Source organism: Zea mays, chromosome 3 (assembly GCF_902167145.1).
Source record: "Zea mays cultivar B73 chromosome 3, Zm-B73-REFERENCE-NAM-5.0, whole genome shotgun sequence".
Lineage (NCBI taxonomy): Eukaryota > Viridiplantae > Streptophyta > Magnoliopsida > Poales > Poaceae > Zea > Zea mays.
In genome coordinates, this window is record NC_050098.1 from 44,220,671 (window position 1) to 44,292,759 (window position 72,089).

The following is a 72,089-nucleotide window of genomic DNA, read 5'->3' on the forward strand; positions in this document are numbered from 1 at the left end:
ATGCCACAGCCAGCCCATGCTAGTCTTAGCAATTAAGCATGCATCTAGACCGGCCTCCTCTTTTGCAAAATCAACTAAATAAAGTTTGTCGTCTAATACACCCTTAAAAGCTAGTGAACCATCACTTCTTCTAAAGACAGACACATCTACATTTGTAAATAGACAATTATATCCCATATTGCATAATTGACTAACAGATAACAAATTATATCCAAGAGACTCAACTAAAAACACATTAGAGATAGAGTGCTGATTAGATATTGCAATTTTACCTAACCCTTTTACCTTGCCTTGATTCCCATCACCGAATATTATTGAATCTTGGGAATCCTTATTCTTGACGTAGGAGGTGAACATCTTCTTCTCCCCCGTCATATGGTTTGTGCATCCGCTGTCAATAATCCAGCTTGAACCCCCGGATGCATAAACCTGCAAGGCAAATTTAGGCTTGGGTCTTAGGTACCCAACTCATGTTGGGTCCTACAAGGTTAGCACAAATATCCTTAGGGACCCAAATGCAAGTTTTGTCTCCCTTGCATCTTGCCCCTAATTTTCTAGCAACTATCTTCCTATCCTTTCTACAAATAGCAAAGGAAGCATTTAAAGCATGATATATTGTAGAAGGTTCATTAACTTTCCTAGGAACAACATTTCTCCTATCAACATTTCTATCATGCACATAAGAAGAACTAGAAGCAAACATGGCATGAGAGTCAAAGACATCATATGCATTACAACTCCTATACGCATTTCTAGAGTGTCTCCTATCATGATACATAAAGGCATGGTTCTTTTGCACACTACTAGCCATAGGGGCCTTCCCTTTCTCCTTGGCGGATATGGGAGCCTTATGGCTTGTCAAGTTCTTGGCTTCCCTCTTGAAGCCAAGTCCATCCTTAATTGAGGGGTGTCTACCAATCGTGTAGGCATCCCTTGCAAATTTTAGCTTATCAAAATTACTCTTGCTAGTCTTAAGTTGAGCATTAAGAATAGCCAATTCATCATTAAGTTTGGAAATTGAAACTAGGTGTTCCCTACAAGCGTCAATGTCAAAATCTTTACACCTATTACAAGTTGCAACAATTTCTACACAAGATGTTGACTTACTAGCTATTTCTAACTTAGCATTCAAATTATCATTAATGCTCCTTAAGTTAGAAATTGTCTCATGGCAAGAAGATAATTCACAAGAAAGCATTTCATTTCTTTTAACTTCTAGAGCATGAGATTTTTGTGCTTCTACAAGTTTATCATGTTCTTCATACAACAAATCCTCTTGCTTTTCTAAAAGCATATTCTTATCATTCAAGGCATCAATCAATTCATTAATTTTGTCTACCTTGGTTCTATCTAGGCCCTTAAACAAACATGAATAATCTATTTCATCCTCATCACTAGATTCGTCCTCACTTGAAGAAGCATAAGTAGAGTTTCGAGTACATACCTTCTTCTCCCTTGCCATAAGGCATGTGTGACGCTCGTTGGGGAAGAGGGCCGATTTGTTGAAGGCGGTGGCGGCGAGTCCCTCATTGTCGGAGTCGGAAGAGGAGCAATCCGAATCCCACTCCTTGCCTAGATGCGCCTCGCCTTTTGCCTTCTTATAGTTCTTCTTCTTCTCCCTCTTGTTCCCTTGTTCCTGATCACTATCATTGTTGGGACAGTTAGCAATAAAATGACCAAGCTTACCGCATTTGAAGCATGAGCGCTTTCCCTTGGTCTTGGTCTTGCTTGGCTGTCCCTTGCGATCCTTTAGCGCCGTCTTGAATCTTTTGATGATGAGGGCCATCTCTTCATCATTAAGTCCGGCTGCCTCAATTTGCGCCACCTTGCTAGGTAGCGCCTCCTTGCTCCTTGTTGCCTTGAGAGCAATGGGTTGAGGCTCATGGATTGGACCATTCAACGCGTCGTCCACGTACCTCGCCTCCTTGATCATCATTCGCCCGCTTACAAATTTTCCAAGGACTTCTTCGGGCGACATTTTGGTGTACCTGGGATTCTCACGAATATTATTCACCAAATGAGGATCAAGAATGGTAAAGGACCTTAGCATTAGGCGGACGACGTCGTGGTCCGTCCATCGCGTGCTTCCGTAGCTCCTTATCTTGTTGATAAGGGTCTTGAGCCGGTTGTATGTTTGGGTTGGCTCCTCGCCCCTTATCATTGCGAATCTTCCAAGCTCTCCCTCTACCAACTCCATCTTGGTGAGCAAGGTGACGTCGTTCCCCTCATGAGAGATCTTGAGGGTGTCCCAGATCTGCTTGGCATTGTCCAAGCCGCTCACCTTGTGATACTCGTCTCTGCACAAAGAGGCTAGCAACACAGTAGTAGCTTGTGCATTTTTATGAATCTGTTCATTAATAAACAAAGAGCTATCCGAGCTATCAAATTTCATTCCACTTTCCACAATCTCCCAAATGCTTGGATGGAGAGAAAACAGGTGAGTACGCATTTTGTGGCTCCAAAATCCGTAGTCCTCTCCATCAAAGTGAGGGGGCTTGCCAAGTGGAATGGGGAGCAAATGAGCATTTGAGCTATGCGGAATGCACGAATAATCGAAAGAAAAGTTTGAGTTAACCGTCTTTCGTCTGTCGTAGTCGTCGTTGTCCTTTTGGGAAGAAGAGGACTCGTCGCTGTCGTCGTAGTAGACGATCTCCTTGATGCGTCTTGTCTTCTTCTTCTTCCCATCTTTTCGCTTGTGGCCCGAGCCTGAGTCGGTAGGCTTGTCATCTTTGGGCTCGTTGACGAAGGACTCCTTCTCCTTATCGTTGATCACCATCCCCTTGCCCTTAGGATCCATCTCTTCGGGCGGTTAGTCCCTTTCTTGAAGAGAACGGCTCTAATACCAATTGAGAGCACCTAGAGGGGGGGTGAATAGGTGATCCTGTGAAACTTGAAAACTTAAGCCACAAAACTTGGTTAATCGTTAGCACAATAATTGCCAAGTGGCTAGAGAGGAGTCAAAACACAATAACCACAATAAATCAATCACAGAGATGGCACGGTGGTTATCCCGTGGTTCGGCCAAGACCAACGCTTGCCTACTCCACGTTGTGGCGTCCCAACGGACGAGGGTTGCAATCAACCCCTCTCAAGCGGTCCAAAGACCCACTTGAATACCACGGTGTTTTGCTTGCTTTTTCTCAATCCCTTTTGCGAGGAATCTCCACAACTTGGAGTCTCTCGCCCTTACACTTGAAGTTCACAAAGAAACACGGAGTAAGGGAGGGAAGCAACACACACAAATCCACAGCAAAATGTGCACACACACGGCCAAGAATCGAGCTCAAAAGACTATCTCAAAGTTCTTACTAGAACGGAGCTCGAATCACTGAGAATGACAAACGAATGCGCAAAGACTGAGTGTGGATGATCAAGAATGCTCTAAGGTTGCTTGGTGTTCTCCTCCATGCGCCTAGGGGTCCCTTTTATAGCCCCAAGGTAGCTAGAAGCCGTTGAGAACATTCCAGGAAGGCAGTTCTTGCCTTCTGTCGCCTGGCGCACCGGACAGTCCGGTGCACACTGGACACTGTCCGGTGCCCGATTTCTTTCCTTAAACGACGCAGCCGACCGTTGGCAGCCAGAGAGCCGTTGGCGCACCGGACATGTCCGGTGCACACCGGACAGTCCGGTGCCCTCTTCTAGCCGTTGGCTCGGCCACGTGTCCCGCGCAGATCGCGCGGCCGACCGTTGGCCCGACCAACCGTTGGCTCACCGGACAGTCCGGTGCACACCGGACAGTCCGGTGAATTATAGCCGTACGTCACCGGTGAATTCCCGAGAGCGACCACTTCGCTCGAACCAGCCTGGCGCACCGGACACTGTCCGGTGCACCACCGGACAGTCCGGTGCTCCCAGACTGAGCAGATTCTTGGCTGCTTGAGCCAAGACATTTTCAATTGGATTTTTCCTGTTTCCAGCACTTAGACACAACACATTAGTCTTTAAAACAATGTACTAAGTCTGAGAAACATACCTTTATCCTTGATTTGTACTTTGTCCACCATTTTACACTTAGGCACTTGTGTTGGACACTAAATCACCAAAATACTTAGAAATGGCCCAAGGGCACATTTCCCTTTCATTATCTCAACCTTAATCTAAGTTATAAATTGGCCATAGATCATATTTTAGTAGATTATAATGATAAGTGGCTTAACGAGACCAACCAACATGAGTTAATTAAATATCTAAATATAAAAGAACAAGATATGATATAATAAATGTTGTTATTGCATAGTACATATTTATATGGAACTAATGCAACTGAAACGAGTCAAATCGGAATTAAAATGGAGGAGTTATGAATTTCTGAAGGTTTTATGTACTTGGTATAAGATTAATTAAGAAAGCAATTTTAATATTATTTTCATGCCAAAACAGAGACACTAGGTGATAAACCATAATATTATAAAATTATAAAAATTGGAATGGATTGATTTGGACTTCATATGGATTTTATATGAATTAAACAACTTCTAGCATTTTTTCACATTTAAAATCATTTCTAATTATTTTTACTGGATTTTATAAGTCTCTGGACTGGGCACAAGAAAACAGAGAAGTGCGGGGTTATCGGTGTAAAGTTTCCCAAGACTCAGGACGCTGTTTCACTGGACGGCGGGTTGAAACACTGTAAACATAAGGGCTCAATTACAAAAAGGCACCACAAAGCGGTATCATGGATCTGGGGCCATCCGATCAACACCGGACGCTCCAGATTAAATCGCCAGGGGTTTAAATCGGTACGCAATCATGTTCCTCCGATCCGAGATCGACGCTCGAGATCCGACCATGTCAGTGTTGCATCCGAGCCCTCGGATGGGCGACACACGGACCGGATTTTATAAGACCACGCTACGATCCTAATCGTTGATCCAGGGATCCACGGTCCAGGCCGATCCAAGCCGAAAGGGTACGCATGGCCTGATCCGAGCCATCCGCGGCTGAATCAACGGCGACTGTGTTTTCCAGTCCCCCCCTACACTGGGCACGGCGGCGCCGCCCTGCCTACGGCGATTTCTCGCCGGAGAAGCGCCGCCAGCGTGCACGATGACCCATTCGACCCCTAAAAGTGCGCAAAACGGAATTCATACACTCGTGAACACGATGGGAGGAAGCGTACCGGTAATCGCACGAGAAGGGACACTGCCCACGACGCGCGGCGGCTTCCCAAATTCCGGTAAGAAATCGCGGTGACGCCAAGGGTCTTCCCCGTCAACGACGCTACGACGAGCACCCATACGCGCAGGCGATTCTCCCAAGCCCTCTTCCTTGGCCCGAAAGTCGACGTGCTCGCATATCCATTGGTGGGGTATCTCTCTCTCCCAATCGCGAGCTCACTGATGGCGCTGGTTCGACATGGAGAGAGGGCGAGGATGCGCGTCGGTACTTATACACAGCGGGGAGGGTCCGAGTGGTCGCAACAACCCCGAGATTCTTCCGAGCCCTGTGATTCCGGCGTCGGATTCCGCGCGTTTTGTTCTCAGCAGTGAATCCGACCCGAGGAGGGAGGCGACTGACGAAGTGGGTCCATTCGTCAGTTGGCGACGAGAGTACGAGTGTGCGCGGGGAGGCGCTGGCCAGTGGCCCCCACGCGCGAGTGAAACAAGGCGCGGCGCCAAGCTCCCAGGAATCGCGCGTCGCGGGGAGCGGCTGGAGGGGTGACTGCTGCTTCTGTGAGACCGAGCGGGACCTGCGGTGAGTTGGGGAAGAATCTGACCGCGAGGGCCCACTGGCCGGTGACCACCAAGGCAATACGCGCAACAAGGAGAACAGACAGGGAGGCTGCTAGGTGGGGCCAGGCCATCGGTAACCAGGCGCGAGCGTATGTGTGGGTTGGGCTGCGCGGTGTAAAGCGAGATGGGCCAGAAACGAGGCAGTCAGCCCATGTAGCTCTTTTATTCTTTTTCCTTTTATCTTTTCTTCCCATTTTATTTTCTTCCTTTCTAGGTTTAATTTGAATTTGAATTTTGAAGTCAAACTTGTGCTACATTAATCTTTATTACTTTTGTGAAGTTAAAAGTACCATTTTTAGAAATATAATTATATTATTTATATTTTTATATCATTTTTCTTCTTCTCATTTTCAAAACCCTAATTCCCATTTAGGGTTTAATTCAACTTCTAATAATTATTATCTTATTGTTTTTATTTAATGCACAAACATATAACTCCAACATGATGCATATTTTTTTATCATTGTTCTAAATTTTATGTATGCTCTTCTTATGATGCAAATATGGCTCATGACATGAGGAGACCTATCTATATTCTTTGTATACAAAATTGAGTATTACATTGTGTGACAGACCTCATTTGAGTTGTTTCAAGTTCTTGTGCTCTTTATTGTGTTTCAATCTCACTCCCATCCCCATTCTCACACTTTGGAAAGCTAGCAAGAGACGCCAAATTGTGTGGCGATCCTTAAGGGAGACATATTCTCTTTGAGATTGAGAAGAAGCACTCAACTAGTCTAACTGACCGTTTGAGAGAGGAAAGGGTTGAAAGAGACCTGTCCTCAGTGGACTCCTCAAAGGGAAGTAGGTTCTTCGGAACCGAACATCAGGAAACAAATCATCGACGTTCTTTGTGTCCATTTGTGGTTTGGTTCTTTCTCTCGCCCTATCTTCTAGTTCTCTTGCTTGAGCTTGGTCCTATATCATTTGAGTTTCTCCCAAAGTAATTATGCGATCATTTGAGCAACTCTAGCAAGAAGAACAACTCTCCCTCACTTCGATCATTTTAATTCTCGTTCTAACGAATAATTGGGGTTCTAGTTTTTGTAATTAGTGATAAATTTTAGGTTTTGATTGTTCACCCTCCTCTAGGAAACTTTCACCTACCCCTATGAGCACCTTTGAAGAATTGAGTTGGATCGATAAATCTCAAGATTGATTAAATCGCCACGAACATCTTGTTATCGATGGGAATGTCACCTACCACTAAAATAATGATACTATTAAATCCTAATATAAATCCAAAAAATGTGAACACACGTATCAAGTCAACCAAGTCAACGGCTTGAACCAAGATGACCAAGTTCCACCACATGGAATCTAACCAACTAATCTTGGTTACAATGTGATTCAAACCATATTTTCTTGTTTGGATGCACTTGGCTTTGGTTTTGACAGATTATGTTCATAAGTTCATTCAGATACATAATGGAGTTGTAAAGACAATCGAACCTTGGAGCTTATATTTTTATAAAAAGTGCAATCACTACCACATGAATGGTCTTTAGTATCATTTGAAAAACGGCTATAGTACCAAATTCCTAACTGGTAATATACAATGGAGACCAAATACCTCGTTCTTTAGCCCTGGTTGTATGACCTGTACTAAAAAATCCTTTAGTATCGGTTGGTGGCTGCAACAAGTACTAAAGCATTCAAAAACATTAAAACGATAAATCATAAGCCTATGGTTAGACACACGTCGTAAGTCACAAGTCACGTGATTTTCGCGAGAAATATGTGCATGTGCAATGTTAGGATTCGAACACAAGACCTAGGGCTTCACGTGTGCCCTCCTAATCACTTTATAGAGCTATTAGAGAATAGGAATAAGATGTTTTCCTTTTACTTTAACTCTGGAAGTGCCTTTTTTACTAGTTGGTGGCAAAAATCGGTACTAATGATCGCCTTTTGTCACTATCTGATACTAATGAGTACTCTATAATACCATTTTTGCACCAACCAATACTAAAGGCTCTTTCAGTTTTAGTACCGGTTGGTGTCATCAACTAATACTAAAATAGACTTTTTAGTATCAGCTGAAGTCACCAACTAGTATTCATCTATGCTCAAGAGATTAGAATAAGTTGGTGGATCAAACAGTATTTAAAAGGACATTAGTATTGGTTGGTGGGTCCAACGCGTACTAAAATATAAGAGATATTAGGTCAGTTAGAGCCACCAACCGATACTAATACTCTTCTAGAGCCCCATTAGTTAAAACAACACTGATGCTTGCGTCAATACCGGTTCAAACTTAATTGGGACATTAATGTAGCGGTCGAGATAACGCTGACCCCTAGTGAGTACATCCACCTCTACACGCTAGCGAGCATCAACACTGGCACATCGGGCATCAGCGTGTGTGGGCTCGTCAACTTGGCTAAAAGTCATCGCAATTGCAAAGTGGCAATGCACGTTTTGCCTCCCACCATCTCTGTGGCCAGCGACGATATGCCACATCTCTACATGCACTGCCATACATCAAAGTTGCCCACCTCTAATTCTCCGTCTCCTTCACTTGTCATCAATGAGCATCCCTGCGAGACCAACAAGCATGGTACATATGCGTAATGTATACATATGTATTTGAAAGAAGAATACTAAACTTATGAGGGAAAGGGAATGAGCTAGACACATATGTGTGTTTATGATTACCTCTTGAGCATATCTCCAACAATGAGATCATGCTCACGCCATCACAGGACACAAACACCCGCGAGGCCCATGTGACGCACTGATGCGGCCCACCGCCCATGCTGCAAAGCTAGCAAGTCTAGACATCCAGTACGATAATATGTATGCCTACACCATGATGTTTCCATCCCAACTTTTTTAATTCAATCTAGTCGATTGGAGTTAAAAGAAGAGAACAAGGAACAGGGAAGACAGAACACACTGTCTGATGACCTATCGCGATAATGGTGTGATGCTGGTCTGCCCTGGATGTCGGATTGTACACTACCTTTTTTTTTAAAAAAAAAGGACGGTTGTAGATGCTACCACTTGTAATGGATTTTGTACATGGTGACGCCGACACCTAATCTAGGGATGGCAATGGGTCGGGTTCGAATCGGGTAGAGTAAATACCCGCCCGCGACCATACCCGCGGGGATTATCCATATCCGCCCATGACTATACCGACGGGTAAAATTTTGTACCCGTGCCCGTACCCATCGGGTATCGGGCGGATATCGGGTATCCGTCGGGTATAGCAGCTTGGTGCATTCTCCCTAAAAGAAGTCTAGTGCAGTTCTGAGTGTCGCACATCGTCGTGATCACCGGAGGCACATAATATTGTTGCACAGTGCAGTCGTGTAGATGTAGCCCTGGACATGTGTTGCTAATGTTTTTTTGTTAATAAACTTCCAACTCGTCAAAATCGGAGAGTAGCTAGCATAGTCATCTGGTGTATTAACACTCTCTTAGCTCAAGTACTTGTACTAGATAGCACTAGTACTACATATTGGCACTTTATCAAACGTATTTGCACTAGTACTAGAACTAGGTCAGAAGCATCAGCAAATAGGGATGGATGGCAGTAGGATGAGTTGTTGAGGGTGGACGGCTAGCTAGCGTACTGGTAGGTTGAAAATCTAAAATCAATATTTTCGGATATCCGTCGGGTACCCGCGGGTAAGAAATCAAATCCGTACCCGACCCGTAATAAAATCGGGTCGGGTACGGGTAAGACCCACGGGTCAAATTTTGTGCCCGAACCCGTACCCGACGGGTCGGATATCCGACGGATATCCGAACCCGCGGATAAAATTGCCATCCCTAACCTAATCTGTCTCTAGCAGAGGTCACACTGCCATGGCATGTGGTCTAGCGAGTGAGCAAACAGTGTATTAGACTGTCTCCAACCAGAGTCTATAAAGGTTCCTCTTCTCTAAGTCTAGAGGAGATTTCATGGCCTACCCTCCCCAAACAATGTCCTTTAAATATAGAGCATGTTCCTTCATCCTCTCTCTCTATTCTCTCTCCTCTCCTCTATCTATTTTAATAATTTAAATAATAGATTAACTAAAACTAACATATGCAAAATATGTGAGGGTATAGCATAGGGCTGGAAAATTAGCTCGAGGCTCACGAGCCGGCTCGAGCTCGGAGCGGCTCGAGAGCCTCGAACGAGCCGAGCCGAGCCTCTTCTTCGAGCTCGTTTTTGCAGCGAGCCGAGCCGAGCCGGCTCGTTCCAGCTCGCGAGCCGGTTCGCGAGCCTTGCAAAAAATGGTCAATTTATGGAATAATAATGAATATTATATAATTTTATGGATAATAGCTCATTTTTTAGTCTTTGATGATGAATATATTACAAGTTATAATTTAATTTACTCATAATGTAGAATGATGATTCTATATTTCAAATTTATATAATGTTAATTCATCAAATAATGCAATGAAAAGTACCAAAATATGGCTCGCGAGCCGAGCCGAGCTGGCTCGCGAGCCAAGGTCGAGCCGAGCCGAGCCTCCTTCGCCAGCTCGTGGAATGGACGAGCCGAGCCGAGCCGAGCTCGTTCAGGCACCGAGCCGAGCTGAGCTCGGCTCGGCTCGTTTCCAGCCCTAACTATAACAAATAAAATAAAATTTGTCTATGATATATCTTTTTTAATTTTTTTCTCTATATCTCGTTCGTCTTCTGGCAGCTTCTGGCCACCAAAAGCTGCTGCGGACTGCCAAACGCTTAGATTTTCAGCCAGCTTCTATAAAATTCGTTGGCGCAAAAACCATTCAAAATCAACATAAACACATAATCGGTTGAGTCGTTGTAATAGTAGGAATCCGTCACTTTCTTTATCCTGAGCCCTATGAACAACTTTATCTTCCTCCACACGTAATCGTAATGATACTCAGATTCTCCTCACAGCCAGATTCTTCTCACAGCCAGATTTTCAGAAAAGCTGGTCAGAAAAAAGCTGAACCAAACAGACCCAATGAATGTAGAGGATGCCGTTGGAGACCGTCTTGTTTTCCTTTCTATTTTAACGAGTTGTTTTCCTTTCTATTTTAACGAGTGGACGAAGGAATCGGCCTTTAAAATTTTTGGGCAAGTAGATGGGATTTCTGGAATTATTTGGAATCGTTATTTTAAATTCTTGTTGGACCCAAACAGATCGCCCAAAGAATAAGATTCTGATTCGACCTGATTCTAGGTACCCAAAGAGCAAAGATTATGATTCTGATTCGACCTAATTCTAGATATCCAAAAAGCACAATAGTTTTGGTAAAGGTATGCAGGCGATTCACCTTGTGTTCCAAGTGGGAATTCCTTCAGTTCCAAATGACCGTTCTGAACATAGTTTCATGTAAAAACCCTGGGTAAAGTATATGCTGATTCAAGGTGTACTGTTTCTTACTATATATTCCATCAGATGAGTCTGGAAAATTGCAACATCAAATTTCAGCTAAAAAAAATGTTCTATGCGAGCTAATATAGCCTGGTAGGCGACCTAAACTCTACATTCTCATTTCTCGCGCTTGGCCCGTTTCTGTCCATATACCTCATTGACTTCCATGCCTATCATGTTATGGATGTAACTGTCAGAGCTATGCCTCCTGGTGACATCTTCTTTATGTTCACGCTGGAATATTCTAAAGTTTTTAAAGTTCGTCATGCCCGGGCTGCTTCAAAGACATGGCGTCCAGTTTGTTTTGCAGCTCCTGTCAAGTTGAAAAAAATTGTATAAGCCTCGAATCTCTTCAGGAAAAGGAAAGATTATGACATCTGTGAAAGAAAGATAAAGAACCTTCAGCTTCTCCTCTACGCAAACTGCAGGGGTCGACAATACAGCCACATACCTGCAGTAGCATATAGGTAAATAAGAAGATGGAGTACTGCGGAATTTTTTTTAAGAAAGAAGGGAATTGAATCCGTAGCAATCCACGTACTCGCATCTGCTAGGCTCATCTACATCATTAAGCTCATTGCTCAGCCCACATCTAAGCCTAACCTGCACGAGTGTAAACAACAGAAAGAGTTAGAATTTAGAACCTGCAACCAGAAAGGGCATGCAGATAGACATACTACCTTTAGGCTTCGGTCAGGACCATTCCAGCATTTGTCTCCACTTGAAAAGTGCATCACTCTGTACGAATCTTCAAATTTGTCCCACCGCCTGATGATAGGAAATTCGTTTTATGGCATAAGGATGTGTGGGGAAAAAACATACCGAACATTCAAGCAAGTTATTCTATCACTGAAATCCACTTTCTAAATATCCTAGAAACAGACATTTGAAGTTATATAAGCACCACTAAACATGAGAAAATACGCTTGTGCATACAGCAAAACGGGTAAGGGCCACCATTCTTTAAAGAACAGCATTTCGTAAATCCATTATACAAAATTCAGAAACCAGCTGATATTCGATGTTATGTAAAACAATAGAAACATATACTCTAAAGATGGAATGAGCCATAGCTAGCTGATCCGCTGAACTTATTCCTTGAATTACATTCCCTAACAACATCCATAAATTAGACATTTCAATTGGCGTACTCCAATCGCATTTGAGAGAAAAAAAAACTCGGCTGGTAGGGGAAAGACCACCCCCACGGTATTATATTACGAAGAAGCTCAATTGAAGCCCTGGCATTGTTACCCTCCACATGAAAGTATTTAACAATTTAAAAGGATACCATACTAAGATGCAAATTTATATGGCGGATTTAAGAATAATGAGAATGCTTGTCCACACATCACTATCACTCTAACTCTTTCAATAAACAGTAGGTCCATTCATTATTAGAAAAACACAGCCGCAATAACATACAAAAAATATATAATTAACTTACAAATAGAAATAGAACTCAGCAAAAACAAGAAGAACAATAAGCATACCCCAGGTTGGTAGAACTGTGCCCTTCAGCCTGTGATGCTTTCTTATATGCACAGACCTTGTAAGTATACCTATCCATAAGGATAGCAGTTCACAAATTAGAACCAAATAATAAAAAGCAATAAAAACAGAAAGAACGGACAGTAAATATTGGATGCTAACATATACATACTTCCCTTCCTTGGTCTCAAAACACTGATCATAAAAGGAATAGAACTCCTTGTCATTACCTATAATAATAATGTGTTTAAAATTAATTCTGATTCCATATACATAATGTACAGAGGAAATGTATCGTTTACACAATTAGACTAATAAACAAGACAAAGCACATCTACAACATCTATTAACTCATAGCACAGCAAAATATAAAATGCAAAGATAAAAAGTATTTGTTCTGCTGAACTAACAGTTCAAAGGTAAAGATGTGCCGAAGGTATTTGGTGTGCGAAGGTAAATTCTGTAACTCGAGGATTCTCAGCTCATAGACTAAAACACATGTTCAACAGAAATTAAAAACAGATGTTCTTTTTTTTTTATCTTGGAAGCATTTCATCATCAAATCTTTTGATGGCTATTCTTCAGACTTTTTTATGGCAGTTTGGCCACCAGAATTTCAACAATTACCAGTCTATGGAAGAACATGACAATAGGAAACTTTTGCAAAGGGAAAATTACATCAGACAATCAGAAACTTCAGGTTTAAAGTACAAATTATGAAACTTCATTATAGCACCAATCAAATAGTGAACAGAATTTCAAATTATACTTACCAAAATCATGTTTTAGCTTCTCAGCTAGACTGGATATCTTAGACTGAATTTTTGAAAGCTTTGAGCTAGCATCATCATACTCCTTACGAACATGAGAAGCCTCTAGATGGGTAAATATGCAGATGTTAGTGTCCCCTCATAACTCATGAAGGATTGGCTGATTAGAAACTAGCATATACAAATTACCTGACAAATCTACAGGGGTCTTAAAAGAGTTGAATTTTTGGAAAACATTTTGTACAGTCTGCTGAACTTTGTCCAACCACGATGCATGTCCTGGCTCAGTTAAATCTGAAATAGCAAACCAATATTAATAAATCAATCACATAAACAAAACAAGGATAGTAGTAGTGCCATATTACACTACATGAATGGTGATAACCTTTTTGGTCATCATCAGATTTGTAGGACTCAACATGCTCATCATGGTCGTCAACATATTCATCTTCTGACTCATGATAAAACTCTTCATCTTCATATTTACGCCTATCATCCTCAACTTCTGAATGATAACCACCATAATTTTCTTCGGCAGGTTCTGGAATTTCTAATTCATCTTCAAGTGCTTCCTCTGCAGGTTCTGGTATTTCTTGCTGATCTTCATGCCCCTTCTTATCATCTTTACTAACCTCAGTTACACTTTCCCCAGTCCAACGAGAAGCCACCATACGACCTAACTCTTCCCTAGATAAACCCTCAGGATTGTCAGGGCTAGAATCCTGAAATTCACCAAGACAAATGCTTCATAAACTGTGGTGGCATGGTGCATCCCCAAAACAATAATAATAGGAATTATTAAAAAAACTCGACCTGCGGGGATTATGACCGCCCCCACGGCATTATAATAAGACCTTCTCACGCAGGTCGAGAAAACCACCGAACTCCTGTCCCACCCATACACAGCGGCACCGTAGCCCATGTGAGAACGACCGCGACCAGGACCGGGCCTTAGACCTGTGCTTTGGCGTGGGACAGGCGAGGGGATTTGTTTAATCACTGACTGAAAATTCGCTCCCCAAGGAGAGTCGAACCCAGGACCTGAGGAGTGCTAATCAGACCAACTCGGCTAGAGACCCTTCGCAATAATAGGTATTATTGCTGAAGCAAATCACGGTATGTTGTTGTTCATATCATGTCATAAGTAATAGCAATCATAATGTCCCTAATAAGTGTTAACCAATCTTGATCAACTGTACCTGAAGAAGGATTATGTGCAAACACTAAGTGCTGGAACATATGTATTCTCTGAGATATCAGGATCTAGACAACATATAAATAAGCATTTGAATACAATAATCAATAGGATTTACCAACTGAGAGTTGAACGAATGACATGAAATCAACAGATCTTCCTAGAAATAAGTTGCCACAGAATAGCCAAAGGTCAATTTCAAGCTTAGACTGGTTAAAGAAACCTGTAGATTAATTATAATGACCACACATCACTAGAAGAATGCATGATTACAGAATTTGAATTCAAATTGTTAGACAACACAGTTGGGCCGCCCATTAGGGTTAGGGTTTCCCATGAGTCTATGTATGTAACCTTCTCTATGCAATAGATATTATGTTCCATTCTCCAATATGGTACCAAAGACCACCAGGCAGCCGCAACCATGGGTGCAGGCGCGGACGCCGGGCTGGGTGCGGCTGCCGCCGACCTGGACGCGCTCGTCGTCGCTGCCCTGCGCACTGCCGCTCCTCTGCCCACGGCCGCCTCCCCAAGCTCTCTTACTGGCCTCCGCCGCTTTCTAGCCGCTGCGGCCAGCGCATGTCCGGGCATAGCCGCCGCCACCAAGGGCGCGGATCTGGCCACCGGCGCCCTGGGCCCCGCCGCCGCCGCCATGGCTGTGGATCTGGTCGCCGGCTCCGTCGACAAGCGACCCCTCACCGGCGTGGGCGCTACCGGTCGTCTCGCCGCTACCGTGGCCTTCTCCACCGGCCAGCACGACCCCCTCTCCCGCACCCCGCCGTCGTGGCTCTGCAGATCGCTCTATGAAGACTCACAAGCACAAGCAAAAGTAGCTCCTTCCTTAGAGCAGTCTCTTTTGAAACAAGTCAAGGAAACCAGTCAAGTCAACCTGACCGGAGATGCAATATGACTTCACAGTTGTGTTGATTGAAGGAAGTGAGCGTATGCTGGCTAGTCCGGTAAATCATATCATGATCATAGCATCAGGTTGGTGGGACAACCCTAGTCAGAGTGAGGGTTAACAAGAGTAGCGAACGGATTCCAGTATTTCATTTTTCCTTTCACCCCAGGTTAGGGTTTCCTCTTTTCTTATCCGACGACTGCCATGCTTCTACCTTTCTTATTTGCCTACTACTAACCTTCCTTCTTACTTTCTGGTTGGAGTATTTCTATTGACGGATCGAGGTCCGGGTCCTTGGCCTACGCTTTGGAACCTGGAAGGAGACTCATTAGCTGAAGAAGTAAGCAGACCTAGATAGTCCCATAACCTAACCAGCCGGAATCCTTATTCCAATAACCCTTAGCCCTAGCTTTCATCGAAGGAAGTGAGGATCGACCTTATAACTCTGTATGTATCAACTAGCTATCGCACGCACAGGCGCAGCGCGCCCCGCCACCGCGGGAGCAGGCGCACGCCCTGCCATCGTCCACGCCGCCTCCCTGGAGAGGTTTCCCCTTGTAGGTCTCCTTCCCGGCGCCGGCCTATTCGCGGGCACGGGCGTCCCCGACAACACCGTCACGATCGCCGGCGGTCTCCTCCCCGGTGACCTCCAGCTCCAGCGGGCAAACCCCTGCTGTGCACGTCGCGTCCTCCACCTACTGCGCACGTCATCACCTCCCCTGCCAGCGTGCTCTTCCCCACGTCGTATTTTCTGTTTCGGCGCACTAGCTGCTAGCGTCCCTCGCTTGAGCCGTCCTTGCAGCGCCTCTCTCCTTCAACCTTCTCCCGTCGCCGGCGTCAACACCCCTTGCAGGCCCAACGCAGGCCCCTGCCCGGTTGGACCCACCCCGCCGCTGAAAGGGAATTAGGCTTACACCTAGTCCCTAATTAATTTTGGTGGTTGAATTGCCCAACACAAATAATTGGACTAACTAGTTTGCTCAAGTGTATAGATGTCATGGTCGGGCGCACGTATGTGAGGCGACATCGTGCCCGTGACGTGCGCCGCGCCCTAGAGCAAGCAGCGGCCAGGCAGGACAGCTAAGGGATAAGATAGGATAGCCTGTTGTTATCCAGTTCCTTAGATTGGGGAGTGATGTTATTCAGTTCCTTAGATTAGGGAGTTCCTTAGATTATGGAGTTTGTTGCTCCTTTCGGTTGGGCCTCTGGCCATATAAAACTGTAACCGCACAGGAGATAAGGAATCAAGTATTATTAGCCTATCATCTCTCTCTTCCTCTCTAGATCGGCAACCAGGGGGTATAACCCGGTTGACAAAAGTCGGCGACGGCGTGGGGGAATAACCCTGCCGGCGACGACGGATCGCGACTACGAACTACGTAGCCGGGGTCCCGCTGCCTTGGGTACCACTGCCCTTGACAACCTGGTATCACGGTCACGTCGATCCTCTCCCACCCGCTCCAGCCGCTCCTCCACCGCAGCTGCTGCCATCGCTAGCCCCCCATCCACTGCCTCAAACACCAACAGCAACACCATGGCCGAACCCTCCCTCGCCGAGATCATGGCACAGCTGAAGTCCCTCACCGCGGAGATGACGACCTTGAAGTCAGACATGGCGGCCATCAAGGACACGTCTTCATCCTCCGGCGGCAACATTGCTGCCCGACGTACGGAAGGCCTCCGTGATCAAGACTTCCACCACAAACATCGAAAGTGGGATTTTCCTCACTTCGACGGTACGACCGATCCCATGCTCTTCCTCCACAAATGCGACGCCTATTTCCACCACCACAGAACTATGGCGGAGGAGCGCGTGGCACTGGCGTCGTACCACCTGGACGACGTCGCCCAGATGTGGTTTACCCAACTGCAGGATGACGACGGCACACCAACATGGGGACGTTTCAAGGATCTCCTGAACTTGCGATTCGGTCCTCCCCTCCGTTCTGCCCCAATGTTCGAACTCTCGGAATGCCGCCGCACGAGCACCGTGGAGGAGTACTCCAATCGTTTCCAAGCCCTTCTTCCGCGTGCCGGACGCTTGGAGGAGGCCCAACGCGTTCAGCTCTACACGGGCGGGCTTTTGCCTCCTTTGAGCCACGCGGTTCGCATCCATAACCCCGAGGCCCTCGCCGCCGCGATGAGTCTCGCACGCCAGGTCGAGCTGATGGAGTTGGATCGGATCCAGCAGGCTCCGCCCCGGGCCACCTCACGCGCGCTGTTTCCAACATCGGCGCCCCGAGCGACGGGTCCGGCGGCCCCAGCATCATTGGCGTTGCCTGCCCCAGCGCCACCCCTGCTAGCACTTCAGGCGCCGCCACCCAGGGGCGCTCCCAACCCGGTTAGGCGTCTCTCGACAGAGGAACAGGCAGAACGACGCTGCCTGGGTCTCTGCTACAACTGCAACGAGCCGTATTCGCGGGGCCATAACCGCGTTTGTCGTCACATCTTCTTCATCGACGGCGTTGAATTGGATGAGGGCGCCATGGACGAAGAAGCCCCGGTGTTTTCCCTGCACGCGGTCGCTGGTGTTCCCGACAGCAAAACGATCCAGCTGCCGGTCCGGGTGGGCGCGGCCGACTTCATCGCACTCATTGACACCGGTTCCACGCACAGCTTCATTGGGGAAGAGGCTGCCCATCGCGTTGGTGTCCACATCGAACAGCGTCCACGTCTGACGGCAACTGTGGCAAATGGCGAGCGTGTTTCCTGCCCTGGGGTGCTCCGTCACGCGCCAGTGCTCATCGACGGACTCCAGTTCAAGGTGGATTTGTTCCTTATGCCCCTTGCAGGCTATGACGTGGTGTTAGGAACCAACTGGATGGCGCCATTGGGGGACATCATGTGGAATTTGGCGGCTGGCACTATGGCATTCCAGTATGCAGGCAGGTCTGTGTGCTGGCAGGGCCTCGCTCCCAAGACCCCTGGTCGTCTCCACTCTGTCGAGGCCAGGAAACCATTCCTCGACGCACTCCTGGGTGAATTCCAGGACGTCTTCGCCGACCCAAGTGGCCTGCCTCCGGAGCGGGGCCGGACACACCGCATCGTCCTCAAGCCCGACGCAACTCCTGTGGCGGTCCGGCCATACCGCTACCCTGCAGCGCACAAAGATGAGTTGGAGAGGCAGTGCCACGCCATGATCGCTCAAGGCATCGTCAGGCGCAGCGACTCCGCGTTTTCCTCCCCGGTCCTCCTCGTCAAGAAGCAGGATGGATCGTGGCGGTTCTGCGTCGACTACCACGAACTGAACGCCATCACGGTGAAGGATGCGTACCCCATCCCTGTCGTCGACGAGTTGCTCGATGAGCTCCATGGTGCCCGGTTCTTCACCAAGCTCGATTTACGCTCCGGGTACCATCAAGTGCGCATGAGGACCGAGGACATCCACAAGACGGCTTTCCGCACTCACGATGGCCTCTACGAGTTCTTAGTGATGCCATTCGGCCTGTGCAATGCCCCGGCAACATTCCAGGCCCTAATGAACGATGTACTGCGTCCTTGCCTTCGTCGTTTTGTACTCGTTTTCTTTGACGATATATTGATCTACAGCAAGTCACGGGCGGACCACCTCCGACACCTCCGCGCGGTCCTCAGTGAGCTACGCCGCCATGTCCTCTTCGTCAAGCGCTCCAAGTGTGCGTTCGGGGAGCCTTCGGTCGCCTACCTCGGACACACAATTTCGGCGGACGGGGTGGCTATGGATGCGACCAAGGTCCAGGCCATCCATGACTGGCCGGTGCCTCGGTCAGCACGGGCGGTGCGCGGCTTCCTCGGCTTGGCAGGGTACTACCGCAAGTTCATCCACAATTATGGCACCTTGGCGGCACCACTCACCAGTCTGCTCAAGAAGGAAGGTTTCTCCTGGGGTACGGAGGCCGCCAAGGCATTCGAGGACCTAAAGACCGCTGTGACGGCAGCACCGGTCCTGGCCATGCCCGATTTCGCCAAGTCCTTCGTGGTCGAGTGTGACGCTTCCTCTCACGGCTTCGGGGCAGTGCTCATCCAAGATGGTCACCCAGTCGCTTTCTTCAGTCGGCCGGTGGCACAGCGACACCGCGCCCTTGCAGCCTATGAACGCGAGCTCATCGGCTTGGTTCAGGCAGTACGGCACTGGCGCCCGTATCTATGGGGACGCCGTTTCTGCGTCAAGACGGACCACTACAGTCTCAAGTACCTGCTGGATCAGCGCCTTGCCACCATTCCGCAACACCATTGGGTGGGCAAGCTGCTGGGGTTCGATTTCTCCGTCGAATACAAGCCGGGCGCTGCAAACTCCGTGGCCGACGCACTGTCTCGGCGAGACACTGAAGACGGGGCGCTACTTGCCCTCTCGGCCCCCCGCTTTGACTTCATCGACCGTCTACGCCACGCCCAGCTCGCCGATCCGACCCTCGTCGCCCTACATGCTGACATCTCGGCGGGGTCTCGCCAGGCACCTTGGGCGCTCGTCGACGGCATGGTTCACTTTGCCGGCCGGCTGTACATTCCGCCCACATCGCCGCTACTTCAGGAGATCATGGGGGCGGTCCATGAAGATGGCCACGAGGGCGTCCAGCGCACCCTTCACCGGCTCCGTCGTGACTTCCATTTTCCCAACATGAAGCAACGGGTGCAGGATATGGTGCGCGTGTGCACAGTGTGTCAGCAATACAAATCCGAGCACCTTCAACCGGCGGGCTTGCTCCTTCCTCTACCAGTGCCACAGGGTGTCTGGACGGACATCGCGATGGATTTTGTGGAGGCCCTCCCTCGCGTCCGCGGCAAGTCGGTAATCCTTACCGTGGTGGATCGGTTCAGCAAGTACTGCCACTTCATCCCCCTGGCGCACCCATACTCCGCTGAATCCGTCGCCCAGGCTTTCTTCACCGACATCGTTCGTCTACACGGTGTTCCGCAGTCCATCGTCTCTGATCGGGACACGGTCTTCACCTCCGCATTTTGGCGCGAACTCATGCGCCTGTTGGGTACAAAGCTACACATGACGACGGCGTTCCACCCCCAGTCCGACGGCCAGTCCGAGTCGGCCAACCGCGTCATCGTCATGTACCTGCGGTGTTTGACGGGGGATCGACCACGCCAATGGGTCAGGTGGCTACCTTGGGCTGAGTACCTCTTCAACACGGCGTTCCAGTCCTCCCTGCGCGACACTCCGTTCCGCGTGGTGTACGGGCGCGACCCACCCTCGATCAGATCCTATGAGCCGGGCGACACCAGGGTGCAAGCAGTCGCGAAGTCCATGGAGGAGAGGGCGGAGTTCCTGGCCGATGTACGCTACCGCCTCGAGCAGGCACAGGCGACGCAGAAGCTGCAATACGACCGCGACCACCGCTCGGTCAGCTACCAGGTCGGCGACTGGGCTCTACTTCGTCTTCGGCAACGATCGGCGTCCTCATTACCACAAGATATGGGTGGTAAGCTCAAGCCACGCTTCGTTGGGCCGTATCGCGTCGTGGAACTCATCAACGATGTCGCTGTCCGCCTTGCTCTTCCGGAGGGCGCCCGCATCCACGACGTCTTCCACGTGGGCCTTCTAAAGAAGTTCCAAGGCGCTCCACCCGAGGTGATACCGCCACTGCCACCACTTCGTCATGGCGCCATCGAACCAGAACCTGAGCACGCGGTGCGCTATCGTCTCGCCCGTGGCGTTCCACAGGTTCTCATCAAGTGGAAAAACTGCTCTGCCGCGTCGTCTACTTGGGAAGACACCGACACGTTCCGCACTAGGTTTCCCTCCTTCCAGCTCGAGGACGAGCTGACTCTCGACGGAGAGGGAGATGTCATGGTCGGGCGCACGTATGTGAGGCGACATCGTGCCCGTGACGTGCGCCGCGCCCTAGAGCAAGCAGCGGCCAGGCAGGACAGCTAAGGGATAGGATAGGATAGCCTGTTGTTATCCAGTTCCTTAGATTGGGGAGTGTTGTTATTCAGTTCCTTAGATTAGGGAGTTCCTTAGATTATGGAGTTTGTTGCTCCTTTCGGTTGGGCCTCTGGCCATATAAAACTGTAACCGCACAGGAGATAAGGAATCAAGTATTATTAGCCTATCATCTCTCTCTTCCTCTCTAGATCGGCAACCAGGGGGTATAACCCGGTTGACAAAAGTCGGCGACGGCGTGGGGGAATAACCCTGCCGGCGACGACGGATCGCGACTACGAACTACGTAGCCGGGGTCCCGCTGCCTTGGGTACCACTGCCCTTGACAATAGATTATACAGGTGTAAAAGGTTCACACTCAGCCGATAAAAAGATCAAGTTTTGGATTCAACAAAGGAGCAAAGAGTCAACCGAAGGCACCTCTGGTCTGGAGGCACCGGACTGTCCGGTGTACACCGGACAGTGTCCGGTGCACCAGAGGACTCCAACTCGAACTCGCTACCTTCGGGAATTTCTCAGGCCGGCGCGCTATAATTCACCGGACTGTCCGGTGTACACCGGACAGTGTCCGGTGCTCCAAGGAAGCGCGGCCTCCGGAACTCGCCAGCCTCGGGAACGCGCAGCAGCCGCTCCACTATAATTCACCGGACATGTCCGGTGTGCACCGGACTGTCCGGTGCATCCTCGGAGCAACAGCTATTTCGGCGCCAACGGCTACCTGCGGTGCATTTAATGCGCGCGCAGCGCGCGCAGAAGGCAGGCACGCCCATACTGGCGCACCGGACAATGAACAGGGGATGTCCGGTGTGCACCGGACATCCAGGCGGGCCCACAAGTCAGGAGCTCCAACGGTCAGAATCCAACGGCAGTGATGACGTGGCGGGGGCACCGGACATGTCCGGTGTGCACCGGACTGTCCGGTGCGCCATCGAACAGACAGCCTCCACCAACGGTCAAGTTTGGTGGTTGGGGCTATAAATACCCCAACCACCCCCACATTCATTGCATCCAAGTTTTCCACTTCTCAACCACTTACAAGAGCTAGGCATTCAATTCTAGACACACCAAAGAGATCAAATCCTCTCCAATTCCACAAAAGGCTTTAGTGATTAGCGAGAGAGATTTGCCGTGTTCTTTTGAGCTCTTGCACTTGGATTGCTTCTTTTCTTTCTCACTTGCTCTTGTGATCAACACTCAATTGTAATCAAGGCAAGAGGCACCAATTGTGTGGTGGCCCTTGCGGGGAAGTTTTATTCCCGGCTTTGATTTGAGAAGAGAAGCTCACTCGGTCCGAGGGATCGTTTGAGAGAGGGAAGGGTTGAAAGAGACCCGGCCTTTGTGGCCTCCTCAACGGGGAGTAGGTTTGAGAGAACCGAACCTCGGTAAAACAAATCCGCGTGTCTCACTTCACTATTCGCTTGCGATTTGTTTTGTGCCCTCTCTTGCGGACTTGATTATATTTCTAACGCTAACCCGGCTTGTAGTTGTGATTATTTTTGAGAACTTCAGTTTCGCCCTATTCACCCCCCCCCCTCTAGGCGACTTTCAATTGGTATCAGAGTCCGGTGCTTCATTAGAGCCTAACCGCTCGAAGTGATGTCGGGAGATCACGCCAAGAAGGAGATGGAGACCGGCGAAAAGCCCACTACAAGCCACGGGAGCACTTCATCGGAAGAGTCCCGCACCAAGAGGAAGGAGAAGAAGAAGAGCTCCTCCAACAAAGGGAAGGAGAAGAAATCTTCTTCTCACCACAAAGAGAAGAAGGAGAGATCTTCCTCTCACAAGCCACATCGGAGTGGGGACAAGCACAAGAGGATGAGGAAAGTGGTCTACTACGAGGCCGACACTTCATCAACATCGACCTCCGGCTCCGATGCGCCCTCCGTAACTTCTAAACGCCAAGAGCGTAAGAAGTTTAGTAATATCCCCTTACACTATCCTCGTACATCTAGACATACTCCATTACTTTCCGTTCCATTAGGCAAACCGCCAACCTTTGACGGTGAAGATTATGCTAGGTGGAGTGATTTAATGAAATTTCATCTAACCTCACTCCACAAAAGTATATGGAATGTTGTTGAGTTTGGAGCACAGGTACCATCCGTAGGGGATGAGGATTATGATGAGGACGAAGTGGCCCAAATCGAGCACTTCAACTCCCAATCCACAACCATACTCTTGGCCTCTCTAAATAGAGAGGAATACAACAAGGTGCAAGGGTTGAAGAATGCAAAGGAAATTTGGGACCTCCTCAAGACCGCGCACGAGGGTGATGAACTAACAAAGATCACCAAGCGGGAAACGATCGAGGGGGAGCTCGGTCGCTTTCGACTTCGCCAAGGGGAAGAGCCACAAGACATGTACAACCGGCTCAAGACTTTGGTGAACCAAGTGCGCAACCTCGAGAGCAAGAAATGGGATGACCACGAGGTGGTTAAGGTTATTCTTAGATCACTCATTTTTCTTAACCCCACTCAAGTTCAATTAATTCGTAGTAATCCTAGATATACTCAAATGACCCCCGAGGAAGTTATCGGGAATTTTGTGAGCTTTGAATGTATGATCAAGGGCTCCAAGAAGATTAACGAGCTTGACGAACCCTCCACGTCCGAGGCGCAACCGGTGGCCTTCAAGGCGACGGAGGAAAAGAAGGAGGAGTCTACACCAAGTAGACAACCAATTGACGCCTCCAAGCTCGACAATGAGGAGATGGCTTTAATCATTAAAAGTTTTCGCCAAATCCTCAAGCAACGGAGGGGGAAGGACTACAAACCCCGCTCCAAGAAAGTGTGCTACAAATGTGGTAAGCCCGGTCATTTCATTGCAAAATGTCCTATATCTAGTGACAGTAACAGGGGCGACGACAAGAAGGGAAAGAGGAGAGAAAAGAAGAAGTACTACAAGAAGAAAGGCGGCGATGCCCATGTTTGCCGGGAGTGGGACTCCGACGAGAGCTCCACCAACTCCTCATCCGACGAGGACGCCGCCAACATCGCCGTCACCAAGGGACTCCTCTTCCCAAACGTCGGCCACAAGTGCCTCATGGCAAAGGACGGCAAAAGGAAGAAGGTAAAATCAAGATCCTCCACTAGATATGAAACCTCTAGTGATGAGGATGATGCCAGCAATGAGGAGGATAACTTGCGCGTTCTTTTTGCCAACCTTAACATGGAACAAAAGGAAAAACTAAATGAGCTAATTAGTGTCATCCATGAAAAGGATGACCTCTTGGACTCCCAAGAGGACTTCCTAATCAAGGAAAATAAAAAGCATGTTAAGGTTAAAAATGCTTATGCTCTAGAGGTAGAAAAATATGAAAAATTGTCTAGTGAGCTAAGCACTTGCCATGAGACCATTAACAACCTTAGAAATGAAAATGCTAGATTAAGTGCTAAGGTTGATTCTCATGTTTGTATTGATTCAATTCCCGATCTTAGAAATGATAATGATGATTTGCTTACTAAGATTAAGGAATTGAATGATTCTCTTGCTAGCCTTAGAGTAGAAAATGATAATTTGATTGCTAAGGCTAAAGATTTTGATGTTTGCAAAGCTACTATTTCCGACCTTAGAACTAAAAATGATTTGTTGCATGCTAAGGTTGTTGAACTAAAATCTTGCAAACCCTATACATCTAATGTTGAGCATGTTTCTATTTGTACTAGATGTAGAGATATTGATGTTAATGCTATTTATGATCACATGTCTTTAATTAAACAACAAAATGATCATATAGCAAAACTAGATGCTAAAATTGCCGAGCATAACTTGGAAAATGAAAAGTTTAAATTTGCTAGAAGTATGCTCTATAATGGGAGACGCCCGGGCATCAAGGATGGCATTGGCTTCCAAAGGGGAGACAATGTCAAACTTAATGCCCCTCCTAAAAATTTGTCTAATTTTGTTAAGGGCAAGGCTCCCATGCCTCAGGATAACGAGGGTTACATTTTGTACCCTGCCGGTTATCCCGAGAGCAAAATTAGGAGAATTCACTCTAGGAAGTCTCACTCTGGTCCTAATCATGCTTTTATGTATAAGGGTGAGACATCTAGCTCTAGGCAACCAACCCGTGCTAAGTTGGCTAAGAAGAAAACTCCTAATGCATCAAATGATCATGCTATTTCATTTAAAACTTTTGATGCTTCATATGTGCTTACTAACAAATCCGGCAAGGTAGTTGCCAAGTTTGTTGGGGGCAAACACAAGGGCTCTAAGACTTGTGTTTGGATACCCAAAGTTCTTGTGTCTAATGCCAAAGGGCCCAAAACCGTTTGAGTACCTAAAGTCAAGAACTAAAATTGTTTTGTAGGTTTATGCATCCGGGGGCTCAAGTTGGATACTCGACAGCGGGTGCACAAACCACATGACAGGGGAGAAGAAGATGTTCTCCTCATATGAGAAAAACCAAGATCCCCAAAGAGCGATCACATTCGGGGATGGAAATCAAGGTTTGGTCAAAGGTTTGGGTAAAATTGCTATTTCACCTGACCATTCCATTTCCAATGTTTTTCTTGTTGATTCATTAGATTACAATTTGCTTTCCGTATCCCAATTATGTCAAATGGGCTACAACTGTCTATTTACTGATGTAGGTGTTACTGTCTTTAGAAGAAGTGATGATTCAATAGCATTTAAGGGAGTGTTAGAGGGTCAGCTATACTTGGTAGATTTTGATAGAGCTGAACTCGACACTTGCTTGGTTGCTAAGACTAACCTGGGCTGGCTTTGGCACCGCCGACTAGCCCATGTTGGAATGAAGAATCTTCATAAGCTTCTAAAGGGGGAACACATTTTAGGACTAACCAATGTTCATTTTGAGAAAGACAGGATTTGTAGCGCATGCCAAGCCGGGAAGCAAGTTGGAACCCCACATCCACACAAGAACATCATGACGACCGACAGGCCGCTTGAGCTACTCCACATGGATCTATTCGGCCCGATTGCTTACATAAGCATCGGCGGGAGTAAGTATTGTCTTGTAATAGTGGATGATTATTCTCGCTTCACTTGGGTATTCTTTTTGCAGGAAAAATCTCAAACCCAAGAGACCTTAAAAGGATTCTTGAGACGGGCTCAAAATGAGTTCGGCTTAAGGATCAAGAAAATTAGAAGCGACAATGGGACGGAGTTCAAGAACTCTCAAATTGAAGGCTTCCTTAAGGAGGAGGGCATCAAGCATGAGTTCTCCTCTCCCTATACGCCACAACAAAATGGTGTAGTGGAGAGGAAGAATCGAACTCTATTGGACATGGCAAGAACCATGCTTGATGAGTACAAGACTTCGGATCGGATTTGGGCCGAGGCGGTCAACACCGCTTGCTACGCCATCAACCGGTTGTATCTACACCGAATCCTCAAGAAGACATCCTATGAACTCCTAACCAGTAAAAAGCCAAATATTTCATATTTTAGAGTTTTTGGTAGCAAATGCTTTATTCTTGTTAAGAGAGGTAGAAAATCTAAATTTGCTCCTAAAACTGTAGAAGGTTTTTTACTAGGATATGACTCAAACACAAGGGCATATAGAGTCTTTAACAAGTCCTCAGGACTTGTTGAAGTTTCTTGTGACGTTGTGTTTGATGAGACTAACGGCTCTCAAGTAGAGCAAGTTGATCTTGATGAGATAGGTGAAGAACAGGCTCCATGCATAGCGCTAAGGAACATGTCCATTGGGGATGTATGTCCTAAGGAATCCGAAGAGCCTCCACATGCACAAGATCAACCATCCTCCTCCATGCAAGCATCTCCACCGACTCAAAATGAGGATGAAGCTCAATTTGATGAAGGACAAGATCAAGAAGATGAGTCACCTCAAGATGATGGCAATGATCAAGGGGGAGATGCAAATGATCAAGAAAAGAAGGATGAGCAAGAACCAAGGCCGCCACACCCAAGAGTTCACCAAGCAATCCAACGAGATCACCCCGTCGACACCATTCTGGGCGACATTCATAAGGGGGTAACCACTCGATCTCGGGTTGCACATTTTTGTGAGCATTACTCTTTTGTTTCCTCTATTGAGCCACACAGGGTAGAGGAAGCACTACAAGATTCGGATTGGGTGGTGGCAATGCAAGAGGAGCTCAACAACTTCACTAGGAATGAGGTATGGCATTTAGTTCCACGTCCTAATCAAAATGTTGTAGGAACCAAATGGGTCTTCCGCAACAAGCAAGATGAGCATGGTGTGGTGACAAGGAACAAAGCTCGACTTGTGGCCAAGGGATACTCTCAAGTCGAAGGTTTGGATTTCGGTGAAACCTATGCACCCGTAGCTAGGCTTGAGTCAATTCGCATATTATTAGCCTATGCTACTTACCATGGCTTTAAGCTTTATCAAATGGACGTGAAAAGTGCCTTCCTCAATGGACCAATCAAGGAAGAGGTCTACGTTGAGCAACCTCCCGGCTTTGAAGACAGTAAGTATCCTAACCATGTCTATAAGCTCTCTAAGGCGCTTTATGGGCTCAAGCAAGCCCCAAGAGCATGGTATGAATGCCTTAGAGATTTTCTTATTGCTAATGGCTTCAAAGTCGGAAAGGCCGATCCTACACTCTTTACTAAAACTCTTGAAAATGACTTGTTTGTATGCCAAATTTATGTTGATAATATTATATTTGGATCTACTAACGAGTCTACATGTGAAGAGTTTAGTAGGATTATGACACAGAAATTCGAGATGTCTATGATGGGGGAGTTGAAGTATTTCTTAGGATTCCAAGTGAAGCAACTCCAAGATGGCACCTTCATTAGCCAAACGAAGTACACTCAAGACATTCTAAACAAGTTTGGGATGAAGGATGCCAAGCCCATCAAGACACCCATGGGAACCAATGGGCATCTCGACCTCGACACGGGAGGTAAGTCCGTGGATCAAAAGGTATACCGGTCGATGATAGGTTCTTTACTCTATTTATGTGCATCTCGACCGGATATTATGCTTTCCGTATGCATGTGTGCAAGATTCCAAGCCGACCCTAAGGAAGCTCACCTTACGACCGTAAAACGAATCTTGAGATATTTGGCTTATACTCCTAAGTTTGGGCTTTGGTATCCTAGGGGATCCACTTTTGATTTAATTGGTTATTCGGATGCCGATTGGGCGGGGTGCAAAATCAATAGGAAGAGCACATCGGGGACTTGCCAGTTCTTGGGAAGATCCTTGGTGTCTTGGGCTTCAAAGAAGCAAAATTCGGTCGCTCTTTCCACCGCCGAAGCCGAGTACATTGCCGCAGGCCATTGTTGCGCGCAATTGCTTTGGATGAGGCAAACCCTGCGGGACTACGGTTACAAATTAACCAAAGTCCCTTTGCTATGTGATAATGAGAGTGCAATCAAGATGGCGGATAATCCCGTCGAGCATAGTCGCACTAAACACATAGCCATTCGGTATCATTTTCTTAGGGATCACCAACAAAAGGGAGATATCGAGATTTCATACATTAATACTAAAGATCAATTAGCCGATATCTTTACCAAGCCTCTTGATGAACAATCTTTTAACAAACTTAGGCATGAGCTCAATATTCTTGATTCTAGGAACTTCTTTTGTTAAATTGCATACATTGCTCTTCTATATACCTTTGATCATGTCTCTTTCATATGCTATGACTAATGTGTTTTTCAAGTCTATTTCAAACCAAGTCATAGGTGTATTGAAAGGGAATTGGAGTCTTCGGCGAAGACAAAGGCTTCCACTCCGTAACTCATCCTTCGCCATCGCTCCAAGAGACTCTCCATCTTTGGGGGAGAGAGCAAAAGGACTTCGTCTTTGATATAATCTTAACTCATTTATTTATGACCAAAGGGGAAGATAGCACTTCGAGGGCTCTAATGATTCCGTTTTTGGCGATTCATGCCAAAGGGGGAGAAAGTATGAGCCCAAAGCAAAAGTATGAGCCCAAAGCAAAAGGACCGCACCACCACCAATTTCAAAAACTTCGTGTTTCCAAGAATATTATCAATTAGTATCCTATTGTGTTCAAAAGGGGGAAAAAGTAGTAATTCAAAAATGATATATCAAAACCCTCTTGAACACTAAGAGGAGGATCTCATTTAGGGGGAGTTTTGTTTAGTCAAAGGAAAAGCATTTGAAACAGGGGGAGAAAATTTCAAATCTTGAAAATGCTTCTCAAAATCTTATTCATTTGCCTTTGACTAGTTGCAAAAGAACTTTGAAAAGGATTTACAAAAGAGTTTGCAAAAACAAAACATGTGGTGCAAGCGTGGTCCAAAATGTTAAATAAGAAAGAAACGATCCATGCATATCTTGTAAGTATTTAGATTGGCTCAATTCCAAGCAACATTTACACTTACATTATGCAAACTAGTTCAGTTATGCACCTCTATATTTGCTTTGGTTTGTGTTGGCATCAATCACCAAAAAGGGGGAGATTGAAAGGGAATTAGGCTTACACCTAGTCCCTAATTAATTTTGGTGGTTGAATTGCCCAACACAAATAATTGGACTAACTAGTTTGCTCAAGTGTATAGATTATACAGGTGTAAAAGGTTCACACTCAGCCGATAAAAAGATCAAGTTTTGGATTCAACAAAGGAGCAAAGAGTCAACCGAAGGCACCTCTGGTCTGGAGGCACCGGACTGTCCGGTGTACACCGGACAGTGTCCGGTGCACCAGAGGACTCCAACTCGAACTCGCTACCTTCGGGAATTTCTCAGGCCGGCGCGCTATAATTCACCGGACTGTCCGGTGTACACCGGACAGTGTCCGGTGCTCCAAGGAAGCGCGGCCTCCGGAACTCGCCAGCCTCGGGAACGCGCAGCAGCCGCTCCACTATAATTCACCGGACATGTCCGGTGTGCACCGGACTGTCCGGTGCATCCTCGGAGCAACGGCTATTTCGGCGCCAACGGCTACCTGCGGTGCATTTAATGCGCGCGCAGCGCGCGCAGAAGGCAGGCACGCCCATACTGGCGCACCGGACAATGAACAGGGGATGTCTGGTGTGCACCGGACATCCAGGCGGGCCCACAAGTCAGGAGCTCCAACGGTCAGAATCCAACGGCAGTGATGACGTGGCGGGGGCACCGGACATGTCCGGTGTGCACCGGACTGTCCGGTGCGCCATCGAACAGACAGCCTCCACCAATGGTCAAGTTTGGTGGTTGGGGCTATAAATACCCCAACCACCCCCACATTCATTGCATCCAAGTTTTCCACTTCTCAACCACTTACAAGAGCTAGGCATTCAATTCTAGACACACCAAAGAGATCAAATCCTCTCCAATTCCACAAAAGGCTTTAGTGATTAGCGAGAGAGATTTGCCGTGTTCTTTTGAGCTCTTGCACTTGGATTGCTTCTTTTCTTTCTCACTTGCTCTTGTGATCAACACTCAATTGTAATCAAGGCAAGAGGCACCAATTGTGTGGTGGCCCTTGCGGGGAAGTTTTATTCCCGGCTTTGATTTGAGAAGAGAAGCTCACTCGGTCCGAGGGATCGTTTGAGAGAGGGAAGGGTTGAAAGAGACCCGGCCTTTGTGGCCTCCTCAACGGGGAGTAGGTTTGAGAGAACCGAACCTCGGTAAAACAAATCCGCGTGTCTCACTTCACTATTCGCTTGCGATTTGTTTTGTGCCCTCTCTTGCGGACTTGATTATATTTCTAACGCTAACCCGGCTTGTAGTTGTGATTATTTTTGAGAATTTCAGTTTCGCCCTATTCACCCCCCCCCCTCTAGGCGACTTTCAGCCGCCCACCCCTTCTTCGTCGCCGCCAAAGCTGGATCCATCGCTGTCGCGGCTTTCCCGGTCGGATCCACCGCTGTCGCGACCTTCTCTGCTAGATCCGTCGTCTCTTTGGCTGGATCGCCATCTTCATGGTTGGATCCATCGCTGACGTGGCTTTCCCAACCGGATCCGTCGATACCCCTTCTATTCTGCTGCAGGCGCGACCACACTGACCGGCGCATATGCGTACGCTGTCGCCGGCCTACCTGGTGAGGCTCCTCGACAACCGGACGCGGAAAGAAGCCAGAAGGCCCTCAAGGCTATTGATGTCTCTTTTGTTATGTCGCCCCGTCGACTATTGACGCTCGAACGTCGACCCCTCACGAAGAATAGGCTACTGCTGCGTGTCTCCCGATCACGGCCACCTCGACTTCGTCTACCTCGGCATCTAGGGGTTATCATCTTCTTGGAGTGCACACCGGTCTCTACTCCAGACGCAATATTCGCACCCTCACGACACTGCGACTGTGGGGGGATTTCAACCCGTCGACTCCTACCTTCGGCTTCTACTCCAGTCTCATCGTGTGTGGTGCTCCCGTTGGGGGGATGTTAGATTGTGTGTGGGGGGGGGGGCACCACAGTTGGGCCACCGACCCATTAGGGTTAGGGTTTCCCCTGAGTCTATATATGTAACCTTCCTCTATGCAATAGATATTGAGTTCCATTCTCCAATACAAATCACAAAAATGAGCTAGTTTTGCAGTTGCTAGCTCTCAGAATCAAAATAATGTCTGAAATATGAGAATACACTCAAAGGGTAGAGAGTTGAAAATAAAGTACAACAACAACAACAAAGTCACAAATCAAGGTTTGGACGCGTTGGTCACTTTTTTCCATTTGCTCCCATTCTAAGAGTTGAAAATAAAGTAAAAAGGGCGTACCCAGTGCCGTAGGCTTCCCGCACTGTGCGGGGTCTGGGGAATGGTATCTTTAAGCGCCAAGCCTTACCCGCATAATATGCAGAGGCTGGGGCTCGAATCCGGGACCTTCCGGTTACAGACGGTAGGCTCTACCGCTGCACCTTCCGTTGAAAATAAAGTAATATGAAAATATTGTTATACGAGTTATAAGATAGGAAGTAAAGTGGTTTTTATACAGGTTTAACTCTTAGATGGAAAAAGATCACCAAACTAATCTCTAGGAATTCTATAATAGAACACATTGAATAAAAAAGGAAATGACATGAGCAATCTGAAATGTGTTTAATATATAACCTTCTCTATGGTAGGTGCTGCAGACTCCTGCGGCAATTCATCTACAGTTCCACCTTCAACGCTAATACCATCTTTGCTTACAGAACCATGCTGTAATACATCGGCCCAAAATATATTATTGGTCAAGTTTCACAAGACATGCTAGCAATTAGACTGTTGATTTTCCAATACCAAAGCTCAAATATACCTGCTCAATAGATGCCCTGCTTTCTGTTACATGATTATCATGGCCTGTTGCATGTCCATCATGCTGTTCAATGTTCAACAAATAAAACGAAGTAATATAAAAGATCTATGCATTGCAGTTGAACTATACAGGCTGCCCAGTAAGGCAGTAAACATCTACATTTCACGTTGCTGTCATGCAGCTCTAGCCTAAGCAGCAACGCCAAGCAGGATTTTCGGATCAATGGAAGAAGGGTTTCAGATTTTGCACCAAGGTTGTTTAGCACAATACCAAATAGAATAACCAACAGAAGAACTGTGCAAGAAGTTCTACTAAATAAGTGGATTGGTGATATTAAGGGAGCTCTGACTGTGGGAGCCCTGATTGATTATCTGCACCTCTGGGATGCTCTATCTGATTTGGTGCTGCAGCCTGATATTGAGGATAGACATATATTTTCTATTGCTTCTGATGATCTTTACTCTGCAAGAACTGCATACAATGGTCTCTTCTATGGTTCAAGGGCCTTTGTTCACCATAAACAGATATGGAGATCTTGGGCTCCTTCTAAGTGTCGGTTCTTCTTGTGGATGGTAGCTCAGAACAAATGATGGACTGCAGACCGACTTGCAAAAAGAGGCATGAACCACCCAGCCAGATGCCCTCTCTGTGACCAAGAATCCGAAACAATCAATCACCTGCTGGTGTCCTATGTTTTCTCTAGAGTCTTCTGGTACAACATCTTAAGAAAGTGTGGCCTGCACAGTCTAGCCCCTCATCAAGGTGATAACTATTTTATGGTTTGGTGGGAGAGAGCTTCAGCTCAGGTTTCTGGTTTGAGAAAGAAAGGTCTGGATTCACTCCCTTCTTTAGGAGTGTGGGTGATCTGGAAGCATCCAAGGTGCTGTTTGGTTCAAGAAATGTAACGCAAATGGTAACGGTAATGGTTTACGCTCGATTACTGGCGGTAACAAATTTGAATAGGCTGGTATCAATTTTTAGTGTGGTATCTGATTACGGTTGGACTAAAACAAACATGATTTAACGTTATCAGTTACCTATTGCGTTACAAATATATGAACCAAACGGCACCCAAATAGAGTGGTGTTTGATGGAGTTTCTCCTGATCTCACTCTTCTCCTGCAGTTTGCACATGAGGAGAGGGAGAAATGGCAACTTGCTGGTGCCAAGGGTTTAACCTATCTGGCTGCAGCTGCACCGCTCTCTATTTCTTAGGGCAGATCTTCAAAGGGTTGTTTTTTAGTGTCCCTATGGACTATTTTGTGTATGCATGTTTCTGGCCTCCGTAAGGAGTGTCTTGTATCCAGGGTCCTATTTTGGCCCTTTCTCCCTCTGCTACAATATAATGGGCCGCAGTTCTCCTGCACTTTTCGAGGAAAAAAAGATCGACCTGCCTAGGTGCAGGCCCCCAGGCCAGGGTGCCAACCAAAACACAACCTATATGGTTCACAATGGTTGTAATCTCTATGTTTCACAGTATTGGAGCATCCTTGTGAAATGTGATTCCACAAGATACAAAACAAGAATAATGGAACACCAATATCCAGAGAATATGGGGAGCTTCAAAATAAGGTAACACTTTAAAATGTTGTTTCAAAGTGGAATAACAAATGATATATAAGGTAACTGTGAAGTTAAACCAAGTACGGATCTTGATTACTAATGTAAATAATTTGATACTCAAATGCATACAGTTGTTTGATAATAAGCACACTAAATTTGTGTTAGACATGCTTGGCATGCTAACAGCCTAACACCCAACTTAAGGCCATTATTTAATGTCACAGAGAAGGAAGATATAATTTTCAGACTGAGTTAAGAGTAATCAGCAAAAGAAAAGGTGAATAGGAAGGCAACTATAAAATAGAACGAAATGCCAACCTTGTTTTCACCTTCTTGCAGATGATCATGAATTTCCTTAGAATCTACATCCCGAGAGGCATCAAGCGCTCCCTTTTCAACAGCAGCTTGCTTTTCATCTTCTTCTTTTGTTCTCTTTTCTTCCTTCTCTTTTCTTAAACGCTCTTCTTCCTCTGCATTCTCTATTAATTTCTTTTGCTCTACAGAGATGGGAAGACATTTCAACAACAAAGCTACAGAAACCATGCATTTGTTCCATATACCACACTTTGACAGATGGCTCGAGACCAATGGATACAAAGGCCAAACCTTTGAGTTTATCAACAAGTCCTTGGAGCATTTTCTCTTCGCCCTTCAATTTTGCTAAATCTGCTTCATCTTTAGCAAAAGCCTCTTTTGCCCTTTCAACTTCCTGTTTCCGAATAACAACACCATTTTCGTATGTAGCAATTTTCTTCTTCAATTTCTCCCTTGCCACCTTTCCAGCCTCCCAGCAAGTGTTCTTACAGGTGACATTGCTGTCATATTCATCACTCCCATCACAGCAATCTAGAAGGTGGGAAGGAACAGATACTGAGAATTAGTCGCCTAGCGGAAATTCAGCAAAAGAGCTACGATACATGAATCAAGAGCTCCAATGAATTTCACAGTATGTACCTTGCACATGCATATTTTTTAACAAAACAAGTAAACAATGAACCCAACAATGCCAATAACTATGACCCTCTTAGGCTCTTACCACAAATGCCGTCATTCACTCGTGACGAGAAGATCGTGACTGGAGTGTGGCCTGCATTCTTGCAGTAGAATTTCGCCTCAGGGCATGCAGATGTCCCTGCATGCAAGAGTCATAATTCAGCTATATAACAAACAAACACATAGTGATGTCACAACACACAAAAATCTAAATGACAGATCCTAAATCTCTCGCAATTTAAGACTAGCAACGCGTCCACAGTAGCCCAGAATAGAGAAATCCTTTCAGGCAAGGAGAATGAGCAGTACCGGGCTCGTCGGTGCCGTCGGGGCAGTCGCAGAAGTCGTCGTTGAGCTGGTCCCTGGAAAACCTGCCCGATCCGTCCCTGCATTTGATCACGCCGCCTATGTAGTACGCCTCATCTGCAACCCCGAGAAATGTTGAATCAAGAACCACATCAACAGAAGACAACAGAAAAATATGGGATGAAAGATAGCAGTGCAGGCGTGGACAGATCCGGTTGAACCTTGCGGTGGTATGCCCAGAGAGTCGAGAGGCGGCTTGGACTCCACCACCGCGGCGATACAAAGGACGAGGGAGCCGCCGAGGAGGCGCCTCATGCCTGCGCAGCGCACGGAGGAGGGTCAAGAGGGAGGAGCAGATCGGCGGTGGCTCGCTTTGGAGCGCTCGAGTCTGAGTTCTACTGTTCTTCAGGCTAGGCCGTCGATAATAAAAAATAAAAAAACACGGTTTAATCTCTACTTAAAACACTAGTTTCAACGTCTTGCATCATCTTTTTACAAAAAAATCATACATTTCTTTCAAATTAACTCAGCATAAATGTTAAAAAAAGTCATTTTCGCTCTATAAATCTCTACTGTACTTAAAACACTAGTTTCAACAGTCGTCCTACATCATCTTTTACAAAAAAAAATCCTTACATTTCTTTAAAATTAACTCAATGTAAAATGTTAAAAAACGGTGTAGGATGTCTAACGAGTATAACATCATGCTCAGGTGTTTATAATATTGAATATAAATTATACATATGTATATATGATTTTTTGTAAAATAAAAAATAATTGTGTCGGGCCGGGCCAGCACTACGGGCCGAGGCTACGGCCCAAGCACCGCACGACGCTTGTGTCGGGTTGGCCCAGGCACTACTAAATGGGTCGTGCATAGGTCTGGCTCGTCAGACACGAGCCATTTGGCCATCTATACCTCTGCACGATAATGATGGTTTTCGTCTCAGTTGCCACCACATCTTTCGCCATTCTACTTCTTTTCTCTCTCCCCTCATGCCTCCACCTCTGCGCCACCCCATTCTCGGCAGAGGGCGTAGGAGCATGCGCCTCCTCCCTGTATCCGTCTGACACCAGTCCGACACTGACTCTCGCAGTGGCTATTGCACGTCCACGAGGACGTTTCACATCATGCATGCACCATAGTTTTCGCCGTCGTCGGACGTCTCGTTTGTCTTTCCGGCCTTCGCACTGTTCTTCCTCCCAACCTGCTGCCCTCGCCCACGGTCACAACCGGCCGACCAACACTCGTCGACGTGGGTACGGCGCGAGTTGGTCATGCTCCTAGCCTTTCTCCGTGCGTGCCGTCGAGGAGAACATGGTGGCGCCTGCCACGCTTAGGTTATCTTGGCGATTAGGAGTCCAGGTCTGAGATATTGAACAACCAAGGCCCGTAGCGTGGCAGCAGTCGGCATATGCTACGAAGTTGGTGGTGGTGTTGTGTTGCTTCGGCGGATCCAGGGCTGGGAGGACACTCGCATTCCCTCGCCCTTCTCGGATTGACGCCTAGTGTGGGTGCCTCTCGGTTTGGAGCTGCTCCAGCTGGACTTCTTTGTAATACCCAAATTGTAGATATAATATAAAAGGAGAAAAGTTATTTTCCTTTTATCTATATGTGTGTGTTGTATCTACTTACTATCACAAGTGAACACCTCATTTAAAAACAAAGGATTAATAAAAGTCATTAAATTGTGCATCATGCTGGAGTTTAATTGTTTGTGCATTTAATAATAAAGAAAATATTAATAAGGTTACATTAATGATGTGAATTGAGGATTAAAACCTAATTCAAATCTTAGAATTTGGGAATAAAAATGTAAAGTTATTCAATATAAAATAATATTAAAATTGAATAACTTCACCACATGATGGTGTGACTAAATTGCATAGTTAACGTGAACTTGAATTTGCACTTAAGTGGAATTCAAAATTTAAATTCAAATGAATTAGGAATAAAGAAGAAAGCAGAAAAAAGAGAAATACCCCTCCCCAAACTGTTCCATGGGCCGATTTCTCTGCTTCCGGTCCACCTTCTTTCCTAGATCGCGCGGCCCATAACCCGCGTCCCCCTTATACGCTGACAGATAACCCAGCCGTTATCCTCACACACGCGCTCGCTGCTCTCGCCTTGGGCCACTGGATCGCGGGGTCCGCGCTGTCAGTCACACGCATGCGCCTTGGTGATACTTCACGCCGACAGGTGGGGTCCCTTGACCAGATCCTCCTTCCCCACCACATGTGCCGCTCGGACCGGAACCAGAAGCCGCCCGGATTTTTTTGAGCGCCGTGGGGGAATAACAGAATCTGACTTCCCTGATGATCTTGGGCAACCTCCGCGCGGCCTATATATGGATGCGTACGTCGTCGCCCTTTGTTTTTCCCTTCCTATAAACCGCCGCCATACGCGCCTCGCCTAGGACCGGAGGTTTTCCGCCGCCACTGTGAATTTGCGGTGGCGTCCGCGTCGTGTTCCTTGGGCTGGGGCAGGGAGCTATGCTTCGTCTTCCTGGGGTTGTCGGTCGTCTTCGCGACAAGAAGGGACCACTCGGCTGATGGTAATTCCTCACCGGAATTGCAGCACCGCCGCGCCATCACACTGCTCCGTGGGCTGGGGTCTCGACTGGTCGTACCGAGGTGATTAACCACTTCACAACTCTATTTTTCCATCTCCTTCGCGTAGCTTTGCCCGATTTGAACTTAGAGGTCTAGGTCGCCTACTTTGGGTGCGCCGGTGAGCTCCACGGCCGCAGGGATTCCGGCGGCTCTGCCCTGACAGTGTCGGGGTAGGGAGATGGGTCGTGACCGTTGGTGCCCCCTCGGACGGCTTAGATTAGATCCCGTGCGCTGATAGGGTGGAAAGTGTGCTGGACCGTTTGATCGGGATCGAGGGGTCCGAGTTGTATTTGTGTAATGAAATCCTGGCCGTGTATTGAGGATCCGAGGGCGGGTATCGTGTACCGGTTCGCAGAGTGGGTAATCTAATTTGAGCCACAAGATCTAGATCCTACGGACGATACTAGAGAATACCCTTTCGCGGCGCTAATCTTACAAAAGAGACCCCCTATTATTTTAGATTGAACCCGCAGTCCTATGTCAGGGTCGCATGTGTCTGGGATTTATTTGCGCCAGAGTCCCTGCCCTTTTCTGAATTTGAGGCCCAGTCCAGGAAATTAAGAAATTCGGGAAACTAAATAGAAAATAGATTATTAATATATAAATAAGTGCTAGAATTTATAAAATTCATAGAAAATTTATTTTTAGTCCAAATTACCCCATTCCAGTTTCTAAAATTTTGTAATATTATTTTCTGTCAGCTAGAGTCTTTGTTTTGGTATGAAAACAGTAAGAAAATTAATACCTCATTTAATCCTATTTCAAGCACATAAAACCTTTGGAAATTCATATCTTAAAATCTATAACTCCAAAAATTATGATTCCTGTTCCTAGGATTTTATTTTAATGTGTAGATTATTATTATGTATTTTGTTTACATGTTTGGTGTGATGTTAATTTTCTCTATATATTGTGCTTGTTTGTATTGTTGCGAGTAGAAGAGTCTGTGACTGAGGATCCTGGTGAGCAGCAGATAGAAGTAGCTGAGCAGGAGCTCATTGAAGGCAAGTTGTGCCCTTGACCATTTTTTACTCAATAATGTTCTTTAATATCACTTATTCATGCATAGGTTTAATTTTGATGGGACCCAATAGGTCACCCTAGATTGTGTATCTCTTTACCTTGTTATCCCTGAATCACTTGGGTAGTTTTGCTATTGCTTTACATGGTTTTGGGATAAATATTTCATTATATCCATGTTCCAGTTATTTTGTTATTCTATTTATGTTCATGTCAAGATCATTAATGTTAATTGGAACATGGAGCTTAACTTGAGAAACACGTGCCACCACAAGGGTTTAATGGGACGCCCTTGGCCAACTAACTAGGAAAGCTAGTGGAAGACTACCTTACCCGAAAGGGGCAAGGGCAGTAGGGGATTACATGCAAGGAGGTTCTCGGGTTGATTTTTCTGCGATGACGGTCAGACGGGGGATTCCTGCAAGTGCTCTTCCCATAAACTGTAGCGGGTTTTCGGAAGCTAGTGGAACTTTGTAAAGGCCTCGTAGTGGATCCCTAGCCATTCACCTCGGTAGTGTCTAAGGGTCTAGCTAACCCTGGCGACATGGGATACATGACTTGTGGGTACATGGTACAACCTCTGCAGAGTGTAAAACTGGTATACTAGCCGAGCTCACGGTCATGAGCAGCTCAGGACTCTCTGATGATTAATTTATGGAACTTAAATTCAATTTGTCATTTGCATTGCATGGGATTATTATTAATTTTGTTCTATTATTTTTATTATGGTTTGGTATTTACTTACATTTAGTAATTGCTAATAAAACTTTGACTAAATTTAAAAGCAATGCTCAGCTTTAAACCCCTATTGTTGATCAGCTTTACACATCACATGAACTCCCACCTTTGGTGAGTTCATACCACATTATTCCTCACAACTTGTTGAGCTATGATCATGTGTGAGCTCACCCTTGCTGTCTCACCCCCCATAGAAGAAGAACAAGTGGTTCAGGAGGAGCCACAAGGCGAGGAGTTTGATCTGATCTAGGTGGCGTTTCCTAGTTGACTTTCTGGCGCCAAGGATGGATTTTAGATCCTGTTATATTTATCTTTTATTTTGTAAGACTTCTGCTATGTAATAAGTATTTTGATTATATTGTGACATTTATCTCTATACACTCTGTTATTATATATGTTGTCTTCTTTGGCGCATGTGTGAGATGCACCCGGCTTTGTTCCTTAAATCCGGGTGTGACAGAAGTGGTATCAGAGGAAATGTTGACTTTAGGACGAAACCTAGATAGAAATGGACAAAACCCTTACCTACTTATCTTACTCTGATTCATTCTATACTTACCTTACTCTGATTCTCTATATACTTATCTTGATCTTGTCTCACCTTCTATTGTTCCACTCTGATCATTCTTATCTCTCCTACTCTAAGACTAGATGGATTTCACACCTTGGAATCCTACATTTATGACATTCTTAAGAGATAGGGAACCTAAGACGAGACTAAAACTATTTTCTCTATTTAAAAAAATGTTGGTTGATTGTTCTGATGATAAATGCTTGATTTGCTTCTTTGATTGATTGAAACATTATAGTTGGGCATCTTAGCATGTACCACCATAAGGTAATGTATTAGCTTTAGTAGGTGACACACTAATCTACTTAGCTAATAAATTCCCTCGCAGTAACATTCCTCGTAATTACTCGCCTTGTCTTCAATTCTTTCTTTCTTACCCTGTGTTTCTAACTCAAATGGGCTACCCCCATAGTGTTAGAAGAGAGCACTATAGACGTGATCCTTGGTATGTCATGGTTAAGAAAGTCAAAGGCAGTATATACACTGTGCTAAGGGAACCGTAGAACTCACCAGTTTCAAAGGACAAAGATTTGAAGTTGAAGTTGCAGTAACTACCACCATCAGACTAGCAACATTCTTAGTAGATGAGAAGTTTGTGGGTGGCAACATCCGTTCAATTAGGGATTTTCCGGATGTCTTTCTAGAAGAGTTATCAGGGATGCCACCAGATAGGGAAGTTGAGTTTGTCATTGATCTCTTACCTAGGACTACTACTTCCAAACGGTCATACAGGATGTCTGTAGAAGAGTTAAAAGAACTTAAGAAGCAGTTAACAGAGTTACAAGAGGCTGGGTACATTCGTTCGAATTCTTCACCTTGTGGAGCGCCGGTTCTGTTTGTATAGAAGAAGGATGGATAACAGCGGATGTGTGTGGATTATAGGTCCCTTAATGATGTTACTGTGAAGAACAAGTACCCGTTACCCCGCATTGAGGATTTATTTGATCAGATGAGAGGTGTCAGGGTGTTCTCTAAGATTGACCTCAGATCGCGTTACCATCAAATGAAGATTAGGCCATCGGATATTCCCAAGACGACTTTGTCAACCCGATATGGTTTATATGAGTTTACAGTTATTTCATTTGGACTAACTAATGCACCAGCTTATTTTATGAATCTGATAAATAAAGTGTTTATGAAGTATTTGGACAGATTCGTCGTAGTATTCATCGACGATATTATTATTTATTCCAAGAGTGATAGTGATCATGAGGAACATCTGAGATTGGTGCTACAAAAGCTAAGGGATAATCAACTCTACGCCAAGTAGCGAGTTTTGGATTGGCGAGGTGCCCTTTCTTGGACATATCATTTCTAATGGAGGGATATCAGTGGATCTTGCTAAAGTCAAGGAAATTATGGCGTGGAGCATACCCACTACAGTTACTGAGGTCCGGAGTTTCTTGGGACTTGCAGGATACTATCGGAGATTTATTGAAGGATTTTCTAAGATTGCTAAGCCCATGACCTCGCTTCTGGAGAAGGGAAGAGAATTTAAGTGGGACGAGAAGTACTAAAATAGTTTTAACCAACTGAAGTTGAGATTGATGTCACCCCAGTGTTGGTTATGCCAAATCTACATAAAGGATTTGACATTTATTGTGATGCTTGCGGCCAAGGTTTGGGATGTGTACTTATGCGAGAAGGACACATGATTGCCTATGCGTCTTGATAGTTGCAGAAACAAGAGTTGAACTACCCCACTCATGACTTAGAACTAGCAGCAGTTGTGCATGCGCTTAAGATTTGGAGACATTATATTATGGGAACCAAGTGTCAAGTATACACGGATCATAAGAGTTTGAAGTATATATTCACTCAAGAGGATCTCAACCTTAGGCAACGCCGTTGGTTGGAGCTTATTAAGGATTATGATTTGGAGATTCACTATCACCCGTGCAAGGCAAATTTGGTTGCAGATGCCTTGAGTCGAAAGGAGCATGTTCATTCAGCTGTTGTTGTCCAGCTACCCGATGAGATTGTTGAGGATTTCAGGAGACTTAACCTAGGGATAGTTGCTCACACTGAAGGAGTTATTATTGATGTGGAACCTACTTTGGAGCAAGAAATCCGCAAAGGACAAATTGGTGATGCTAAGATACAAGAGATTAAGGATCTGATTACTGAAGGTTGAGGTCCAGAATTCATGGAAGATGAACAAGGCATTGTGTGGTTCAAGGACTGGATATGTGTTCCTGATATTGAAAGCCTTCGTGAGACTATTTTAAAGGAGGCCCATGACTCGGATTATTCTATTCATCCTGGTAGTACCAAGATGTATTAGGATTTGAAGCGGAAGTATTGGTGGTATGGATTGAAGAGAGATGTGGCTGCACATGTGGCTATGTGTGATGTGTGTCAAAGAGTTAAGGCTGAACACCAGAGACCAGCTGGACTACTGCAGCCACTTAAGATACCCGAGTGGAAGTGGGAAGAGATTGGTATGGACTTCATTACTGGATTGCCTCGCACCTCGAAAGGATACGATTCTATATGGGATATTGTGGATAGACTGGCCAAAGTGGCTCATTTCATTCCGGTCAAGACTACTTATAAGGTATCTCAATTGGCAGAGTTATATATGGCTCGGATTGTGTCTCTACACGGTGTACCAAAGAAGATCGTTTCGGATAGAGGATCACAGTTTACCTCCAGATTTTGGAAAAGTTTTCATGAGAATATGGATACGAAGTTGAACTTCAGTACGGCTTATCACCCTCAGACTGATGGACAGACCGAAAGGACTAATCAAGTATTGGAGGACATGTTGAGAGCTTGTGCCCTTCAACATGGTAGTAGTTGGGACAAGAGTCTACCTTATGCTGAGTTCTCATATAATAATAGTTACCAGGCCAGTCTAAAAGATGTCACCGTTCGAGACTCTATATGGCAGGAAGTGCAGGGCTCCTCTATATTGGGATCAGACTAGAGGAAGCCAGTTCTTTGGACCTAAACTTATTCAAGAGGCAGAAGAACAAGTATGTATAATCAGGGAGAACTTGTGGGTAGCTCAGACCAGGCAAAAGAGCTACGCTGATAATAGAAGAAGACCACCAGAGATCGAGGAAGGTGATCATGTGTACCTCAAGATGTCACCACTACGTGGATTGAGGAGAGTTAAAGTTAAGGGCAAATTGTCCCCTTACTTTATTGGACCATTCAGAGTTTTTTTGGGCGAGTTGGAGAGATGGCCTATCAACTCGAGCTACCTGATAATCTATTTGATGTGCATAATGTATTTCATGTGTCTCAACTTAAGAAGTGTCTCCGTGTCCCTGAGGAACAGTTACCGATGGAAGGGCTCAGTGTTCAGGGTGATTTGACTTACACGGAGTACCCTATCAAGATTCTTGACACACTCACTCGTGTCACGAGGAACAAAGTTATAAAGATGTGCAAAGTGCAATGGAGTCACCACGGAGAAGATGAAGCTACGTGGGAGAGAGAAGAAGAGCTTCACATAGATTTTCCCCATATTTTCCCTAGTCCTTCCTAAATCTCGAGGACGAGATTCTTGTTAAGGGGGTAGGATTTGTAATACCCAATTTGTAGATATAATATAAAAGGAGAAAATTTATTTTCCTTTATCTATATGTGTGTGTTGTATCTACTTACTATCACAAGTGAACACCTCATTTAAAAACAAAGGATTAATAAAAGCCATTAAATTGTGCATCATGCTGGAGTTTAATTGTTTGTGCATTTAATAATAAAGAAAATATTAATAAGGTTACATTAATGATGTGAATTGAGGATTAAAACCTAATTCAAATCTTAGAATTTGGGAATAAAAATGTAAAGAAAGAGATATTATTCAATATAAAATAATATTAAAATTGAAACTTCACCACATGATGGTGTGACTAAATTGCATAGTTAACATGAACTTGAATTTGCACTTAAGTGGAATTCAAAATTTAAATTCAAATGAATTAGGAATAAAGAAGAAAGCAGAAAAAAGAGAAATACCCCCCCCCAAACCGTTCCATGGGCCGATTTCTCTGCTTTCGGCCCACCTTCTTTCCTAGATCGCGCGGCCCATAACCCGCGTCCCCCTTATACGCTAACAGATGGACCCCAACTGTTAGCCTCACACACGCGCTCGCTGCTCTCGCCTTGGGCCACTGGATCGCGGGGTCCTCGCTGCCAGTCACACGCATGCGCCTTGGTGATACTTCGCGCCGACAGGTGGGGTCCCTTGACCAGATCCTCCTTCCCCACCGCATGCGCCGCTCGGACCGGAACCAGAAGCCGCCCGGATTTTTCTGAGCGTCGTGGGGGAATAACAGAATCCGACTTCCCTGGTGATCTTGGGCAACCTCCGCGCGGCCTATATATGGATGCGTACGTCGTCGCCCTTTGTTTTTCCCTTCCTATAAACCGCCGCCATACACGCCTCGCCTGGGACCGGAGGTTTTCCGCCGCCACTGTGAATTCGCGTTGGCATCCGTGTCGTGTTCCTTGGGCTGGGGCAGGGAGCTATGCTTCGTCTTCCTGGGGTTGTCGGTCGTCTTCGCGACAAGAAGGGACCACTCGGCTGATGGTAATTCCTCACCGGAATTGCAGCACCGCCGCGCCATCGCACTGCTCCGTGGGCTGGGGTCTCGACTGGTCGTACCGAGGTGATTAACCACTTCATAGCTCTATTTTTCCATCTCCTTCGCGTAGTTTTGCCTGATTTGAACTTAGAGGTCTGGGTCGCCGACTTTGGGTGCGCCGGTGAGCTCCACGGCCGCAGGGATTCCGGCGGCTCTGCCCTGGCAGCATCGGGGTAGGGAGATGGGTCGTGATCGTATGCCCCCTCCGACGGCTTAGATTAGATCCCGTGCGCTGATAGGGTGGAAAGTGTGCTGGACCGTTTGATCGGGATCGAGGGGTCCGAGTTGTATTTGCGTAATTAAATCCTGGCCGTGTATTGCGGATCCGAGGGCGGGTATCGCGTACCGGTTCGCAGAGTGGGTAATCTAATCCGAGCCACAAGATCTATATCCTACGGATGATAATAGAGAATACCCTTTCACGACGCTAATCTTACAAAAGAGACCCCCCTATTATTTTAGATTGAACTCGTAGTCCTATGTCAGGGTCGCATGTGTCTGGGATTTATTTGCGCCAGAGTCCCTGCCCTTTTCTGAATTTGAGGCCCAGTCCAGGAAATTAAGAAATTCAAGAAACTAAATAGAAAATAGATTATTAATATATTAATAAGTGCTAGAATTTTTAAAATTCATAGAAAATTTATTTGTAGTCCAAATTACCCCCATTCCAGTTTCTAAAATTTTGTAATATTATTTTCTATCAGCTAGAGTCTCTGTTTTGGCATGAAAACAGTAAGAAAATTAATACCTCACTTAATCCTATTTCAAGCACATAAAACATTTGGAAATTATTATGTGTAGATTATATTTTAATGTGTAGATTATTATTATGTATTTTGTTTACATGTTTGGTGTGATGTTAATTTTCTCTATATACTGTGCTTGGTTGTATTGTGGCGAGTAGAAGAGCCTGTGACTGAGGATCCTAGTGAGCAGCAGATAGAAGTAGCTAAGCAGGAGCTCATTGAAGGCAAGTTGTGCCCTTGACCATTTTTTACCCAATAATGTTCTTTAATATCACTTATTCATGCATATGTTTAATTTTGATGGGACCCAATAGGTCACCCTAGATTGTGTATCTCTTTACCTTGTTATCCCTGAATCACTTGGGTAGTTTTGCTATTGCTTTACGTGGTTTTGGGATAAATATTTCATTATATCCATGTTCCAGTTATTTTGTTATTCTATTTATGTTCATGTCAAGATCATTAATGTTAATTGGAACATGGAGCTTAGGGATGGCAGTTGGACCCGTGGGTATGGATACCTGCGGGTTTCGTATCCGGTGGATATGGATATGGGTAGAAAAACTCACCCGCGGGTCCTATCGGGTCGGATACCCGAAATACATCGGGTCGGGTATGGATAAAATACTTTACCCGCGGGTATCCAGTGGATACCCGAGATATCAATATACCTCTTTAAATATCCTACATCAGCTAAAAATTATGGCCCATAAAAGAATGAAGCAAAAAAAAAACACAACAATCCTATGCTACTACTTCACCATGGGCACAGGCACAACCATGGGCTGCTGGTGCTGGCGGCAGGCTGCTGCTGTGCTGCTACTATACACAATGTACGGGCTGCTGGAGGTGGTTGCTGCATGCTGCTTTTATTTATCAATTTATCATAGCGCATGTGTTGTTGATTAATGAATATTAATTTGTGTTGTGTTAATAGTCAACTGTAATGACTAGAGACCAATAAGACATTGACAATGTTATGACTGTCAACTGTCATGAACTTATTAAGCTTTTATTCTATAGACTCGAATTTAAATCTATTAGATGTGATAATTATGAGTTGAGATATTGTATGGACGTGTAGCCAAATATAGTCACTCTCGTCGTGTTGCACTGATGCTTAGATGGAAACTAAAATATTTTATGCATTTATTATAACATTGACTAAATGTTATTTAGTCTACAATAACATATCCACCGGATAACCGATACCCGGTGGATACCCGGTGGGCATGGTACGGGTACAGTTTCTCGCCCGATTGGCTTGGTGGGTATGAATATTTGTAAAATTCCCGGGTACAATTTCGGGTCGGGTATTATTATACCCGAACAAAATCCGACCCGCTACCATCCCTAATGGAGCTTAACTTGAGAAACACGTGCCACCACAAGGGTTTAATGGGACGCTCTTGGCCAACTAACTAGGAAAGATAATGGAAGACTACCTTACCCGAAAGGGGCAAAGGTAGTAGGGGATTGCATGCAAGGAGGTTCTCGGGTTGATTTTGCTGCGATGACGGTCAGATGGGGGATTCCTGCAAGTGCTTTTCCAATAAACTTTAGCGGGTTTTCGGAAGCTAGTGGAACTTTGTAAAGGCCTCGTAGTGGATCCCTAGCCATTCACCTCGGTAGTGTCTAAGGGTCTAGCTAACCCTGGCGACATGGGATACACGACTTGTGGGTACAGGGTACAACCTCTGCAGAGTGTAAAACTGGTATAATAGCCGAGCTCACGGTCATGAGCAGCTCAGGACTCTCTGATGATTAATTTATGGAACTTAAATTCAATTTGTCATTTGCATTGCATGGGATTATTACTAATTTTGTTCTATTATTTTTATTATGGTTTGGTATTTACTTACATTTAGTAATTGCTAATAAAACTTTGACCAACTTTAAAAGCAATGCTCAGCTTTAAACCCCTATTGTTGATCAGCTTTACACATCACATGAACTCCCACCTTTGGTGAGTTCATACCACATTATTCCCCACAACTTGTTGAGCTATGATCATGTGTGAGCTCACCCTTGCTGTCTCACACCCCCACGGGAAAAGAACATGTGGTTCAGGAGGAGCCACAAGGTGGCGTTTCCTAGTTGACTTTCTGGCGCTAAGGATGGATTTTAGATCCTGTTATATTTATCTTTTATTTTGTAAGACTTCTGCTATGTAATAAGTACTCTGATTATATTGTGACATTTATCTCTATACACTCTGTTATTATATATGTTGTCTTCTTTGACGCATGTATGAGATGCACCCGGCTTTGTTCCTTAAATCCGGGTGTGACAGACTTCTTTCTCCGCTTGCGTCCTCTCTCCCTTTATATCTAGCGGTATACTACCTATGTTGCCTCCAGATGCCCAGGTCTTCGTCGTGTCCTTCTCTGGAAACGAACAGGTATGTCCGCCTCTTCCCTTACCCTTCTGCTCTACGAAACCTTGGAAGTGGGGGAGGCGAGGGATGGTGGTCTCTGATTTTCTGCCTATGGTACCCGTGCGTTCATAAAAAATATTATGCGAAGAGCGGAGACAATCAATAAAAAATCTTGAGATCTTTTTGGTGGATAATTTACATAGGTATTGTTGTGAGCCGTCGCAACGCACGGGTAACCGACTAGTTAGACTATATGCAACGATTGCTTCTAAATTTCTTCCCATATATCATTTTTTACGTCACATCATCAATAGTTTATCCCCTACCTTTTCATCTACCATAGCAGTTTCCCTAAATACTCCTCTTATACCACACTACAACCATAATATATCATTATATATACCTATTCATCACCCACTACATTTTTTCACACAACTAACAAATACTACTGAGCACTCATACTTAGGCAAAGGGGGGCGGACAGTGCACCCCTAATCCCCTATATGTGGCGGATCAATGTGTATGGCCCTTGAACTGTAGCACGAAGGGGGCCTTGTAGCGGCGAGCGTTGCGGCGGGAGAGTCACCCTATACTCCTATAGCGGTAGGGGAGGGGCGAGCGCTGCAGACGGCCTTAGGGCCGACAATTCATGGTCAGTAGTGTCTATAGTCGCTGGTAGGGATGGCATTCCCCACTGGAGAATAGCTCCCATCCTCGTCCTCGCGACGAAAAAATTTCCCCACGTGGATCCTCATGAACGCTTGCAGAGAACGTTTCTTTCCCATCTACGTTCCCCGCTGGAATATATCCAACGGTGATCCCCATCCCCATTTAAATTATAATTAAGACATACCTTCTTTGTTATTAATATTAAACATTGTCACTTATACACATTGTCAGATTTAAGAAATCATTATGCATACATCAAAATGAACACATTTATACAATTAGTGGTCTCTTAAAACAATATTATATTTATAGAAACGGTACGGTTACTTGGTCTAGATTACAATTTTTGATTTTGGTTTTCATCCCTAAGAATATACCTATTGACAATTTGGCAGTCGTGTGCTAATAGGAGATCATTGACGCAGAGATGGTTACATCCCACATAAGGCTATATTACTCGTCTCATAACGAATCACAAGACACAACGGATGAGCCATACAAAATAATTAATCGTGTTTACAAGAACGAGTAGTTTTAAGATAAATCTATACCCTATATAATTTACCACTTTAAACATCACTAATTACAAGAAAATACCATAGCCAAATTCCACAATCAAAACAAAAAACTGAGATAGATTCATTTTGGTGCTCTCTCTTACTCAATCACATCCAACGACCAGTTTTTCTTGGATCATCCTCAAGCATCGCTTCTCGTTCCCGCTCCCCCTCCCCGCTGCCACTCCCACCACGCTAAGCCCGTCATCGCCGCCTCACCAAACCTCAGCGCGAGCGTCGAGTCCTTTGTCTGTATGGTCTCCGTGCTGGCCACCATCGTGCTGGTCCATAAGTCCGGCCACTTCCTCACCTCGGTGTCCCGAGGCATCCACGTCTCCCAGTTCTTCATCGGCTTTGGCCCGGCGCTCGCCTGCTTCCGCCTCGACCCCGTCGAGTGCACGCTCTGCGCCATCCCGCTCGGCGGCTACGTCGGTTTCCCCGACGACGACCCAGAGTCCAGCTTCGCGCGTCCCGGACCACCTACTCAACCACCCTGTCTCGGACCACCTACTCATCGTCTCTATCGACGTTGCCGCGAAGCTCGCCTTCGCCTTCCTCATCGTCATCCTCGTCGCCCCGGAGCCGCAATAGACCTATTTGTGCCCATACTCATCAAGGAGAGCCCACCAAGAAGGTGCCCCTCACCGTCTCTAGAACCACGTCGAGTTTTATTTTACAATATTACATCAGCTTCGTCGGGCTTCAGACATTTGGCATCCCGAACATTGCAATTGCTCTCTTAACATTATAATCTCGTGCTCTTTGAACATTTGTCATTCCTTGCCGCTGATCGTCATTTGCAAGTTTCCTCTTCCCTTCCAGCCCATCGCTCCGTTCTCGTCGTCTTTGATCTCCATTCGCTGAGTACTCCCGCTCGTCTGTGCTTGGACCAGGTGAGTCACTACCAGTTTATGCGGCTAGGGTTCATCCTCTTCCCCTCCTCCACCCTCTCCTCCCCTCTGCACTCTCCTCTCGTCCTCTGGAGCTGGATCTGTGCTTCCCGTCACCTGGCCCTTTTGTCCTATACTCCGGCCTCGCTTGCCTCGATTGCCCCCTATGATTGGAGAACTTGCATGGCAAACACCATCGAGAGATGTGCTTTGAAGTCCCGCTTGGCCGCTGATGTCATTCGTCGTGCGACTACCTCTGTGGCAAACACCGTCGTGGTTGTTGGAGACCTAAGCGCTGCAGCTTCAATCGATAACCAATATGTGGTTTCCATCCTAGATGTTCTTGTAACAGATATGTGCGTAGAGATGCAAGATGCTTCGACATGGAGTCATGCTCGTGATGTTGCCTTGCTGGCCAAGGAATCTAGGGTTTCCAACTGTTAGGTTTGGTGGCTCATTGTTTGGTGCTTTGTCTAAATTGAGTATTGTGAATTGGAAGCTATCGTCAATGATTGCTATGATATGAATATGGTTGCTTTGTGATGCATTTTTGCTAACTGTATTCACTTCTTGATGACGTCGGATCCTAAACTTTATACTTTGATTATATGCCTTCGCATCAGTTTAGTTAACAGCTGAATTCATATTTGTTGAATGCTCAGTTCAGTTAACTGAATTCATAAGTGCTGGAACCGTGTGTTGATGGATATATGAAATGGAATACTTTGTGAAATGAGTGTTGATATGTGTTATGCTTTAAGAGCCTAGTGACGCTATTGTGATTGTACTCGAATGGAAGCAATTGAGGAGAATGTAAGTAGCTGAGGGCTATGTGTTTCTGTTGTGTACCGTACATGATGAATCTAGACCATGTTATGGTATACTTACGACTAGTGTCTAGTCTTGGTAGCTCACACCAAATCGCAGCATGGTGGTAACCATGGTAGAGTTGCCATGTTTGTGCAGAATTGTTTTGGTAACTTAGCCCTGTGATGCGAATGTAAAAATTTGAGGAAACTGAAAAACCTATAGTAGACACAGCTGGGGGCTATTATTTTCTTAGTTGCAATGTTATTTCACTGATTTTGTTATTTTTTGTTTTCCAACAGATGCAATTTAGGTTGTCCAAGATGGTGAAGCAAGCAGTGGATCAGATATAGACCATTTCTAAAGACCTAAAGGAAGCTGTAAGTGCATGCTGCACATATGAAGCAGTTAAGGGTAACTTTGTGACACAAATTGGCTTCGAAGTTGATAAGCTAGTTGAATTGCTTGATCAGACTTCACTGGAACGCCACATGGCATTGGAGGATACTCTTACAACAGATGATTCAAATGATGATAGCGAACTATTGGAGAAGGTCTTCTTTTGGCAAGATCGAATGCATTGCTTGCTGATGCTTCACCTTCCAAACAGTTTGTATTACTCCCTCCAACATTATGAGCTGATTCTTCTTCCCTTTGATCAAATTCAATCTCATCCTGACTATGCAAACCCAGGTGGATATACAATGCTCGTTCACTTATAACATCTTGTCTACCTTCCTTGGTCCACCTATCTTCAGCTTCATTTGAATCCCAATCAACATATTGACTTGAGTTACAATTTCCTTACAGAACAAACTCATAATTACTACATACTTTGAACAAACTAGAGAGCATCACAAATACATTACTCACAAAGGTACCGAATGTGACACGATCATCCTGGCCGATACAAGTTAAACTCTAATATTCCTCTTCACACCGTGGGCATTCATTTCATCGACGAGTGACACACCATGGCCGACTAAGGAAATCGCAATTTTTTTGGTCAGAGACAGACACATTTTCTACAACATCATTGACCTCTAATGTGTATTTTCATATTTCAAAATAACATTACAAAAACATGAGACTTATAGTCGTCCATTGCAACAATAATACAAAGAATCTATTGCTAAGTGTTTGATAGCCTTCCATTGCATGGGAGCATACCTATTGAAGAGGCCATGACCTAGCAGCCGAGAACCAGACTCCTGTGAGCGCTTGATAGCACCTAGAGGGGGTTAAATAGATGACCCTGTAAAAAACAGCTCAATAAAACAAATTTGGTCTAAAATGGATTAGTGAGATAAAAAACCAAGTTCGAACGAAGAGTGTGAGAGAAGAGGACTTCTTCACTTAATTGCTCTCACACGATGAGTATTAAACTTAGAGCAATATTGTAAGTGAAGTGCTAGAAAGAATAAAATCGCAGTAAAGTAGACAGGTGACACAATGATTTTTATCTCGTGGTTCGGTCAAGCGTAAAATGATTGACTACTCCATGTTGTGGCATCCCAATGGACGGGGGTTGCATTCAACCCCTCTCAAGTGATCCAACGATCAAACTTAAGTACCACATTTCTCTTTCTTATCTCAAGTTTTTCCTGTTGTGAGGAATCTCCACACTTTGGAGTCTCTCACACACGAGTAAGGGGAAGTAGAGACACACACAAGAGACAAAATCATAGCAACACACGCACACAAGTCGAGAGAAGAGCACAAGGGACATCGCATCGAAGTTACAACTCAAAACACGTGCTTGAATCTCTATCTAGCAAAGCAATGGCGTGGTCATAGTGTCTCGGTGTAACACCCCACTGGTCACACACATTGGATGTTTCCAAAACTCCTCCCACTAAACTTATTCAACACAAGAGATGTAGTAAAGAGAGAAAATATTGCAAAATCCGGCAACACCTCCTTTGAAACTAGCATAACATGGGGGGGGGGAACATGTAGTTCATATAGGATATAAAGACAGATAATTCACGTAGTAGAATCTAAATGCAAAAGTGGTAAAACACATTCATGACCCAACAGGAACAAAAAAATGAGATAAGTAACTCAGCCCACCCCAAAAAAAACCGCTCAACCACCAAGAGAAGCTAGAACATAGTAATTCTCTAGACTTGAGCCTATCTGATTAACAACATTATTAAGTAGTGGTTCCTTTATTAAAGGTGTAGTGGCCGTGCTGCTACATCCCTCTTTTTCCAAAGCAGATATTAGGTGCCTGCATCAAACAATACAAGAGTGAGATGACACATCTCAGCAAGTAAACACAGCAATAACAAATTGGACATTGTAAATCAACTATGCTTAAACAACCACGTAGTTCAAAACTTTCTTCTTGAACATTAAATTGCAGCAAGTAAACAAGTAACTAATTACTTAACGCCAAGAAGAATCACCATGTAAAAATCCAGATTATCCACATCCACATAATAGACTCCACACCTCTCCCATGAATGCACATGGCTACAGATGCAATAATGACTTCTGCCTCCATATCTCTAAGGATATGAAGCTGTATCATACCCCTTCTCAGGCAACATATGATGCTCAATGTACCGGTACGGTCGGACCATAAGATCGCGACAAAACTTCAATGCAATGGATGATGAATGCATTATGCAAGTCAACAACAAGAGTTCTTCCTAAACAGAATGTGCTAGACATATACTTCCACTCATTCCACATATTAAACCACATGGGTAACATGATCAAACCACAAACCCAACATATGTAATCAATAAAACATGAATATCCTCCAACGATGATACTCAATTAAAAGTATGAATACGAACACAATAGCACAACATAATCAAGTGTAAGACTCTTCATTCGACAGACAAAATAATCATCACCGTTTTACTTGCCTTCACCTGAAGTTTGGGCAAATCCCTAAGTACGGTCCGGAAGTCCACCACCTGTTTTTGACACCCAACTTAGTGCACCAATATCACATAATAAGCCCAAAAACAACGTCGCACCTACGCGCAATCTCAAACCCCACCGCGGGTAACAATTCTCCCCACACCCACCAAACTGCAGTGGCGCTGCTTAACAATTCCATAACTTTAAAATTAAGGCAGCAGTGGTGACAAACAAAAACTCCAGAGACAACTACATAAAATTCCCCACAAGTTTTGTATACAATTTATGATTAAATTCTAACATCTAATTACCCCTAAACGGTCCACAAGATAAACCCAACAATCTGTTTTTTCCTCTTTTGGGCAGCGACATACCCAGATTCAAACAGCGATAACTTTTAAAATATAATTCTGAATCGAGCGCATAAGTACTTGTTGGAAAGGTAAGACAAATCCCTACATGATTCTTATAATGATTAACACTAATTACTCATGAAACATCCCCAGAAACTGCTAACACTGCTGCTGTTCGTCCACTTGAAAAAATCTGTTTTTTTGGACAGCCACATACCCGGATTCAAATGGCGATATCTTTTAATTTATAACTCCGAATTGAGCGCATAAATACTCGTTGGAAAGGTATGCCAAAGTTCTACATGATTCCCAAACTGATTCCCCTTAACTCCCCACGAAAAAAACCCAAAAACTGCTAGAATTACTGCTGTTCGTCCGCCACCTAAAATTCTGGACAGCCCCTCTACCCAATCGCATACGCCACATCTAATCAATTGGATTGCAGCACAAATGAACAAGAGATGAACACAAAAATCACCTTGGGTTCTCCCCCTTTCTTTCCTCCCTTCTTCCCTCCACCGAAAACAATTGAAGATTTGCACCACGCGACGTAGATCCGAGCGGCAACGAAAAGCACCTTGGGAGGAGGAGATGGGGGGGGGGCGGCTAGGGTTTGGTGTGTGTGGCTGCAAGAGTTTGGAACAAGAGGAGATGGGAGGGGGGGGGGGGGCGGGCGGCGGCCAAAGGTAGGGAGAATGGGGGGCGGCTGCACAAGTGGGGGGGGGTTAGGGGGAAAAGGGTGGCTAGGGTTAGGGAAGGTTAGTGGGCCGAAACACGAATCGCGGCCCAACTCGCCCACGCGACAGCTCCCGACCCCGTCGCAAGCGCCCAACCAAACAAATTCTACTGCCCTACTGGTGAATGTTTTTCCTCAAATTCCAAATTCCCAAAACGCAACAACCGAATGAGAAAAAACAAAAAGAATAACCTCCCACTTCTCTTCTTTGCAAACCGGGTATCACACTCTACCCCCCTTAAAAATAATTCAACCTCGAATTCTGACGCTTCTATCAGAACGGCAAAAGGAAAGACTAATGAATCAACAACACTTACCCACAACAAAAAGTTCCGGATACTTCTGCCGCATCAGCTCCTCAAGTTCCCACGTAGCCTCGCGCTCAGACTGATTAGTCCATAAGACCTTGACATACTTAATTGATCTCTTCCTCAATACACGCTCCGAGAATTCCAATATACGCACCGGACGACACTCTAAAGTCAGATCCTGCTGCACCGCAATTGGTTCCATCTCAATCTGATGGTCCGGATCTCGCAAGAACTTCTTCAACATAGAGACATGAAAAACTGGGTGTACCCCTGCCATGGAATCCGGCAGTAGCAAGCGATAAGCCAGGCTGCCCACTCGGGCCAAGATAGTGAACGGTCCAATGTATCTCGGGCTGAGCTTTCCAGAGACACCGAACCGAACAACTCCTTTAGTAGGTGATACCCTAAGAAGGACTTGGTCACCCACAACAAATTCCAGATCCCGCCTCCTCACATCAGCATAACTCTTCTGATGGCTCTGAGTTGCCAAAATATTCTGATGAATTTCGCGAACCTTTTCAGAAGTCTGCTGAACCCAATCAGGACCAACCAGGGATCTCTCTCCCAAAGTCTCCCAGCACAGAGGGGAGATACACCGCCTACCATACAAAGCCTCAAATGGTGCCATCTTGATGCTAGCCTGGTAGCTGTTATTATAAGCAAACTCTGGCAGTGCAAGATGATCCTTCCAGCTACCCTTCCATGACAGAACACAAGCACACAACATATCTTCCAAGGTTTGGATTGTTCGCTCTGACTGACCATCAGTCTGAGGGTGAAAAGCGACACTAAGCCAAAGCTTGGTGCCCAATGCACTATGAAGACTCTCCCAGAATTTGGATACAAATTTGGAGTCTCGATCAGAAACAATAGACTTAGGTACCCCGTGAAGCCTGACTACTTCCTTCATATACAAGGGAACCAAATCTGAAGCTGAATCTGTGGTCTTCATGGGAATAAAATGCGCAGACTTAGTCAAGCGATCCACTACCACCCATATAGCATCCCTGCCACGAGGGGAACGAGGTAGACCCACCACAAAATCCATGGTGATATGCTCCCATTTCCACTCTGGAATTTCTAATGGATTTAGTAAACCTGCAGGCCGCTTATGCTCGGCCTTCACGCACTGACATACTTCACAGGCGGCCACATACTTAGAAACGTCAACCTTCATCCGCTTCCACCAGAAGTTTTGCTTCAAATCTCGGTACATTTTGGTTTCGCCAGGGTGGACGGTGTAAGGCGTTTTATGAGCTTCTCTCAAGATATCCATCTTCACCTCTAATTTCTGAGGCACACAGAGATGGCCCCTGAAATGAACCAGATCATTCTCATCAATGGTGAACTCCCGTGGTTTACCATCCCCAACCCTCTTTCGAGCTTCCTGCAATAGACGGTCCTGCTGCTGAGCCGCACACACTCTCTCCATGAGAGAGGATTGAATAAGCATTTGAGTCTCCTCGCTAGCGGTGCCGACATAACACAAAGCGATCCCCAAACGGTCCAGATCAGCGATCAACGGCAAGGCCACCTTTGGAACCCCGGACCTGCTAAGGGCATCAGCCACTACATTAGCCTTCCCCGGGTGATAATAAATGGACAAATCATAATCTTTAATCAATTCCAGCCACCGACACTGCCTCAAATTCAGCTCCTTCTGAGTAAAAATATACTTGAGACTTTTATGATCGGTGTAAATGTCACAAGCCTCGCCATAAAGGTAATGCCTCCACGACTTTAGAGCAAAAACCACCGCAGCCAATTCAAGATCATGAGTTGGGTAATTCCCCTCATGCTTCCTCAACTGCCTTGAGCCATAAGCAATCACTCTGCCTTCCTGCATCAACACACAGCTAAGACCAATACGCGAAGCATCCGTATAAACTGTGAAACGCTTACCGCTCTCAGGCAAAGCTAGGATAGGGGCGTCCACCAACTTCCTCTTCAATGTCTGATAACTAACCTCACAATCTCCGGACCAGATGAAGGGAACACCCTTCTCCAAGAGTCTAGTCAAAGGCTTAGCAATGCTGGAAAAAATTTGGTACGAAGCGCCGATAATATCCAGCGAGCCCCAAGAAACTTCGGATTTCAGAGACACTAGAGGGTCTCTTCCACTCCACCACAGCCGCAACATTCTTGGGATCAACCGCAATGCCCTGTTGATTAATCACGTGCCCTAGGAAAGCCACTTCGGATAGCCAAAAGGCACACTTCTTCAACTTGCCATAGAACTGATTCTTCCTTAGAGCACCCAGAATGAGATGGAGATGATGCTCATGCTCGGCCTCGGTCTTTGAATAAATCATAATATCATCCAGGAACACGACCACAAAGTCGTCCAGGAATTCATGCAACATCCTATTCATTGCTTCCATAAAGGCAGCAGGGGCATTAGTTAAGCCAAAAGACATGACTATGAACTCATAATGCCCATACCTGGTGCAAAAGGCGGTCTTCTCAATATCCTCCTCACGAATCCTCAATTGATGATAACCAGAGTTCAAATCAATTTTGGAGAACACCTGGGCACCCCTCAACTGTTCAAAGAGGACCTCAATACGGGGAAGCGGATATTTATTCTTGATTGTCACTTGATTCAAAGCACGATAATCCACACACAGCCGCTTGCTTTTATCCTTCTTCTCAACAAACAATACTGGGGAAGCCCATGGAGACCTGCTAGGCCTAATGAAACCCTTAGCCAGCAGATCATCCAATTGTCGCTTCAATTCAATCTGCTCCTTTGGGGCCATTTGATACGGGGCCTTATGAATAGGCTGCGTACCCGGGATCAGCTTAATCTCAAAAGCTGCATCGCGCTCCGGAGGAATGCCTGGAAGCTCTGCCGGAAACACGTCAGCAAAGTCACACACCACCCGGATGTCCTGCACCCGCAAGGCAGCCTCACCCTCCACCACCATGGAGAAAAAGATCCCCGACTTCCTTGACCGGCGATCAGGAAGCAATTGCACCAACAAGGATAACGTGAACTTCGGGGAACTTCCCAAGAATACCACCTCCTTACCCGACGATTCCTGCAATAACACTGTCTTCCAAAAACAGGATATAACCACGCGATACTGGGATAACCAATCCATACCCAAGATAACATCGAATGCCCCCAAGGAGATCACCACCAGATTGGCCGAAAAGACCTCACCAGCAAGAATGACGGAACACCCCTGACAAACTGAACAACTACTAATGAAGCCATTAGCAGATCTAACCAAAATTGGGTGACCCAACCTCTGCACCGAAGGACCAGCCTGCGACACAAAATCCTCCGAAACAAACGAATAGCTAGCGCCAGAGTCAAAAAGAGCATGGGCTACAAACGAATTAACTGAAATCGTACCTGTCACCACGTCTCCTTTCTCCCCGCCATCCGCAGCGGGTAGCACATAAGCTCCAGAAATACCCGCAGAAGAGGAAGCTCCCGGAGTGAAATTAACAGAAGAACCCCACTGAGCCGCCGGGTGAGGCAGACGCGGAGCTCCAAACTGAGACGACATAGGAGTAGACGGTGCAGGAGTAGGCGCGGCCTGATACTGAGGAAAACCCTGCATCGGCACGAACTAAGAAGTCCCAGGCACATAAAGCTGCTGCGGAGGAAGAAGAACTAAAAACTGCTGCTCAGCACTTGACATCATGTTGATAGTGCCCTGAGAGGAGGAGGAAGTCATCGGCTCCCATCTGAGCTTCCCATTAGGATTCCTCCTACACACCACATCCTTGTGGTCCTGACTGCAGATAGAACACCTGCCACTCCACTGGCACTCTGCATGGCGATGCGCATCACCACAGCGGAAACACACCAGCCCCAGCCCGGGCTTAGGAACAACCCGAAACCTCTGAGTACTTCCTCCCGAAGTACCCGAGTCAGAAGATTTGCCACGGTAAGGATGGTGGCGCTGGTGCTGAGACTTGCCCCTCTTGTGGGCTGGACCTCTCGTGTTGCCCCTCCTCGCGTCCTGGCCACGAGGCTGATCAACACCCGAAGACTTCTGCGACTCCATGGTATACTGGTGTTGCATCTCCACACCCAGTGCCTGCTCCACCGTGGTACGGAAGTCCACCAACGGAAAGGCTCCCAGAGCATGCCTGATAGAAGGCTTCATACCCTGACGGAACTGGCTCGCCTTCTCCATCTCATTATAAGCCACATGAGGGACAAAGCGGACCATCTTGTTGAAGCCCACCTCATACTCTGTGACTGACTTCTTCTCCTGCTTGTAGGACTGCAAGTCGATCTTCATTTTCTCTAGGAAGGTGACCGGGTAGAATCTCCTTTCAAACTGCCTGATGAAAACATCCCAAGACAAGACTCCTGGTGAGGAGGAGTGCGCTGCCTGCACGCCTCTCCACCAAATTTGAGCCTCTCCCTTCAGCAGCTGTGTGCCAAAGCGAACCCGATCTCCATATGCAATCTCAAAGACATTCATCTTATCCTCCACGTAAGTCAACCAATCTGCCGCCTCGACCGGAGTACCACTGCCATCAAAAGAATCCAACTTCATGCCCATCCACTACATCAGAGAAAGACCACTGACTGGAAGAGGCACCTCGGCCCCGCCACCTGGAACAGCACCCACAGGGACAGCGCCCCTGGGCACTTCTCCACCACCAGCACCCTGAGCAGCACCTGCAGGGGCAACAGGAATGGCTTGCCTCAGAAGGGCCAACTCCTACTGCATGGCCTGCATCGCGGCTAACATTGCCGCCAGACTCATCGAGTCCCCACTAGGAGCTTGCGGACTACCCCGAGCCCTACGAGGCGGCATAGCTGCAGCCACAGGGATGAGAATAATAAGTAAATAAGATTGGCATAGTATCTCTTCAGATAATGTCAAACTAGCACAAACAATAACATAACATATCAATAGCAAGACAAAAATCCCATCCTACATGTGCAGTGTGTCAATTTATTATTACTCCACTTGCTAGGACCTACAGCCTATTCCTTTGATACCAACTGTAACACCCCACTGGTCACACACATTGGATGTTACCAAAACTCCTCCGACTAAACTTATTCAACACAAGAGATGTAATAAAGAGAGAAAATATTGCAAAATCCGGCAGCACCTCCTTTGAAACTAGCATAACAAGGGGGGGGGGGGGGGACATGTAGTTCATACAGGATATAAAGACAGATAATTCACGTAGTAGAATCTAAATGCAAAAGTGGTAAAACACATTCATGACCCAACAAGAACAAAAAAATGAGATAAGTAACTCAGCCCACCCCAAAAAAAACCGCTCAACCACCAAGAGAAGCTAGAACATAGTAATTCTCTAGACTTGACCCTCCCTGATTAACAACATTATTAAGTAGTGGTTCCTTTATTAAAGGTGTAGTGGCCGTGCTGCTACATCCCTCTTTTCCCAAAGCAGAAATTAGGTGCCTGCATCAAACAATGCAAGAGTGAGATGACACATCTCAGCAAGTAAACACAGCAACAACAAATTGGACATTGTAAATCAACTGTGCTTAAACAACCATGTAGTTCAAAACTTTCTTCTTGAACATTAAATTGCAGCAAGTAAACAAGTAACTAATTACTTAACGCCAAGAAGAATCACCATGTAAAAATCCAGATTATCCACATCCACATAATAGACTCCACACCTCTCCCATGAATGCACATGGCTACAGATGCAATAATGACTTCTGCCTCCATATCTCTAAGGATATGAAGCTGCATCATACCCCTTCTCGGGCAACATATGATGCTCAATGTACCGGTACGGTCAGACCATAAGATCGCGACGAAACTTCAATGCAATGGATGATGAATGCATTATGCAAGTCAACAACAAGAGTTCTTCCCAAACAGAATGTGCTAGACATATACTTCCACTCATTCCACATATTAAACCACATGGGTAACATGATCAAACCACAAACCCAACATACGTAATCAATAAAACATGAATATCCTCCAACGATGATACTCAATTAAAAGTATGAATACGAACACAACAACACCACATAATCAAGTGTAAGACTCTTCATTCGACAGACAGAATAATCATCACTGTTTTACTTGCCTTCACTGGAAGTTTGGGCAAATCACTAAGTATGGTCTGGAAGTCCACCACCTATTTTTGACACCCAACTTAGTGCACCAATATCACATAATAAGCCCAAAAACAACGCCGCACCTACGCGCAATCTCAAACCCCGCCGCGGGTAACAATTCTCCCCACACCCACCAAACTGTAGCGGCGCTGCTTAACAATTCCATAACTTTAAAATTAAGGCAGCAGTGGTGACAAACAAAAACTCCAGAGACAACTACATAAAATTCCCCACAAGTTTTGTATACAATTTATGATTAAATTCTAACATCTAATTACCCCTAAACGGTCCACAAGATAAACCCAGCAATCTGTTTTTTTACTCTTTTGGGCAGCGACATACCCGGATTAAAACAGCGATAACTTTTAAAATATAATTCCGAATCGAGCGCATAAGTACTTATTGGAAAGGTAAGACAAATCCCTACATGATTCTCATAATGATTAACACTAACTACTCACGAAACATCCTCAGAAACTGCTAACACTGCTGCTGTTCGTCCACCTGAAAAAATCTGTTTTTTTGGACAGCCACATACCCGGATTCAAATGACGATATCTTTTAATTTATAACTCCGAATTGAGCGCATAAATACCTGTTGGAAAGGTATGCCAAAGTTCTACATGGTTCCCAAACTGATTCCCCTTAACTCCCCACGAAAAAACCCAAAAACTGCTAGAATTACTGCTGTTCGTCCGCCACCTAAAATTCTGGACAGCCCCTCTACCCAATCGCATACGCCACATCTAATCAATTGGATTGCAGCACAAATGAACAAGAGATAAACATAAAAATCACCTTGGGTTCTCCCCCTTTCCTTCCTCCCTTCTTCCCTCCACCGAAAACAATTGAAGATTTGCACCACACGACGTAGATCCGAGCGGCAACGAAAAGCACCTTGGGAGGAGGAGATGGGGGGGGGGGGCTAGGGTTTGGTGTGTGTGGCTGCAAGAGTTTGGAACAAGAGGAGATGGGAGGGGGGCGGCAGCCAAAGGTAGGGAGAATGGGGGGCGGGGGCGGCTGCACAAGTGGGGGGGGGGGGGTTAGGGGGAAAAGGGTGGCTAGGGTTAGGGAAGGTTAGTGGGCCGAAACACGAATCGCGGCCCTACTCGCCCACGCGACAGCTCCCGACCCCGTCGCAAGCGCCCAACCAAACAAATTCTACTGCCCTACTGGTGAATGTTTTTCCTCAAATTCCAAATTCCCAAAACGCAACAACCGAATGAGAAAAAAACAAAAAGAATAACCTCCCACTTCTCTTCTTTGCAAACCGGGTATCACACTCGGTGTTATAGGATGTTCAAAGGATGCTTGGTGTCATGCTCCATGCGCCTAGGGTCCCTTTTATAGTCCCAAGGGACATAGGAGCTGTTGGAGCTCCATTTGGAAGGCCCTGGTTGCCTTCTGTCCGCAGGTGCACCAGACTGTCCGGTGCACATCGGACAGGGAACAGTGCAACGGCTACAAAATCCCTGATTGGTTGGTTTCCTGTTCTGGGGGGCACCTGACTGTATGGTGGCTGGCACCGGACCGTTTGGTGCACCATGTGACTGTTGGCCCTCGACCGACGTGGCCTCTAGTCATTGGCTAGCTGGCAAACTGGACTGTCCGGCGCTTCGCGCGGACGGTCCGATGAATCATAGTCGATGCAGGCTGAAATTCTTGAGAGCAGGTTGTTCAACGGACCATGCACCAGACTGTCCGGTGCACACCGGACTGTCTGGTGGGTGGCACCGGACCGTCTGGTGCTATGCAGACCAGTCCATCTTCTCCTTTTTCAATCTAAGTCTCTTTTGCTCCTTTTGGCTTGACTTCATAAAGTCCCTAGCACTTAGACAAGTATGATTAGTACACAAAACAATTGATTAAGTGCCCAGAGCTTACCTTTTTCACTTGGTACCATATAGATTTGTATTTTGCCCCTCTTCCAAGCTCAATTAGCTTTACGTGCCTATGCTCATTGCTCATGTAAGATGATGTTAGTATAAACATAATGTGTTGATCATTTAATCACCAAAAATATAGAAATGGCCCAAGGGCACATTTCCCTTTCAATCTCCCCCTTTTTGGTGATTTATGCCAACATAACAAAAGCAACTCAAAATGCACTAACATATCCACATGTGAGCCAAAACGTGCAAATTGATGTCAAACTTAAAACCAATTGAATCATTACATGATTTAGCATATTTGGATCATTTTCCACCACTTGGTTTGTTTTCGCAAAACAAATTCATTTTCGTATCTTTATGTCAGACTACTTTGTTTTGGCAAATCAGAAAATCTTTCAAGACTAGTTTTGATCAAGAAAGCCAGAAACTCCCCCGTTTTCCCATAATCAAATTTCTCCCGCACAAGAGAGTAGTTTTTGCAATAAGAGGGTTTTGATAAAAAACCAAGTATACTTACACTTAAATTTTTGAAAATTTTACAAGTGGTAGCTGATCCAGTTGCTTTGGCCTTAATTTTTCCCCCTTTGGCATTAAGCACCAAAACGAAAGAACTAGTGGCCTTTTAACCCCATTGCCTTACCAAAATTGCAAATAAAACACCAGGGGCAATGAGAAAACATCACCGTGACTTGGAACAAGATACATTGATACTTTAATGCAGTGGAAGCTTTTTCTTTGTCCAAGTTCACCTTTCCATCTTTGAGACTATATCAAAATCACTCAAGCAAACATATTAGTCCCAAAGGGTCAAGTTGTAGCATATCCTTCCCCAAAACATATGCATCGATTGCACCAGGACTTGTGAGGTCTGGAGGTGACATTCTACAACTTGAGCACCAAATAGATACATGTATGCTTAAAAGAACATGATCAAAGGCATAAAGATACATGTATGTTATGGATCAATCCAAGTTCTGCGAATCTAAGACATTTAGCTCACTATGTATACTACAAAACCTTTTCTCATCTAAAGGCTTGGTGAAGATATCGGCTAGCTGGTTCTCGGTGCTAATATGGCAAACATCGATATCTCCCTTTGCTGGTGGTCCCTCAAAAAGTGATGCCGGATGTCTATGTGCTTAGTGCGGTTGTGCTCAACAGGATTATCCACCAAGCGGATTGCACTGTCATTATCACATAGGAGTGGGACTTTGCTCAGATTGTAGCCAAAGTCCCAGAGGGTTTGTGAAAGTCGCCTAGAGGGGGGGGGGGGTGAATAGGCGAAACCTGAAATTTATAAACTTAAACACACACTAAGGCTGAGGTTAGCGTTAGAATCAAATCCGAGTGCGGAAGATTGTTTCTCTTGCTATGAGTTGCTCAAAGGGTGCGGATGACGTATAGGAACAAACTCAATTCAATACTAGCAAAGAAACGTTAGAGAGAGGAAAGAGGGCAAACAAATCAAGCGAGAATCAAAGCGAGTAGACACGATGATTTGTTTTACCGAGGTCTAGTTCTAAAGAACCTAGTCCCCATTGAGGAGGCCACAAAGGCCGGGTCTATTTCAACCCTTTCCCTCTCTCTCAAACGATCACTTAGACCCAGTGAGCCTTCCCTTGATCACACGGGTCATTAAGACCCCGCAAGGACCACCACACACTTGGTGTCTCTTGCTTAGCTTTACAAAGCACTTGAGAAATGGAATGAGAAAGGAAGAAGGAAATCCAAGTGACAAGAGCAACAAAAGAACACAAATGATCCTCTCACAAGCCCTTAAGCACTAGCGTTGATTTTGGGAACTTTGAATGGATTGATTGCTTTGATTGTGTCTTGGAGTGTTGCACTTCGCTCTTGCAATGAATGAGAAACTCAGAATGCTTGGATAGCTTTGAATGAGGTGGTTGGGGGTATTTATAGCCCCCAACCACTTCCTAGCCGTTGCTGGCGATGGGCGCACCGGACTGTCCGGTGGCGCACCGGACAGTCACTGTTCACTGTCTGGTGCTTGCCACGTCAGCACGTCCGTTAGGGTTTGGAGCAATTGACCATTGGAGTCGTTTGTCTTTTTGCTGCACCGGACAGTCTGGTGACCTCTGACTTCTGCGCTCTGTCTTCTGATGCGACACTGTTCATCACTGTTCATCATGGCAGACAACCGTTGGCGCGCAGAGAGTCGTTGCTCCGCTGGCACACCGGACAGTCCGGTGGCACATCGGAGTACCGGACGGTCTGGTGAATTATAGAGGAGCGTGCCTCTGAATTCCCGAGAGTGGCTGGTTTTGTGTCTGTATGGGCCTGGTACACTGGATAGTGTCTGGTGCGCCAAATTTCAGCACACTCAAGTTCTTTGCTCCAAAATTGATTGTGACCCTAACTGAATTTCTTTCTAGGTTTGTGTTGAACCTTATGCACCTGAGATAAATGATATCTAGACAAACTAGTTAGTTCATTTGATTTGTGTTGGACGTCAACCACCAAAATTGATTATAGGAAATGATTAAGACCATTTCCCTTTCAATCTCTCCCTTTTTGGTGATTGATGCCAACACTAACCAAAGCAAGTATGAACTGTAGAAATGTAACTAGTTTGCAATTTGATATTAATGTGCATAGGTTACTTAGAATGAAACCAATGAAAGGCTTGTTCATATGAATGGATTGCTTTTCTCTTATTTAACATTTTGGACCACATTTGCACCACGTGTTTTATCTTTGCAATTCTTTTGGAAAAATCTTTTCAAAATCTTTGCAAATAGTCAAAGGTATAGAAATATGATTGCAAGAAGCATTTTTTAGATTTGAAATTTCTCCCCTTGTTTCAAATGCTTTTCCGTTGACTAAATAAAAGCTCCCCCTGAATGAATTCTCTCCTTAGCTTTCAAGAGAGTTTTTGAAATAGATACCAAGTGAAATTATACCAATTGAAAGTTTTTCATACTAATGTGAAGTTTTGAAGATACCTATTTTAAAAACAATTTTGAAATATCAAATGAGATACCAATTGAAAATTCACTTCACATACCAATTGAAAATTCATTTTGAGGCTATCTTAAAACCAATTGAAATAAACATTTGTGGAATTTTGAAATGGTGGTGGTGCGGTCCTTTTGCTTTGGACTTAATACTTTCTCCCCCTTTGGCATTAATTGCCAAAAACGGAGAACTTGATAGCCCTCTTGTATTTTCTCCCAAATGGTAAGATAAATATGAATGAAGGGTCATACCACTGAGAGTCATATGAGTAACGGCAAAGGGTAAATGATACCGTCAGAGTTGGAGTGGAAGCCTTGTCTTTGCCGAATATTCCATTTTCCTTTCAATCTAAGACTAAGGATAGAAATATACTTGAAAGCACATTAATCTTAGCTTTGGCACAAGAAGAATAAGAAATATGCATTTGCACCAAATGAAAGAGACATGATCAAATGTATATTCATGAGCGATGTGTGCAATGTTTCAATCAAAGTTCCGATAATCAAGTATGTTTAGCTCATTCCCGAGTTTGCTAAAAGTCTTCTCATCTATTGGCTTGGTAAAGATATCAACTAATTGGTTGTGGATGCTCACATAAGCAATCTCGATATCCCCCTTTTGTTGGTGATCTCTCAGAAAGTGATACCGAATGTCTATGTGCTTAGTGCGACTGTGTTCAACGAGATTATCTGCCATACGGATTGCACTCTCATTATCACATAGGAGAGGGACTTTGCCCAATTTCTAGCCATAGTCCCTAAGGGTTTGCCTCATCCAAAGTAATTGCACACAACAATGGCCTGCGACAATGTACTCGGCTTCGGCGGTGGAAAGAGCTACTGAATTTTGTTTCTTTGAAGCCCAAGACACAAGGGGTCTCCCTAGAAACTGATAAGTCCCTGATGTGCTCTTTCTATCAATTTTACATCCGGCATAGTCGACATCGGAATACCTCATGATTCTTTTCACGACCCTAAGGTGAACTTAGGAGTGTAAACTAAATACCTCATGATTCTTTTCACGACCCTAAGGTGAACTTCCTTAGGATTTGCCTGGAACCTTGCACACATGCATACGGAAAGCATAATGTCTGGTCATGAAGCACATAAATAGAGTAAAGATCCTATCATCGACCGATATACCTTTTGATCTACGGATTTACCTCCCGTGTCGAGGTCGAGATGCCCATTGGTTCTCATGGGTGTCTTGATGGGTTTGCCATTTTTCATCCCAAACTTCTTAAGTATGTCTTGAATGAGTTTGGCTGATGAAGGTGCCCTCTTGGAGTTGCCTGATTTGAAATCCAAGGAAATACTTCAACTCCCCCATCATAGACATCTCGAATTTCTGTATCATGATCCTACTAAACTCTTCACAAGTTGACTTGTTGGTAGACCCAAATATAATACCATCAACATATATTTGGCATATAAACAAGTCTTTTGCAATAGTTTTAGTGAAGAGAGTAGGATCGACTTTTCCGACTTTGAAGTCATTAGTGATAAGAAAGTCTCGCAAACATTCATACCATGCTCTTGGGGCTTGCTTGAGCCCATAAAGTGCCTTTGAGAGTTTATACACATGGTTAGGGTACTCACTATCTTCAAAGCCAGGAGGTTGCTCAACATAGACCTCTTCCTTGATAGGGCCATTGAGGAAGGCACTTTTCACGTCCATTTGATAAAGCTTAAAGCCATGGTAAGTAGCATAGGCAAGTAATATACGAATTGACTCAAGCCTAGCTACGTGTGCATAAGTTTCATCAAAATCCAAACCTTCGACTTGTGAATAACCTTTTGCTACAATTCGGGCTTTGTTCCTTGTCACCACACCATGCTCATCTTGCTTGTTGCAGAATACCCATTTGGTACCTACAACATTTTGGTTAGGACGTGGAACTAAAAGTCATACCTCATTCCTCGTGAAGTTGTTGAGCTCCTCTTGCATTACCACCACTCAATCCAGATCTCTTAGTGCTTCCTCTATCATGTATGGCTCAATAAAAGACACAAAAGAGTAATGTTCAAAGAAATGAGCAACTCGAGATCTAGTGGTTACCCCCTTATGAATGTCACCAAGTATGGAGTTGACGAGGTGATCTCTTTGAACTGCTTGGTGGACTCTTGGATGTGGTGGTCTTTGATCCCTAATTTATTGATCATCTTCCTTGTCTTCATTATCTTCATCTCCCCCTTGATCAATGTCCTCCTCTTGAGGTGGCTCATTGTCTTGATCTTTATTCTCTTCTTCTTGAGCCTCGTCCTCATCTTGAGTTGGTGGAGATGCTTGCATGGAAGATGATGGTTGATCTTGTGCTTGTTGAAAGGGAAATGGACTTAACCATTTCCTATAATCAATTTTGGTGATTGACGACCAACGTAAACCATGTGGACTAACTAGTTTATCTAGATATCATTTATCACAGGTGCATAAGGTTCAACACAAACCAAGAAAGAAATTAAGTTAGGGACTCAATCAAAAATTGGAGCAATACTGAGAGTGCTCCCAAGTGGCGCACCAGACACTGTCCGGTGCACCAGGCCAGCAGCCAGCGAACCAGCCACTCTCGGGTTTCTTCTGGGCGCGCTCCACTATAATTTACTGGACTGTCCGGTGAGCCAGCGGAGCAATGGCTCCCTGCACGCCAACGGTCGACTGCGCAGAGGAACAATGCTGAATAGTGCCGCGCAGAAGTCAGAGCGCAGAAGTCAGAGGTCACCGGACTGTCTGGTGCAACAAAAAGACAAGCGGCTCCAACGGACAACTGCTCCAAACCCTAACGGACACGCTGACGTGGTGCGCACCAGACAGTGAACAATGACTGTCCGGTGCGCCACCGGACTATCCGGTGTGCCCATCGCCAGCAGATTTCACCAACGGCTAGGAAGTGGTTGGGGGCTATAAATACCCCAACCACCTCATTCAAAGTGATCCAAGAATTCTAATTTTCTCATTCATTGCAAGAGCAAAGCCCAACACTCCAAGACACAATCAAAGCAATCAATCCACTCAAAGTTCCCAAAATCAATGCTAGTGCTTAAGGGCTTGTGAGAGGATCATTTGTGTTCTTTTGTTGCTCTTGTCGCTTGGATTGCCTTTCTTCCTTCCTCATTCTTTTTCTAAGTGCTTGTAAAGCTAAGAAAGAGACACCAAGTGTGTGGTGGTCCTTACGGGGTCTTAGTGACCCGTTTGATTAAGGAGCAGGCTCACTCAGTCTAAGTGACCGTTTGAGAGAGAGAGAAAGGGTTGAAATAGACCCGGCCTTTGTGGCCTCCTCAACGGGGACTAGGTTCTTTGGAACCGAACCTCGGTAAAACAAATCACTGTGTCTACTCGCTTTGTGTAACACCCCGTGCAATCCCTGGACCAGTGGTACTTACACCTGGCAGCTCTCTAGGATCATATATTGTCCCACAGACCAACACGAGTCTTTTTTGCGCACTTTGTCCTCACTCATGCTCACCCGAGAAAACTTTTCGGTCGGTCACCCATCCCAAATTGCTCCAAGCCAAGCACGCTTAACTTGGAGGTTCTTTTGAGAGAGGCTTCCGAAAAAGAAGATGCACCTTGTTATTATGGATACTCTATTAATTCTATTAAGCCTTGGGCCAGGAAATCACCATCCTAGGGGCCAGGATATCACAAACCACCCCTCTTAGAAGACCGACGTCCTTATCGGTCAACCCCAATCCAGGAACCTCCCCTCTAAGCCACGTCTGTGTGTCTAGTGTCATCATATGCCATGCCATGTGACCAATCCAGGCCCACATGCGCCATATACCCGACCCCCTAGCCCACACAAGCCCGTGAAACCTCGAGGGTCGGCTCTGATACCACTTGTAACACCCCGTCCAATCCCTAGATCGGCGGTACTTACACCTGGTAGCTCTCTAGGATCATATATTGTCCCACAGACCAACACGAGTCTTTTGTGCGCACTTTGTCCTCACTAAAAGTCGTCTAGAGGGGGGGTGAATAGGCGAATCCTGAAATTTATAAACTTCAGCACACACTACAAGTCGGGGTTAGCGTTAGAATTAAATTCAAGTCCGAAGAGAGGGGAAAACAAATCAAACAAGAAACAAGGCGAGTGACACGATGATCTGTTTTACCGAGGTTCGGTTCCAAAGAACCTAGTCCCCGTTGAGGAGGTCACAAAGACCGGGTCTATTTCAACCCTTTCCCTCTCTCAAATGGTCACTTAAACCGAGTGAGCCTTCTTCCTTAATCTCACGGGTCACCAAGACCCCGCAAGGACCACCACACACTAGGTGTCTCTTGCTTTGATTACAAGTCACTTGAGAACCAGAATGAGAAAGAAGAAAGGCAATCCAAGAAACAAGAGCGCAAAAGAACACGAACACACTCTCTCTCAAGTCACTAAATGGTTGAGATGAATTCTAGACTTGGAGAGGGTTTGATCTTTGGAAATGTGTCTTGGAGTGAATGCACTAGCTCTTGTATTGAATGTGATCTCTGAAACACTTGGATGCCAAAGGTTGTGGTGGTTGGGGGTATTTATATCCCCCAACCACTTTGGTAGCCATTGGGGAGCCTCCTAGCGATGGGCGCACCGAACAGGCACTGTTCCTTGTCCGGTGCGCCACCACGTCACCCAACTGTTAGGGTTTGGAGCTGGGTCGACCGTTGGAGCTTTGTTTTCTTGTGTGCTCTGACTTCTGTGCGGCACTGTAGCATACTATTCATCTGTGCAGAGTCGACCATTGGCGCAGATAGCCGTTGGTCCACTGTCACACTGGATATTCCGGTGAATTATAGCGGAGCACACCCTGGAATTTCCGAGAGTGGCTGGTTGACATCTATACGGTCCTGGTGCACCGGACAGTCCGGTGCGCCATTTCTCAGCACACCCAAGTCCTTTTGCTCCTTTAAAATTGTGTCCCTAAATTGATTCTTTTATTGGTTTATGTTGAACCTTATGCACCTGTAATACATGAATTCTAGACAAACTAGTTAATTCATGTGTTTGTGTTGATCAAGCACCAAAATTAATTATAGGAAATGGTGAACCCTATTTCCCTTTCAATCTCCCCCTTTTTGGTGATTGATGCCAACACAAACCAAAGCAAATATATAGTGCAGAAATGTAACTAGTTTGTATTTTGAATTTGCATAGGTTACTTGGAGTTAAACCAATTGAAAATCTCACTGAGTATGAATGGAATGTCTTTTCTTTTATTTAACATTTTGGACCACATTTGCACCACATGTTAGTTTTTGCAAATTCTTTTGGAAAATCTTTTCAATGTCTTTTTACAAATAGTCAAAGGTATATGAATAAGATTGCAAGAAGCATTTTCAAGATTTGAAAATTCTCCCCCTGTTTCAAATGTTTTCCTTTGACTAAATAAAACTCCCCCTGAATGAAATTCTCCTCTTAGCTTTCAAGAGGGTTTTGAGATAGATATCAACTTGAAATTTTATTTTTACAAATCAAGTGAAACATAGATACCAATTGATATCAAATACTAATTTTGAGAAAACAACACTTGAAATAAATACCAATTGAAGAATACCAATTAAAACTTCATTTCGAATTTTTTTGAAATGGTGGTGCGGTGGTGCGGTCCTTTTGCTTTGGGCTTAATACTTTCTCCCCCTTTGGCATTAATCGCCAAAAACGGAGACTTTGAGAGCCCTCTTGCATCTTTCTCCCCCTTTGAGGCCTAATACCTTCTCCCAAATGGTAATTTAAATATGAGTGAAGGGTCATACCATTGAGAGTTTGTGGGAGTAACGGCAAAGAGTAAATGATACCGTCAGAGATGGAGTGGAAGCCTTGTCTTTACCGAATATTCCATTTCCCTTTCAATCTACGACTTAGTATAGAAATACACTTGGAAACACATTAGTCGTAGTCTTGGCACATGAAATATGCATTTTCACTAAATGAAAGAGACATGATCAAAGGTATATAAAT

The 72,089-nt window shown here is 45.4% G+C and overlaps 1 protein-coding gene across 1 annotated transcript; it reads right to left on the reverse strand.

The window, feature by feature from the left end:
• Positions 1-11,028: 11,028 nt before the first annotated feature.
• On the reverse strand, positions 11,029-35,740 carry LOC100279534 (uncharacterized). The gene is given in 16 exon segments (NM_001152532.1): positions 11,029-11,399; positions 11,486-11,537; positions 11,628-11,689; positions 11,767-11,854; positions 12,580-12,648; positions 12,750-12,807; positions 13,351-13,452; positions 13,537-13,641; positions 13,733-14,069; positions 32,281-32,370; positions 32,468-32,530; positions 34,349-34,527; positions 34,637-34,876; positions 35,067-35,162; positions 35,333-35,446; positions 35,551-35,740. Coding segments are annotated over 16 exon segments (1,809 nt in total). The 5' UTR covers positions 35,645-35,740; the 3' UTR covers positions 11,029-11,339.
• Between the last annotated feature and the right edge of the window lie 36,349 nt (positions 35,741-72,089).